Genomic DNA, 72,089 nt, shown 5'->3' with positions numbered 1-72,089 from the left:
CACTGAAAGGAAGAATTGCTGTACGTGCAAACTGAGGCACGAAAAATAAGTAAATGTGTTTCTGTGATGAAAATAAAAGTTTAATTATCTCTTGCATGTATTTCTGTTGAGTTCTCAAGTAACAAATTCTGTATTTGCCATATGAACAAATTTCGGGTAGAACAGTTCTTGTCTGTGATAAACATATTACAGTCTTCCAGGAAATTTCACACAGTCTCAGTAGCCACGTCAGAATATTATTTTCTGCACTTTGACATCATTTCCAATCTGGACTCAGAATATGAGCAACAGCGTTTCGCTGGACCTCGTCATGATGGAGAGATATACCAGGTCTGTTTAAAATTATCCGTTCGTCCCTTACACATAAATTTATGTTCCGCTGCGTAGGTTAACTGACAAATTTGACCATAGGGCACTGGTTCCAAACCTTCCTCAGACCATTACCCCTGCCGTCTGTTGCTGCCCCTTCCCCCACATTATCACTAACTTCAGCACCCAGTTAAACTGTATAATGAAAGACTTTTCTGGGAACACTTTTATTTTTAAAATTATGAAAGACGAATGATATTTAGTCTGAAAGCTTCTGCTCCTTCAATTGCAATCAAGACTTTAATAAAATAGCAAAGATAATGTTAACCAGAACACTGGGAGGAACTGAGGTCTAAATAACAATAGATTTATTCATTTATAAAATCACATGACAAAAAAAAATTGCTAAAGAAACGCCACATAAACATTTTTATCTGACAAATGCTTTCAATTATATGCGGTCTATGGCGAACAAAGTGATTAGCTGAGGATCAACACACCACACTAACCAAAACTAATCGCGTTATCTGACTACATAAATGGGAATGCGTGGTATGGCCCAAAAACTACACTACTATCAAGCATCTATACCATTCCATGAAGAAAAATATGGTTCCAAAGAACAGGGTGCTGAGAAGCATATATTGGAGCCCTATGCCATAGTTGCGAATGCATTACCCTTCAGCAGGTGAGGGCGGAACAGCACGACGCTGTGGCCGACTGAAGTCGTGGACAGCGACAATCTGTTATTAGTGCCACATGCACGGAAATATGCAAATATACGCTCTCGCGTTCGGGTGATTCGGAACGCAGGTACTTCCCTATGAGCCTCCGAAAACCCGGTGGATTCGAGTGTGCAGGTGGACCCGTTTGCTGATCTGCCAAACCAATCTGACTCCGTGACACGACTATGCATGACGGAATATATCAAACGTTTAGACTGCCAACTCAAAACAAACTAGTACACCCACGCATCACTCGTTGTGTGCGCGATGCAAGAAGCAGTACCTCGGACAGTTCAGATGGTGACTGGCACAGGCTCTAAGTGGCACACTAGCAAAGGACACAAGTCTCAACATGTAGGTAAAGACCTGCCGTTCCTTACTAGCGAAGCGCCAGCACAAGAGTGAGTGCTCTCTCTCTACAGCTTTCCTCCCCAGCTCGGTAGCATAGCACATTTACATGCTTAGACTACTCCCACATTAGTATAAGCCAGTCACGAGCTGGAGCTCGGCATTCGAAGCTGGGAGACCGCCCCCATGTTCTGCATACACAGATTTGATCAACCAGCGACTTTAAAAATTAATTGGAAGAAAAGGAAAAATGATTCAGCTTCGTGGCCTCTTTCCCACGCTCTTTGCTAAAAGCATGACTTGGATGGAACCACAGCCCTCCATAAAAAGATCGTTGTCTCTCCTGTTGCGTCCATTTCGAACTTCCAAAGCATGGCCATAAACTCGCTAAAAGCCTCATACCTTCACAAATATGTTTTGTAGCAGAGTCTGGACGCCTGGGCGCCACTGCCCTGACCCACGGAAATTCGCAGAAACTCACAGGTGTCTCATCTGCTCTCTACCTAACAAGGGCCAATACCCTGCTTTATTGCCAGTCATCAATGCTCTGCTCATAGCTGCAGCAACTCCTCGGCGCTAATCAGCCTACCTGATGGGGCCGCCGACCGACCGGCGCAACACCCAATGTGTCTGCACAATGAGACCGAGGGACTTTTTCTGTCCACAAACATTTTCACCAGGTTCTGCAGAAACAAAAAGCTCTCCTCGGCCCTCAGACACTGTACGCTTTTACTGCAGTCAATTAACTCGGCCCACTCCTCCTTTGAACGCAGGTAAAGTTTACCACTATGTCTTCACTAGAGCACACAAGCAAGAGTGTTAACTGCCATCCGTTGTGACCGAGCGGTTCTAGGCGCTTCAGTCTGCAACCGAGCGACCGCTACGGTCGCAGATTTGAATCCTGCCTCGGGTATGGATGTGTGTGATGTCCTTAGGTTAGTTAGGTTTAAGTAGTTCTAAGTTCTAGGGGACTGATGACCTCAGATGTTAAGTCCCATAGTGCTCAGAGCCATCTGAACCATTTGAAGAGCGTTAATTACTGCCAACCATTTCATCATATAAATGAAGTCAGATTGTAACAAAAATAGAAACCAAGTAATAGAGATTATATTCCCTAAGAACATTAAACAGCATGACACAGTGTCAAAAGTGAGAGTGCCCTGCAATCTCTCAAGTGTGTGTGGTGGTGGTGGTAGAAGTGGGAGGGAGGTGTGAGAATGAATGACGAAGGAATTCATGGTGCATCGCAAGTGCTACCCACAACTACTTCCCCGATAAGAAAGCTAACTATTCACAATGAGGGTAGACACTTGTTACAAAAAATAATTCCCTTGCGTTACTCCTCTCAACTGCTCGACTTGCTTGACCTGTACATTCCAACACCATTTAAAATCAACCAAGTTAAATGTGTGCACTGTACTTACTGTTTGTAAATCACATGCTTGTTGCAATCCTTACTTCTGAAGTGGCAGATATTGAAAGACTTCAGGCTTTTAACGCTTTGTTTCTGACCACAGCCACTAGCAATAATAATGATAATAATAATAATAATGTTTGCAGTACTATGGTAGCACTTACGTAGTTTCTGGTGTGATGCTGTCAATTAATTCATTTATCTGTTTCGAAGTGAGAATTGGAGCAATTTATGAACTACTGCAGGTACATTCTACACCTTGGAGAAGACATTCTTGAGATACTTAGCATTTGCTGGGTTTATGACACACGTTTATCATCAGAGATGTACGAGTCAAAGCACAACATATGTGTGTTGTTGAGGTGGACTGTGTGAGTAACCTGTAACCTCCACCGCATTAATGCTATAAACTGAGAAAAGTAGTTATTCATAACTTATGTAATCAGTATTAGAGTCTTACAATATTGTGATAATAGTATATGATGATGGTAACGACCTTTCGAAAATAATTTAGTTTCGAGATTGAAACAGAATCCAATCGTTAGTTTTTATCCCTCAGAAAATTTCAATTTTCTCCTCACGGGGTAATTACCCCATGTTGGGAACCACTGCCACAGGGTAATGGTCATAATTTTATTTTCTTGTTAATTACTTCACCCACTAACTCGCCGAATCGCACGTAGTATAACTTCAGTATTAAGTTTTAAGAGCTTTGAAACTGTTCAGTTATCTTTCCTGCTATCATTGAAATTTTGAATCTTTTATGAAATGTTCTTCGTCCAGTGGGTTATTACTTAACACAGCATTCGATCAAGTTTAACTTGACTAAAATTAGTCCAGTAGTCAACAAGTGGTTTTTGGTATATGCAATGTCAGAGTTAACTGAGTAAAGTGTTAGAGCATATATATCAAAAAAAGTTTTGCATCACCCCGTTTCCCGGAACTCCTGACGATAGACATTGACGTTGGCTGTGGACTGTTGACTGTGTACCACAGACACAGTCCCTTTTACTGTTCAGAGATGTCATTAAACCCCCCCCCCCCCCAAGGATGTAAACAACCATGCATGGTTCAAATGGCTCTGAGCACTATGGGACTTAACATCTATGGTCATCAGTCCCCTAGAACTTAGAACTACTGAAACCTAACTAACCTAAGGACAGCACACAACACCCAGCCATCACGAGGCAGAGAAAATCCCTGACCCCGCCGGGAATCGAACCCGGGAACCCGGGCGTGGGAAGCGAGAATGCTACCGAACCATGCATGAGCACCGCCTATAACACGGAGGGGGTCTGACAGACGATTAGTTCCAGTCATTCCACCAGGAAGGAGGTACACGACTCGTGTTGTCTGTTGTTCAACCATTCCTAGACGCTCAATATACCAGTTCGATCGCGTCCGCATTGTTACTTTGTGCCAGGAAGGTCTCTTAACAAGGGAAGTGTCTAGGCATCCAGAAATGAACCGAAGCGATGTTGTTCAGACATGGAGAAGATATAGAGAGACAGGGCTACTACTGCAGTAGATGACCGCTGCCTACAGATTATGGCTCGGAGGAATCCTGACGAAGAGTGGACGCAAATTTGACCGGAAAAAATCTGAGATAAAAAGACGGCTTATGAATTAACGGGAGTGATTCACCTGTATCTCTCGTATTCCTATCTTATGCCTACGATAAGAACCCCTACCGTTGTCCCACGACTGTAAACGCAAGCTCTTGTCACATTGGCATTACTACAGTGTTCTTCCTTCCAAGTAGTGTCATAAAGAAATGCCTAGTACCGTATAGATATCTCTCGCTGACATGGTTTAAGTAACAACAGTGCGGTTAGTTAAAAACTTGAGCTTCTTCCGAATCTAATTCTCAAATAAGCAATATTTCCGAAATTGCGTTTTCTCCGTTATCGTGAACTGCGAATTCCAATACCCGGCCCAAGAAGAATCTAAAAGGTATGTGAGGATCTGTTGTATGAAGGATCAGTTTGGCTTTACAAATGGAAAGGTGTCAGACAGGCGTTTCTCACACTGCAGTTGATCTTGGACGCTAGACTTAACAAAAACCACGAGACACATTCGTAGGATTTGTGGACCTAGAAAAAGAGTTCCACATTTTGAAATGGTGCAAAATGATCTAAATTCCCTGAAAAATACGTATGAGCTTTGTGGGAAAACGATAATACAGGGTTGATAAAACAAAAATGGTTCAAAAGGTTCAAATGGCTCTGAGCACTATGGGACTTAACAGCTGTGGTCATCAGTCCCCTAGAACTTAGAACTACTTAAACCTAACTAACCTAAGGACATCACACACATCCATGCCCGAGGCAGGATTCGAACCTGCGACCGTAGCAGTCGCGCGGTTCCGGACTGCGCGCCTAGATCCGCGAGACCACCGCGGCCGGCGATAAAACAAAAAAGCTGGCCCGAAACGTACGTACACTCCTGGAACACCGTGAATTCATTGTCCCAGGAAGGGGAAACTTTATTGACACATTCCTGGGGTCAGATACATCACATGATCACACTGACAGAACCACAGGCACATAGACACAGGCAACAGAGCATGCACAATGTCGGCACTAGTACAGTGTATATCCACCTTTCGCAGCAATGCAGGCTGCTATTCTCCCATGGAGACGATCGTAGAGATGCTGGATGTAGTCCTGTGGAACGGCTTGCCATGCCATTTCCACCTGGCGCCTCAGTTGGACCAGCGTTCGTGCTGGACGTGCAGACCGCGTGAGACGACGCTTCATCCAGTCCCAAACATGCTCAATAGGGGACAGATCCGGAGATCTTGCTGGCCAGGGTAGTTCACTTACACCTTCTAGAGCACGTTGGGTGGCACGGGATACATGCGGACGTGCATTGTCCTGTTGGAACAGCAAGTTCCCTTGCCGGTCTAGGAATGGTAGAACGATGCGTTCGATGACGGTTTGGATGTACCGTGCACTATTCAGTGTCCCCTCAACGATCACCAGTGGTGTACGGCCAGTGTAGGAGATCGCTCCCCACACCATGATGCCGGGTGTTGGCCCTGTGTGCCTCGGTCGTATGCAGTCCTGATTGTGGCGCTCACCTGCACGGCGCCAAACACGCATACGACCATCATTGGCACCAAGGCAGAAGCGACTCTCATCGCTGAAGACGACACGTCTCCATTCGTCCCTCCATTCACGCCTGTCGCGACACCACTGGAGGCGGGCTGCACGATGTTGGGGCGTGAGCGGAAGACGGCCTAACGGTGTGCGGGACCGTAGCCCAGCTTCATGGAGACGGTTGCGAATGGTCCTCGCCGATACCCCAGGAGCAACAGTGTCCCTAATTTGCTGGGAAGTGGCGGTGCGGTCCCCTACGGCACTGCGTAGGATCCTACGGTCTTGGCGTGCATCCGTGCGTCGCTGCGGTCCGGTCCCAGGTCGACGGGCACGTGCACCTTCCGCCGACCACTGGCGACAACATCGATGTACTGTGGAGACCTCACGCCCCACGTGTTGAGCAATTCGGCGGTACGTCCACCCGGCCTCCCGCATACCCACTATACGCCCTCGCTCAAAGTCCGTCAACTGCACATACGGTTCACGTCCACGCTGTCGCGGCATGCTACCAGTGTTAAAGACTGCGATGGAGCTCCGTATGCCACGGCAAACTGGCTGACACTGACGGCGGCGGTGCACAAATGCTGCGCAGCTAGCGCCATTCGACGGCCAACACCGCGGTTCCTGGTGTGTCCGCTGTGCCGTGCGTGTGATCATTGCTTGTACAGCCCTCTCGCAGTGTCCGGAGCAAGTATGGTGGGTCTGACACACCGGTGTCAATGTGTTCTTTTTTCCATTTCCAGGAGTGTATAATGCTCATATGGAATTGACCCTTCTTAACGATGAGGAGAAGTTCCCATCACAGAAAAGACCGGTAACCGAGATTTCGCTACATCAATCGGGTGTTTTCAAATTTCTGTGCATGCGCACCTCCCGCATGCCCATTGCCGGGTACTTCTCTGTGTCATTATTTTTCTGCATCTACACCTACATTTACATGGATACTCCGCAAATCACACTTAAGTGCTTGGCACAGGGTTCATCGAACCACCTTCAAAGTTCTCTGTTATTCCAATCTCGCACAGCGCGTGGAAGAAACGAATACCTATATCTTTCCGTAAGAGATCTGATTTTACTTATTTTATCATGGTAACCGTTTCTCCCTATGTAGGTCGGCGCATTCGGGGGAGAAAGTTGATGATTGGAATTTCGTGAGAAGATTCCGCCGCGACGAAAAACGCCTCTGTTTTAATGATGTCCACCCCACATCCTGTATCATTTCAGTGACACACTTTCCCATATTTCGTGATAATACAAAACGTTCTGCCCTTCTTTGAACTTTTTCAATGTACTCCGTCAGTTCTGTCTGGTAAAGATCCCACACCGCGAAGCGGTATTCTAAAAGAGGACGAACAAGCGTACTGTAGGCAATCTCCTTAGTAGATCTGTTACATTCTCTGAGTGTCCCGCCAATAAAACGCAGTCTTTGGTTAGCCTTTCCGAGAACATTTTCTATGTGCTCCTTCCAATTTAAGCGGTTCGTAATTGTAATTGCTCGGTATTTAGTTGAATTAATGGCATTTACATTTGACTGGTTTATCGTGTAACAGAAGTTTAACGAATTCGTTTTAGCACTCATGTGGATGACGTCACACCTTTCGTTATTTAGGACCAATTGCCAATTTCCGCACCATACAGATATCTTTTCTAAATCTTTTTACAATTTGTTTTGATCTTCTGATGACTTTACTAGTCGATAAACAGCAGCGTCATCTGCAAACAACCTAAGACGGCTGCTCAGGTTATCTCCCAAATGGTTTATATAGATAAGGAACAGTAAAGGGCTTATAATTCTACCTTGAGGAACACCAGAAGTCACTTCTCTTTTACTCGATGACTTTCCGTCAGTTACTACGAACTGCGACCTCTCTCGCAGGAAATCACGAATGCAGTCACATGACTGAGATGATATTCCATAACACGCAATCTCACTACAAGCCGCTTGTGTGGTACAGTGTCAAACGCCTTCCGGAAATCCAGAAATACGGAGTCAATTTTGAATACCTTATCAATATCACTCAATACATCATGCGAGTAAAGAGCTAGTTGTGTTTCACAAGAACGATGTTTTCTAAATCCGTGTTGACTGTGTGCCAATAGACAGATTTCTTTGAGATAATTCATAATGTTCGAAAACAATATGCACTATCTGATTAAAAGTATGCGGACACCCCCAGAAACATACGTTTTTCATATTAGCTTCCTTGTGCTGCCACCTACTTCCAGGTACTCCATATCAGCGACCTCAGTAGTCATTACACTTCGTGAGAGGGCAGAATGGGGCGCTCCGTGGAACTCACGGACTACGAACGTGGTGAGGTGATTGGGTGTCACTTGTTTCATATATCCGTACGCGAGATTTCCACACTCCTAAACATCCCTAGGTCCACTGTTTCCGGTGTGATAGTGAAGTGGAAACGTGAAGGGACACGTACAGCACAAAAGCGTACAGGCCGGCCTCGTCTATTGACTGACAGAGACCGCCGACAGTTGAATAAGGTCGTAATATGAAATAGGTAGACATATATCCAAATTATCACACAGGAATTCTTAATTTCATCAGGATCCACGGCAAGTACTGTGACAGTTAGGCGGGAGGTGAGAAAACTTGGATTTCATGGTCGAGCGGCTGCTCATAAGCCACACATTACGCCGGTAAATGCCAAACGACGCCTCGCTTGGTGAAGGAGTGTAAACATTGGACGATTGAACAGTGGAAAAACGTTGTGTGGAGTTACGAATCACGGTACACAATGTGGCGATCCGATGGCAGGGTGGGGTATGGCGAATGCCCGGTGAGCGTCATCTGCCAGCGTGTGTAGAGCCAACAGTAAAATTCGGACGCTGTGGTGTAATGGTGCGATCGAGTTTTTCATGTAGGGGACTTGCACCCCTTGTTTTTTTGCGTGGCACTACCACAACACAGGCCTAAATTGATGTTTTAAGCACCTTCTTCCTTCCCACTGTTGAAGAGCAATTCGAGAATGTCGATTGCATCTTTCAACACGATCGAACACCTGAATGAGATTTTCACTCAGCAGCGGAGTGTGCGCTGATATGAAACTTCCTGGCAGATTAAAACTGTGTGCCCAACCGAAACTCGAACTCGGGACCTATGCCTTTCGCAGGCAAGTGCTCTACCATCTGAGCTACCGAAGCGCGACTCACGCCCGGTACTCACAGCTTTACTTCTGCCAATATCTCGTCTCCTACCTTCCCAACTTTACAGAAGCTCTCCTGCGAACCTTGCAGAACTAGCACTCCTGAAAGAAAGGATACAGCGGAGACATGGCCTAGCCACGGCCTGGGGGATGTTTCCAGAATGAGATTTTCACTCTGCAGCGGAGTGTGCGCTGATATGAAACTTCCTGGCATCGATACCTTACTCAGTGCAGCACTCCGTGAAGAATGGGCTGCCTTTCCCCAAGAAACCTTCCAGCACCTGAATGAACTAATACCTACGAGAGTGGAAGTTGTTATCATGCCTGAGGGTGGGACAACACGATACTGAATTCCAGCTTTACCGATGGAGGGCGCCACGACCTCGTAAGTCATTTACAGCCAGGTGTCCGGATATTCTATATTCACGAAGATGCAGCGCTGGTTCTTTTTGCCGATGGTAAAAGTATAGTTATCACACCCAACAGACAAGAATTAACTGATGAAATTGTAAACGATGTTTTTCAGAAAATCATTAAATGGTTCTCTGCAAATGGGTTCTCATTAAACGTTGACAAAACACAGTATATACAGTTCTACACAGTAAATGGAATGACACCATTAATAAATGTAGTCTTCGATCAGAAATCGGTAGCTAACGTAGAATATTCAAAATATCTAGGTGTATGCATTGATGAGGAGTTGAACTGGAAAAAACACACTGAAGATCTGCTGAAACGTTTGAGTTTAGCTACTTATGCTATTAGGGTCATTGCAAATTTTGGCGATATATATCTTAGCTTACCACGCTTATTTTCATTCTCTGCTTTCATATGGCATCATATTCTGGGGTAACTCGCCATTGAGTAAAAGAGCGTTCATTGCACAAAAGCGTGTAATCAGAATAATTTCTGGAGCTCATCCAAGATCATATTGCAGACCCTTATTTAAAGGGCTAGGGATCTTCACTGTAGCCTCACAATATATATATTCGCTTATGAAATTTGTTATTAGCAATCCGAACGAATTCAAAAGTAATAGCAGTGTATATGGCTACAACACTAGGAGAAAGGATAGTCTTCACTACTTAAGGTTAAATCTAACTTTGGCTCAGAAGGGGGTAAATTATGCTGCCAGAAAAGTCTTTGATCACTTACCTAATAGCATCAAAAGTCTGACAGATAGCCATATAGCATTCAAAAGGAAATAAAAAGAATTTCTGAATGGCAACTCCTTGTACTCATTAGATGAATTTTTGGGCACAGTAAGTGGGTAATTTCCCCACCAACCACCCAAGAAAAAAATTGTGTCATGTAATATTTTGTGTAATATAATATCTTGTATAGACACCTTTTATTAACCTGACACGTTCCACATCATTACGAAGTGTCGTATTCATGACCTATGGAACAAGTACTAATCTAATCTACTTGTGATCACATAGTATATGTTTCAAAATCCAGATTCATATCGATGTTAATGATATGGGCCTGTAATTTAGCGGATTACTCTTACAACTTTTCTTGAATATTGGTGTGATCTGTGCAACTTTCCAGTCTTTGGGTACGGTTCTTTCGTCGAGCGAACAGTTGTATATGATTGTTAAGTATGGAGCTATTCCATCAGCGTACTCTGAAAGAAACCTAATTGGTATATAGTCTGGACCAGAATACTTACTTTTATTAAGTGATATAAGTTGCTTCAGTACTCCGAGGGTATGTACTTCTACGTTACTCATGCTGGCAGCTGTTCTTGATTCGAATTCTGGAATATTTACTTCGTCGGAGTGAGCAACGGGAGCACACGTGTTTAGTAACAATTTGAATGCAACACGAAATGGTGCTCAAAATAAAACGGGGAATTTTCGTTGTCGGATGTTATAGAAAGCACAATTCGTGTGTCGAACTGTTTGTGCAAGAGATTAAGACTGGAATGGCTTTGGCAAAGTCTACAATGCAAAATTTTGAGGCAAAATGGCGTGAAACGGGCTCGGTAACGAATAGAAGCAGTGTCTATCGGAAAAGTGTTGGAACACTACAAATCACCGGCAACGGTCTCGCCGCGGTGGATACACCGGTTCCCGTGAGATCACCGAAGTTAAGCGATATTGGGCGTGGCCGGCACTTGGATGGGTAACCATCCAGCCGCCATGAACTGTTGCCATTTTTGCGAGTTGCACTCAGCCTCGTGATACCAATTGAGGAGCAACTCGACCGAATAGTAGCGGCTTCGGTCAAGAATACCATCATAACAACCGGGAGAGCGGTGTGCTGACCCCACGCCCCTCCTATCCGCATCCTTCTCGGAGGATGACACGGCGGTCGGATGGCCCCGGTAGGCCACTCGTGGCATGAAGACGGAGTGCTTTTTTTACAAATCACTGCACGAGTAACGGGAAACCAGGAACAAAGTTCGACCAAATCTCAACGCCACTTATCTGTGAAAGTAGGAATTAAGACATGTCGTAGCAAAATATTACCAAAAATGACCTGCGTCCGTATCCTTAGAGATTTACTGCTGCACACGAGGTAAAGCGTCCCGACTAACTTACGCAAGTTGAGATCCGCCGGTGGTTTCTGAGTAAAGTGGAATCAAGATTTATGGATCCTCGGTCTGATTTATCTTGTCAGGGCAAGTGCATTAACAGAAATTGCACTACTATCCATTAGAAAATTTCCATCAATACTTTGAAGAGTCATTGCCTAATCTCAAGATGGTGTTGGCTGCGCAATGTCTGATTTTCGTAGCGCAACTCTATTCTTTCACCAAACTTTTGATGCCACCTGGTTTGTTCACAAACTGTTTAATCCACATGTGGATCAACTCACAGAAAATGAATGACTGTATACAGGCAAAGTTGCTGCGTGGGTCTCATAAAAGTTTGATAAATCGACCACAGTGCTGTACCGACGTTAACGGTGGCCATTTCCGGCATCATTTGTGATATTCATTAACAAGAGTCAGTCAGGCGTCAGTCTTACTGTAAATATTTTCCGGATCAGTTTTTTTTTGCCAGCTTTGTCTAATATGTGTAACAACCAAGAATGAACAATATAAATGGAAGAACAAGCCTGTGATTCGCGGATTAAATAGGTTGCAAGAGAGGGATGTAGTCTTTCTTTTCTACTGTCCAGCTTTTACTAGTACATTCAAGAAGCGATGACAGAAACAAAAGAAAGCTTCAGGTGGACTAAAATTCAAGAAGAGAGAATATCGATGATAAGAAGCACTGTTGAATTGCTACGCTAAAGTATCAACAAGGAAGAATTACATGACAGTCTAATGAGTACGAAGTGTGAATTGAGAGTAAAGCAAGGAGAGATGAAAAAAACAATGAAACAAATTATATTAGAGACATCAAAATTAGGGAGCACAACGTGAAAGAGTTCTGCGACCGTGGGGGCCGAATTAAGCACGACGGAGGAGAAAGAAGCAGAACAGAACAAAAGCGCATTGCTCGCCACAAGAAGTCTACTACACTACTGGCCATTAAAATTGCTACACCAAGAAGAAATGCAGATGAAAAACGGGTATTAATTGGACAAATATATTATACTAGAAATGACATGTGATTACATTTTCACGCAAATTGGGTGCATAGATCCTGAGAAATCAGTACCCTGAACAACCACCTCTGGCTGTAATAACGGCCTTTATACGCCTGGGCATTGAGTCAAACAGAGCTTGGATGGCGTGTACAGGTACAGTTGCCAATGCAGCTTCAACACGATACCATAGGTCATCACGACTAGTGACTGGCGTATTGCGACGAGCCAGTTGGTCGACCGCCATTGACCAGACGTTTTCGATTGGTGAGAGATCTAGAGAATGTGCTGGCCAGGACAGCAGTCGAATATTTTCTGTATCCCGGCCGTACAGGACCTGCAACATGCGGTCGTGCATTATCCTGCTGAAATGTAGGGTTTCGCGGGGATCGAATGAAGGGTACAGCCACGGGTCGTGACACATCTGAAATGTAACGTCCACTGTTCAAAGGGCCGTCAATGCGAACAAGAGGTGACTGAGACGTGTAACCAATGGCACCCCATACCATCACGCCTGGTGATACGCCAGTATGGCGATGATGAATACACGCTTCCAATGTGCGTTTACCGCGATGTCGCCAAACACGGATGCGACCATCATGACGCTGTAAACAGAACCTGGATTAATCCGAAAAAATGACGTTTTGCCATTCGTGCACCCAGGTTCGTCGTTGAGTACACCATCGCAGGCGCTCCTGTCTGTGATGCAGCGTCAAGAGTAACCGCAGCCATGGTCTCCGAGCTGATAGTCCATGCTGCTGCAAACGTCGTCACACTGTTCGTGCAGATGGTTGTTGTCTTGCAAACGTCCCCAACTGTTGACTCAGGGATCGAGACGTGGCTGCACGGTCCGTTACAGCCATGCGGATAAGATGCCTGTCATCTCGACTGCTAGTGACACGAGGCCGTTGGGTTCCAGCACGACGTTCCGTATCACCCTCCTGAACCCACCGATTCCATATTCTGCTAAGAGTCATTCGATCCCGACCAACGCGAGCAGAAATGTCGCGATACGATAAACCGCAATCACGATAGGCTACAATCCAACCTTTATCAAAGACGGAAACGTGATGGTACGCATTTCTCCTCCTTACACCAGGCATCACAACAACGTTTCACCAGGCAACGCCGGTCAACTGCTGTTTGTGTATGAGAAATTGGTTGGAAACTTTCCTCATGTCAGCACGCTGTAGGTGACGCCACCGGCGCCAACCTTGTGTGAATGCTCTGAAAAGCTAATCATTTGTATAACACAACATTTAGCGTCTGTAGCACGTCATCTTCGTGCTGTAGCAATTTTAATGGCCAGTAGTGTAGTATCAAACATAGGCCTTAATATGACAAGGAAATTTCTGAGAAAGTTTGTTTGGACCACATTGTATGTAAGTAAATTAAGAATTGTGGGAAGATGCTAAAAGAAAAGAATTGCAGCATTTGAACTGTGATGCTACAGAAGGTGGAGGAATAAAAAACATGGAGGTGCTCTGCAGAATCGCCGAAAAAATGAATATATGAAAAACAGTGACCAGAAGAGGCAGTGGTATGATAGGACATGTGTTAAGGCACCAGGCATAACTTCTGTGGTACTAGAGGGAGATGGAGAGGGTAAAAACTGTAGGGGAAGGAAAAGACTGGACTAAATCGAACAAATAACAGAAGATGTTGAGTGTAAGTGCTGCTGTGAGATGAAGTGATTGGCACAGGAGAGGAAGTCATGGCGGATCGCACTAATCCAGTTACAAGGTCGATGACATCCTTCCGCTCCAAAGAAGGAAAGATAACAGGCCAAAACACGTGCTAGGAAAATCTCCGCCGGCTTGTGAACACTATCTTTCAGCCATGTGACGCTCAAGGTAGCAGTCGCTTCGCCTGTCTCATTCTGTGGCCTCTGGTGGCTACCCAGCGTGTGTGCTGCCGGCGACGCCTGTCTGACCTTTTGAGTCAACAAACATCACAGCATCATCATTCCCCAAAGGGAAAACAGAGCGGACTAATGACACGAACTGGAGGTAGCATGGAGCTGCCCATAGAGTAGAAACTTACTGATCATAAGTATGACTGATATTGTAGGTATACGTGTCTTGATGGTTATTGGGCACCACTGCCTCGGTTTCGAGTTCCGACAATCAAGTCTCATCCTAGATGGTGTGTCTTGCAGGCAGCGCCTCTACCGGCGCAGATACAGCCCTGCCGACAGCTATGGCCGTCCAACTGATAGAGAGTTCTAAAAGACGAAGCGCTACATGAAGAGCTCCCCGCTAACGCTCACCTCTTGTGTCATCAAAAGCACAGCTTTTACTACGTTTCAGGTTTCAGTTTCTTGGTTAACACTTATGAACTCCGTATGACGTGCTAATGATTGTTTCTGCATCGCTTCGAACTCGAGGTCAGTTTCGATATACATCTTCATCTACAGCCATACACCGCAAGCTACCTGACGGTGTGTGGCGGAGGGTACTTTGAGTACCTCTATCGCTTCTCCCTTCTATTCCAGTCTCGTACTGTTCGTGGAAAGAAAGATAGTCGGTATGCCTCTGCGTGGGCTCTAATCTCTCTGATTTTATCCTCATGGTCTCTTCGCAATATATACGTAGGAGGAAGCAATATACTGCATGACTCCTCGGTGAAGGTATGCTTTCGAAACTTCAACAAAAGCCCGTACCGAGCTACTGGGCGTCTCTCTTGCAGAGTCTTCCACTGGAGTTTATCTATCATCTCCGTAGCGCTTTCGCGATTACTAAATGATCCTGTAACGAAGTGCGCTGCTCTCCGTTGGATCTTCTCTATGTCTTCTATCAACCCTGTCTGGTATGGATCAAATGGTTCAAATGGCTCTGAGCACTGTGGGACTTAACATCTATGGTCATCAGTCCCCTAGAACTTAGAACTACTTAAACCTAACTAACCTAAGGACAGCACACAACACCCAGTCATCACGAGGCAGAGAAAATCCCTGACCCCGCCGGGAATCGAACCCGGGAACCGGGCGCGGGAAGCGAGAAAGCTACCGCACGACCACGAGCTGCGGACGTCTGGTACGGATCCCACACTGGTGAGCAATATTCAAGCAGTGGGCGAACAAGTGTACTGTAACCTAATTCCTTTGTTTTCGGATTGCATTTCCTTAGGATTCTTCCAATGAATCTCAGTCTGGCATCCGCTTTACCGACGATCAACTTTATATGATCATTCCATTTCAAATCACTCCTAATGCCTACTCCCACATAATTGACGGAATTAACTGCTTCCAGTTGCTGACCTGCTATATTGTAGCTAAATGATAAAGGATCTTTCTTTCTATGTACTCGCAGTACATTACACTTGTCTACATTGAGATTCAATTGCCATTCCCTGCACCATGCGTCAATTCGTTGCAGATCCTCCTGCATTTCAGTACAATTTTCCATTGTTACCACCTCTCGATATACCACAGCATCATCCGCAAAAAGCGGATCGATGTTAGCGACTCCATGGTACTGAAATGCTATCCACACGTAGACTGCGCAGACGATCCAGTCTCTACTCGTTACTAAATCCTCTTTTTGTTTAGATAAAAACCCTATCACGACAGTAGGATCTGCTTTGGCGACGCAGTAGCGTATTGATGTGACACTGGTTGAACTGTGGGAAACAGCTTTGGATAGTCTGTGATGTAGGCAGGGAAGTTCGACCATAAGACGATATTGCTCATTTCTTCCTAAACAATACTTAAATAAAGTTATTTAAGTATTAATCACTCCTATAAATAAACACCTTTGGTGGCTTCAGTTTATGTGGTATAGGAAAGGGCAATGGAGCGGTGCGGCCAACAGGGGGCGGGTGTGGGATGTCGGATGTCGATGGAGCGAGCAGGAACCTATTTGAAGCCTACCTGCTTGCTTAAAGTCACATATTACAGGTCTTATGCGTGTCGATAGTAATCTTCTTAATTTCCACTATTTATTGACTGACATTTCTACGATTGTATCAGAATTAAACAAGCACACTAAATATGGCCGTTGACCAACGTATACAAAATGATACACCACTCTAAAAACCGGCACAGACGAACTCTCAAAAACTCGTAAAAATCCTCCAAAGAATTCGAAGGTCAGAGATGGGCAAATCTGTTCCTTGGTATGCAGACAAGGAATCCCAGATCGATACACAGATCGATCAAATCATCCATCCAGTTATAGTGCAACATTATAAAACTCATTTATATCAAGGTCACTAGATACACAACACTAGCTCATCATCAAGAATCATTCTTTTTCCCACGGTCCCGTCACGTAAGTGCGAATAAGTGACTAATCCGGAATCTTTTGCCGCCGGCCGCGGTGGTCTCGCGGTTAAGGCGCTCAGTCCGGAACCGCGCGACTGCTACGGTCGCAGGTTCGAATCCTGCCTCGGGCATGGAAGTGTGTGATGTCCTTAGGTTAGTTAGGTTTAAGTAGTTCTAAGTTCTAGGGGACTGATGACCACAGAAGTTAAGTCCCATAGTGCTCAGAGCCATTTGAACCAATCTTTTGCCAATAGAGAGTTTATCATGACGCTTTCGTTTAATTAAAGGCCACATGTTCTCTTGATGGAGTTTATTTGTCTTCAGCATCTTCACGCCCTTGATCATTGCTGATGTTTCAGCATTTTAAGGGCAGTATAACAGCCGAAAAGTAAGAGGGTACATTGAAAATTTGACCATCACTCCGTCCTCTTTGACAAGCCTGCTGGCAGAAAGAGGACGACTCCCTATAGAGGAAGTTTTCGACCGTCATGGCTGATGATTTTTATTCAGGATTTAAGCAGTGGCTGGGTTGTTCTGAGTACTAGGCGTGTTCTCAGTATTAGTCAAAGGCGTTACCTCAATACCTCGGTGATTGTAATAAAGTACAGGAAGCAGCCGATCAGACTTTCTGAAACAGCATTCAAGTGAAGGGATTTGGATACGACGTTACGACGTGAATCTCACTTCCCCCGAGTCAAGTGTCTTAACCACAGCCTAATGTAGTGCCAAAGGGATATAATCCGTAAAATGATCGAAAAGGGTCACTAAATGACATTATGAGCGAGGATGTGGGTAAATTATGTAATTACGAACACAGACATAGCTTGTAATAGGTAATCCGACACCGGATTCTTTCTGCTCGCTTGCACTAGCTGCCACAGACGAATGTGAAATCTGTACTCTCAAACGCAAAACAAAAAGCGCGCACCAAAACAGGTTTAAGCTGTCTGGGACCAGTGACGGTGAAACGGCGTTGGTTCAGACCTGAGATGTCCTGGATTATATAGCTAAGTAAAGTAGCATGCAGAATTGAGCTTAGAGTGGTACGGAGCTGAACTAAGCACACACAGAAACAAGAAAGATTTTGTGTAGCATTTATTCACCATTCAAACAATATAGACATAATGAACACTTAAATAAATTTCCTTCACTTCACGTCTCTGGTCACAAATTTTTTGTCATCAGACCATCCGTTTCGGTCTGTAATAACCATCTTCAGATCTGTTCTTTAAAAACATGCAGTTGGTTTTGAACAGTAGTGCTGCTGACAAGATGACTCTCGTATATACTATTATTTGTATATATTTGACGATGCTGGCGCTGATTTTCTGTTTAGCGTTTCACGATGCCACTATGGCTTCAGTATATTAGGACACGTTTTTATAAAACAGATCTGAAGATGATCATTACAGACTGAAACTGGTAGTCTAATGACAAAAAGGTTGTGACTGTAGACGTGAAGTAAAGGAAATTTATTCTATATTCGGGTGACTGTTCAATTCGCGACCATGTCGCAGATTGTGTGAACAGTTAAATTCCGTTAAATTCCAGGGAAAGACAAAATTTCAATTAACACACAATTATTTTTCCTTCTTCGACAACGGACCTCATAAGAGCCACCACAAACTCATTAATGAATCACACAGTAAGTCGCTTCACTTTAAAAAATTTAAAGTGTATTATAAAATTCTACACATGTGAATTTCAAATCCCATCAACACTGAGAAATCAGTATTTACAAGTTTGACAACAGTTTTCCTTTATTCAATAGATGAGTTAAAAAGTGCCGCCGCGCGGGGTAGCCACGCGGTCAAAGGACCCTTGCCACGGTTCGAGCGGCTGTACCCGTGGAGGTTCGAGTCCTCCCTCGGGCATGGGTGTATGTGTTGTCCTTAGCGTAAGTTCGTTTAAGTTAGATTAAATAATGTGTAAGCCTAGGGACCGATGACCTCAGCAGTTTGGTGCCATAGGAACTTACCACAAATTTCCGAAATTTCCGAATAGAGTGCCCAATTTATACATCAAGAATGAAAGCACTAAGAATATCAACTCACAACTCAAGGAACTTAAAGCAAATACATTTGCTTAGCACCCAGGCGTTGACATAAGGTGACCAGTTTCAGTTTAGCCCAGACATCGGTCGGTCCCTTAATTCAGCTCAGATTAGGTACTCTGAAATACACGCAGGGTAAAAATTAAAACCACATAACCACAAGGTGACAAGAACTAAAATGAATTACAGATCACAAGCTGAAAGATCTTGTAGAGCTCTTTCAAGCCTTAACTGTGAACAACATATTTCGGCTTAGTAAACTTGAACTGAAACAAATTTGTGGCAATTTAACATATGAATTTTTAAAAAGAAACAATCAATTAAAAAGATTAATCTTTCATGGCAGTTTTAACACATATACCTTTAAAATGGAAACAGACGATTTAAAACTAATTATTATTGAGAACATTGAATACTTGTAAATATATAGTGTTGTCCGGAAAAATTTTTTCCGTCTGTGGGCAGTAATGACAATATAGTTGAAAGTTCTTGCGTGCTACACAAACCAAGGACGTTTGTTTGGGTTTGTTGTATGGGAAATGAGCTCAAAACAAAGCGGAAGAGCATTACTATTAAAGTGCATTGAAATATATAAATCACTGCCGGCATTGTGGGACGTCAGAGTAGATGAGTGCAAAAACATAAGTGTTAAGAATGCTGAATCGTATAATCTGTTGTTCAGAAAATATAGCGAACGGACACGAAAGGCGATGTCTTATTTTTAACCCAAAATTATGAATAAGAATAATATAGATACTTATATCTGTGTATACACTACTTTCTCGAATATAATCCCCACGTGTTATAACATGACACCTTTCCATGACGATGTCTCAAATACTGGAGGACGAAACAGCACACGTAAATTTCAAATCTTCGAAGGAATTGTCAGCAGCAGGGTACCGTACAGTAACAGATTAGCGCTGATTTGGTTAAACTGCAAACTGCGTTTCTTATTGTATTATTTTGTTTGTTGATGATGGAGATGTGGGTATCCCCAGAAACTTATTCGGGTGGGGGGCAGCAGTGGGAGGGGTAGAGGCAGTGGCGAGCAAGTGCCTACGTATGGGGACCCCAGTGAGTAAGTGGCGATGTCCGTCACATTGCTGCCACTTGTTTCCAGTGAAGTATCTTCCAACAATAGCTGCAGGATATCAAAGGTATCAAAAAACTATAACGCCAGAGTTCAGAATCTAACAGTACTTTTCACATAATTTGTAACTGACGTTAGCAGTGGTCTAAAACTTCAATGTTAGTTAATTCGGAAGATAATTATTTTCATTCAATTTTATAAACTTTACAGAAAAGTTGGAGATACACTATGTGATCAAAAGTATCTGGACACCTGGATGAAAATGACTTACAAGCTCGTGGCGCCCTCCATCGGTAATTCTTTAATTCTACATGGTGTTGGCCCACCCTTAGCCTTGATGACAGCTTCCACTCTCGCAGGCATACGTTCAATCAGGTGCTGGAAGGTTTCTTGGGGAATGGCAGCCCATTCTTCACGGAGTGCTGCACTGAGGAGAGGTATCAATGTCGGTCGGTGAGGCCTGGCACGAAGTCGGAGTTCCGAAACATCCCAAGGGTGTTCTATAGGATTCAAGTCAGGACTCTGTGCAGGCCAGTCCATTACAGGAATGTTATTGTCGTGTAACCACTCTGCCACAGGCCGTGCATTACGAACTGGTGCTCGATCGTGTTGAAAGGTGCAGTCGCCATCCCCGAATTGCTCTTCAACAGTGAGAAGCAAGAAGTTGCTTAAAATATCAGTGTAGGCCTGTGCTATGATAGTGCAACGCAAAACAACAAGGGTACAAGGCCCCTCCACGAAAAACACGACCATACCATAACACCACCGCCTCCGAATTTTACTGTTGACACTGCACACGCTGGCAGATGACGTTCACCGGCCATTCGCCATACCCACAGCCTGCCATCGGATCGACACATTGTGTACAGTGATTCGCCTCTCCACACAACGGTTTTCCACTGTTCAATCGTCCAATGTTTACGCTCCTTACACCAAGCGAGGCGTCGTTTGGTATTTACTGGCGTGATGTGTGGCTTATGAGCAGCCAGCCGCTCGAAGATGAAATCCAAGTTTTCTCACTTCCCGCCTAACTGACATAGTACTTGCAGTGGTTCCTGATGCAGTTTGGAATTCCTATGTGATGGTCTGGGTAGATGTCTGCCTACTACACATTACGAACCGTGTCAACTGTCGGCGGTCTCTGTCAGTCAACAGACGAAGTCGGCCTGTTCACTTTTGTGCTTTACATGTCCCTCCACGTTTCCACTTCACTATCACATCAGAAACAGTGGACCTATGGATGTTTAGGAGTGTGGAAATCTCGCGTACAGACGTAATAATCTGAGCTCGTTCGAATCCGTGAGTTCCGCGGAGCGCACCATTCTGCTCTCTCACGATGTCAAATGACTACTGAGGTCGCTGATATGGAGTACCTGGCAGTAGGTGACAGCACAATTCAGCTAATATGAAAAATGTATGTTTTTGGGGGTGTCCGGATACTTTTGTTCACATTGTGTATGATAGGTGTCAATATACCGAAATAAGTTTCCTATCGCTCACTAAATAGGTAAGGTTGTACTATATGAATCTTTTCGATTAACAGTACTTCATAATTAACAAAGTTTCTTAGTTAATTAATTAGATCACTGCAATCACATTAACAACTAGTATGTAACGAATGATATTCAATGGGACTAAGCTTATTTATAAAACTAAAATTACTATGTACTCACTGGGTACTAGGTACACTGTGATACTGTCACTATCATAGTTTAGAAAAAATAGAAATTCTTTGGAGGCCGAAAAACATAAGAGATGCGATTGGATACTCAACTTGCTTCGTCTCAATCTACTCACGGAAGTCCAGCGTGGGCTGTAATCATCGAATGGCAGCGAAACTTGGTAGATACGCTAATGCGTTAAAGAGTAACCGTTTTACGCTGGAAAAAAATTAGTTCCCATTTTCACCACCAGGTGCAAAACTGGCGCTGTAAGTTCTTTCCGGTGCTCATATTGAACAAATTGTCTAAGTGGCGGTTCATAAGAAAATCAAAATTACGGCTTTGTCATTTTTTTTTTGGATCGTTTCTGCCTCAGTTTCTTTCCTAATCAATTACCGGTACATATGGAAACAATTCTATATGTCTTCCTTGCATTCACAACGCCAGATTTGCACCTCCTGGCCAAAATTAAAATTATTTTTTTCAGCGTAAATAGGTTCCAGATTAACGCAAATAGAATATGTACCAAGTTTCGCTGCCACACAATAATTACAGCCAACACTGGACCTCTGTGAGTAGCTGCACTTTTATCATAAGCACCTGGTACTACACTACTGGCCATTAAAATTGGTACACCAAGAAGAAATGCAGATGATAAACTAGTATTCATTGGACAAATATATTGTACTAGAACTGACATGTGATTACATTTTCACGCAATTTGGGTGCATAGATACTGAGAAATCAGCACCCAGAACAACCACCTATGGCCGTAATAATGGCCTTGATACGCCTGGGCATTGAGTCAGAGCTTGTATGGCGTGTACATATACAGCTGCCCATGCACTGGCGTATTGTGACGAGCCAGGTGCTCGGCCACCATTGACCAGACGTTTTCAATTGGTGAGAGATCTGGAGAATGTGCTGCTGGTCAGGGCAGCAGTCGAAAATTTTCTGTATCCAGAAAGGCCCGTACGGGACCTGCAACATGCGGTCGAGCATTATCCTGCTGAAAATTAGGGTTACGCAGGGATCGAATGAATGGCAGGGCAACGGGTGGTAACATATGAAATGTAATGTCCACTGTTAAAAGTGCCGTCAATGCGAACAAGGTGTGACCGAGACGTGTAACCAATGGCACCTCATACTATCACGCCTGGTGATAAGCGGGTATGGCGATGACGAATACACCCTTCCAATGTGCGTTCACCGCGATGTCGCCGAACACGGATGCGACCATCATGATGCTGTAAACAGAACCTGGATTCATCCGAAAAAAATGACGTTTTGCCATTCGTGCACCCAGGTTCGTCGTTGAGTACACCATCGCAGGCGCTCCTGTCTGTGATGCAGCGTCAAGGGTAACCGCAGCCATGGTCTCCGAGCTGATAGTCCATGCTGCTGCAAACGTTCGTGCAGATGGTTGTTGTCATGCAAACGTCCCCATCTGTTGACTCAGGGATCGAGACGTGGCTGCACGGTCCTTTACAGCCATGCGCATATGATGCCTGTCATCTCGACTGCTAGTGATACGAGGCCGTTGGGATCCAGCACAGCGTTCCGTATTACCCTCCTGAACCCACCGATTCCATATTCTGCTAACAGTCATTGGATCTCGATCAACGCGAGCAGCAATGTCGCAATACGACAAACCACAATCGCGATAGGCTACAATCCGACCTTTATCAAAGTCGGAAACGTGATGGTACGCATTTCTGCTGCTTACACGAGGCATCACAACAGCGTTTCACCAGGCAACGCCCGTCAACTGCCGCTTTTTGTATGAGAAATCGGTTGGAAACTTTCCTCATGTCGCCGGCCGCGGTGGTCTAGCGGTTCCGGCGCTCAGTCCGGAACCGCGGGACTGCTACGGTCGCAGGTTCGAATCCTGCCTCGGGCATGGATGTGTGTGATGTCCTTAGGTTGGTTAGGTTTAAGTAGTTCTAAGTTCTAGGGGACTGATGACCACATATGTTAAGTCCCATAGTGCTCAGAGCCATTTGAACCATTTTTCCTCATGTCAGCACGTTGTAGGTGTCGCCAGCGGCGCCAACCTTGTGTGAATGCTCTGAAAAGGTAATCATTTGCATATCACAGCATCTTCTTCCTATCGGTTAAATTTAACGTCTGTAGCACGTCATCTTCGTGGTGTAGCAATTTTAATGGCCAGTAGTGTAGATATAGTTACTTCGCATCTACCGTTTAGTGTCGTATCTACGTATTTGATTTTGTCCATGCCTTATGATCACTCTCGGACTTCTGTTTAAGTGTTATTTATATTTTGAATTTGAATTAATGCAAGTCATCTATTCAAAAGTGGAAGTTCCACTAGCGCAACCGTACCTTCAAGCTACTTTTGTCGGTCCATTGGACTGACATGTGCTGGCTTTCCGTCGCCTACCAGAAGCCGCCCGCTGGAGCGTGGATGGCGCTCGGCCCGTAGAGTGTGTCTGTCGGCTGCAATGTGCCGGTTGCCTGCTGGGAGCCGGTTTCCCAGGCAACTGCAGACGCTACGCGGCGGGACAAGGTCATTGCCACGGCGCGGCGTGGTTGCGGCGCTGCGGGTTGCGTCTGTCCCCTTACAGCTTCTGCGTCAGTGCCTGAGAAAGGAGGAAAGGAGATTCAGGGGCTGACGTCGCGGTTTGTGTGTGTGTGTGTGTGTATGCATGTATGTGTATGTGTGTGTGTGTGTGTGTGTGTGAACTCATTCATGATAATTGATAATACGTAACTGGATAACAACAAGTGAATGATATGTAGAATGTGACAACGATTAGGTTGGCTTTGAGGAAGGTGAGAAGCACAGTAGAGGCAGTTTTGAAGTTGCGCTTGACAATGGAGGCAAGACTTAACACTAATCAAGGCGCTTTCATAGAATTTGTCAAGACAGACAGCACTTTCGACAAATGGTGAAGTATGTTCGAAATTCTCGGAATAATAGGTAAAAACGACAGCGCAACACGGCTAAAAGCAAAAATATATGAGAGCCAAGAGAGAAAAAAGAATAGAAGATCAAGAAAAAGAGCGCGGATTGAAAAGGGACTACGGTAGGTATAAAGTCCGATCTCCCTTATTGTTGTATATCAAGGAACGGATGGTGGAAATAGAAGAAAGTTTCAAGAGTGGGATTAACATACAGGATAAAAGGATATCAACTAAAGACATAAAGTCAGTAAATGAGTCCATGGTCATGTTTTCGCACTTTATTTATAAAGGTCCGTCTTGATCGCATAAATTATTTAATTCGCAATTACTGATTTCGTCCGCTGTCATCTTCAGACCGGTTACAAATAGGAAAATAGTGGTGCAGCAGTCTAAATTGAATTAGGTGTAGCAATTTCTACAACAAGTCTAGTTGTACATTAGAAAAACAGCAGTACATACCATAAAAATATTCTGATGTCAGTATCAACGTCATTATCTATATATCAAGGTTCATGGTAAGTGTTAGTAATGGTCTGGATGCGTCCTTTGTTTATATAAATAACTGAGGCTAATAGAGGGCACGAATGTTAGTGCACACGAGTAACCAGTGTCGTGAATTCAATAGATAAAATGCAATATGCGTAATAATTAATCAAAATTATTTCACATGGCACAAAGAGCGTCTGAAAATGAAACATGATCTTAAATACAATATGTAAAAATAAAATCCATACTTAAAACCACATGAAACATGTAAAGAGTAATAATAGAAAGCTACTTGCCTGGCGAAGTAACTAACACATAATTGCTGCGGTCAAAAATAGGTGACAGGAAGGAGACAACATATTCAGAGAGCTAGAGGTTTGTTGCTACGACGTACAATGGTGCATTTCCCGACAGAATTGCACAAGCGTTTGTAAAAACAAAAGTGAAAATAGTTTTTTTAAGAAAAGTACCGATGGTCCTAGGCTACACCACAACATTAGCAACAATATTTAGGTTCTGGTGTCTACAGCACCGACTGCCAAAACTATGAAAAGTATTATATTGGTTAGACGGCGAGGAATTTCAAGACCGGTGATAGAGAACATATATATAGCCAAAATAAGAACGCATTCTGTACACATTTGGATAAAGAAAAGCATATGGCAGGATGTACAGGAATATTGCGGAAGTGTTGCAGAGGCGCCAAAGAAGAATTATTGAACCTACTGGAAGAAATGGAACATTATGTACCTACAAAACGACAACAGGGGCTATAGCTGAATGAACAGAATGAGTTTAACTTGAATGCTTAATTTGACGTAACCAGAAACCTCCTATTCTGAAAATCGTGGCGCGCCGCAGCACCTTGGCGTACGGTCGTATGCCCCGCCCACCACCGGCGAAGAGGCTGGGCCTTCTTCTGCAAGCTACGCCTCAGGACTCCAGAAACTTCTTACAGAGAACCCACGAGGTGGCGCCACTGAGGTTCCACTCCGAATGTGTCATGGACTACCGATATTTTAATTAATGGTCAGTGTCTTGTCAATAAACTTACACTTATGGCTATGTTTGATTGTTTTGTCATGCTAAAATGTTTCCATTATAATTGTGATGTCACTTTTAAACTTTTTAGTCTGACTTTTACACAATCACATGTTATTTACTACTTTTATGGTACGTATGGCAGGTATGCATGGCTGTTAACCATGTTAGTATTATTATTTTTCTTATGCATCACAAGGAATGTTGCAGAAATTGCTTCAACTAGCTGAACGTAGGCTGTTATACCAGTGTTTTTCTGTTTGTGACAGATCTGAAAGTGGCAATGGACGAAGATGGTAACTGCAAATTGTACAATTTAAGTGATCATGATGGACCTTTCCAAGTGAAGAGAGATCAATCGTAAGATTCGCTGATGGTATTGTGTCTCAGTGAGAAGGAATTACGGATCTTACTGAATGGGATGAGGAGGACGGAATATGGACTGAGAATAAAGCAAAGAAAGACGAAGATAATGATGAATAGCAGAACTGTTATTGACGACAGACTTTATATGGAAATTTTGGATCACATAGTAGACGAAATGAAAAAAATTCTGCCACCTTGGAAGCAAAATTCCGCATCACGAACGAACCAAGGGGCATATATGAAGGAAGACTACCTGCACAGGCAAAGAGGGAATGCCTTGTTAAAATAAGTCCACTAGTATCACACATAGGCCGTAATCTCAGGTAGAAAATTTCTGAGAAAGCTCGTATTGTGCGGATGAGTGCCGTGGGCCGTGGGAAGACTGAAATATAGAGAAGTGTAGTGTTTAACATGCGGTGCTATAAGAGATGGATGAGTAAGAAATGTGGAGATCCGCTGCAGAATCCTTGAAGAAAAAATATGTGAGAAACACTGATTATACGTACGGATTGCTAAAAGGACGTTAGGGAATAACTTCCGTCGTAGTAGGTGGAGCTGCAGACAGCACAGACTCTTGGGGAAGACAAAGACTGAAATACATATCCAGTAAATAGTTCAGGACTTGGGATATAAGTGCTCCTCTGAGATAAAGCGGTTGAGGCATGAGAGGAAGGCGTGGCAGGCTGTATCAAAGCAGTCAGAAGACTGAACAAAGAAAAGAAATTTAATGCAATATGTGTACTATGTCTGTAGAACGTTGAGTCATTCTAGGTGCCTATAAGAGTTTTCGCTTAAATGTCAGCGATGGAGGATAATATCAAATACGGCTAGGACAGAGAATGAAACCGGCAGTGTACGATTATATGTCAAACGAAGCATCCCTTACATCGGATTAAAATTTTTAAACAACCCACAGAAAACCTAAACGAGGATAGCCAAAAGTAGATTTCAGTCTTGCTCCATCAAAACGTAACTTAAGTATCCCACTCCATCAGAATGTAACTCCAGTATGGTGACCAAGGTGCTACCTCGCGCAACCGACTGCTGCTGTCACGCCAGCCTCACTGGAAGACTGAAAAGTTGTGTCTGCTTCCATATATTGTACAAGTGTAAGACAGAAAACTTCCATAACACCACGTGAAACTAGTCGACAGTGCAGTCCAGCATTTTCCGACAAGGAGAACTGTACTAGAAACACCAACAATAGAAACAAAGTACATTACACGTTTTTCTGTACAGTCTACCACCAAAAAGCTGTTATAAAACTCTGTTTTGTTGCAGCTGGTGTCGACTAGTCGGTCATCTTCTAGCAGACCTGTACATAATACACGATAAGAGTTCGCCACTGCAAACATTATCTGGTTGCACTAAAAATAAGCGAGGTCATTGTCATATTCCAGTAGCTATTAATGTACTCCAGGAAATTTGACACGTTTTCCGCAGTTACTTTATAAAAACATTACCCCGATTTTTATTGGTCCTGTACATATAGAACTGAGGATTATCGTGTTTTATCTAAATTAGTCACATCATAAAAACAAAGGTGCAACTGAGACTGCAAAATAAACGATAAAATTGAAATGTCAACACAATTGTGACGAATTTGTCGACAATAATGCGAACTACAGGCTCTCCCACAAAGGAGTTTACTTGTTTAAATTTTAATAACTGAATAGCTATTAATGATAACCTGATCCAATGGTGATTATATGGTGCTTCCATGGCTAATGTGTGTAGTCATTCATTTGTTTTTCTTTTGTTTTTATTTTCATTTGCCAGTAACTAGACAGAAATGTCAATATGGCTGGAAATTTGTCTTGGAACGAAGAAAAAGGATTTTAAAATTTTGTTGGAAATGTGAAAACATGAAAGAAATGCAAAGACGATGGCACTGTCACGTGTAACAATAACGAAATTTGAGAGGGAAGGAAGAGTGCCTGACCTGAAGATGGTGCGGTGTGGCAGGAAGAAATCAGTAGCGAACAACAGAGGGATGATACAAACTTTGACAAGATGCCCAAAGAAATGCATACGGTAAGCTGCACGTGAATCACGTGTAATCAGATCAAGTATTCGTCGTATTTTAAAGTAAGCAAAGTGAAAACCCACACATTACCATCGTGACTTGCGGTAATTCCTGGATGAAACATTTGTTGACAGCCGATAAGGAAGTGTTGAGTTTCCAGTCAGAAATTCCGATTGAAACCGTTAGTCTTCATCTGTGGGGAACTCTGAAGAACACCATCTACGCCACAAATCCCGTAAGCTGGATGAGGCGTTTGTGACGACATGTGAAACCATCCCAACGGTAACCATAACACATGTGTGTCGATGTGTTACGCAGCATTGCAGACGCTGTACTCTCGCTGAGTACATGCAACCTCCAGCTGAGTTCGTGCTCAACCAATCTACACTCCTGGAAATTGAAATAAGAACACCGTGAATTCATTGTCCCAGGAAGGGGAAACTTTATTGACACATTCCTGGGGTCAGATACATCACATGATCACACTGACAGAACCACAGGCACATAGACACAGGCAACAGAGCATGCACAATGTCGGCACTAGTACAGTGTATATCCACCTTTCGCAGCAATGCAGGCTGCTATTCTCCCATGGAGACGATCGTAGAGATGCTGGATGTAGTCCTGTGGAACGGCTTGCCATGCCATTTCCACCTGGCGCCTCAGTTGGACCAGCGTTCGTGCTGGACGTGCAGACCGCGTGAGACGACGCTTCATCCAGTCCCAAACATGCTCAATGGGGGATAGAGCCGGAGATCTTGCTGGCCATGGTAGTTGACTTACACCTTCTAGAGCACGTTGGGTGGCACGGGATACATGCGGACGTGCATTGTCCTGTTGGAACAGCAAGTTCCCTTGCCGGTCTAGGAATGGTAGAACGATGGGTTCGATGACGGTTTGGATGTACCGTGCACTATTCAGTGTCCCCTCGACGATCACCAGTGGTGTACGGCCAGTGTAGGAGATCGCTCCCCACACCATGATGCCGGGTGTTGGCCCTGTGTGCCTCGGTCGTATGCAGTCCTGGTTGTGGCGCTCACCTGCACGGCGCCAAACACGCATACGACCATCATTGGCACCAAGGCAGAAGCGACTCTCATCGCTGAAGACGACACGTCTCCATTCGTCCCTCCATTCACGCCTGTCGCGACACCACTGGAGGCGGGCTGCACGATGTTGGGGCGTGAGCGGAAGACGGCCTAACGGTGTGCGGGACCGTAGCCCAGCTTCATGGAGACGGTTGCGAATGGTCCTCGCCGATACCCCAGGAGCAACAGTGTCCCTAATTTGCTGGGAAGTGGCGGTGCGGTCCCCTACGGCACTGCGTAGGATCCTACGGTCTTGGCGTGCATCCGTGCGTCGCTGCGGTCCGGTCCCAGGTCGACGGGCACGTGCACCTTCCGCCGACCACTGGCGACAACATCGATGTACTGTGGACACCTCACGCCCCACGTGTTGAGCAATTCGGCGGTACGTCCACCCGGCCTCCCGCATGCCCACTATACGCCCTCGCTCAAAGTCCGTCAACTGCACATACGGTTCACGTCCACGCTGTCGCGGCATGCTACCAGTGTTAAAGACTGCAATGGAGCTCCGTATGCCACGGCAAACTGGCTGCCACTGACGGCGGCGGTGCACAAATGCTGCGCAGCTAGCGCCATTCGACGGCCAACACCGCGGTTCCTGGTGTGTCCGCTGTGCCGTGCGTGTGATCATTGCTTGTACAGCCCTCTCGCAGTGTCCGGAGCAAGTATGGTGGGTCTGACACACCGGTGTCAATGTGTTTTTTTTACATTTCCAGGAGTGTAGCTACTATTGTGTCTTCCTGATTGAGCAATATAAACTTATCACAATCAGGCCAAGTAATTTTGTTTACCCCACTGTAGGCTAGTAATTAGATCTGATCTTTGCTATTGAAAATACACTGCGCTGTGATGCTCTTCACGCAGTACCAAATCCTGTAGTTGCAGGATTTGAGAACCTTCGACTTTGAAGTACCATTAAAATGATTCACCCTGTAACGACATACATCGCTACTGATCCAGTATTACCATTACTAATCCTTTCTACACAAAACTAACGTTACTTCCAATTTAGTCTTTAATTGTGCGCTTTTGAAAGACATATACACGGGTATCTAGCTATTAAACTCGCAACACCTTTGGCATAGAGTGTGCTACGTGCTTGGAAACGTAAATAATAGAGAATTGTGAAGGTGGTTTGATGAACCCTCTGCCAGGCACTTAAATCTGATTTGCAGAGTATCCATGTAGATGAGATGTAGATGTAGATGTAGATGTAGATGGCCGCCGTGGTTTGAGGCGCCATGTCAAGGATTGCGTGGCCCCTCCCGCCGGAGGTTCGAGTCCTCCCTCGGACATGGGTGTGTATGTTTTTCTTAGCTTAAGTTAGTTTAAGTAGTGTGTGAGTTTAGGGACCGATGACCTCAGCAGTTTGGTCCCTTAGGAATTCACACACATTTGAACATTTTGAACATTCATCAGTATTTCAGCGCATCCATGCAGTGTAATTTCAAAAAATGGCTCTGAGCTCTATGGGACTTAACATCTGAGGTCATCAGTCCCCTAGAACTTAGAACTACTTAAACCTAACTAACCTAAGGACATCACACACATCCATGCCCGAGGTAATTTCAAGTAAGGCCAGGCACATTCCATAGATAAGGAAAGATTACACAGATTTCTCATTCATAAACAGCATTTCAGTGTTGTTTATTTGTGAGAAGATCGTGATTCTTGTCGTTCATGAAGGAGAACCTCTAACCTGCGTTAGTCGGAATTTGACATCGGCAGGATCTAGGCCTATCTACACTGTGGTTTATCACTCTGAGACACTGCTGCCTAAATCCATGGGATTCGTGGACATAAATTTCTCAGTCTCAACAAAGTTTAATGTATTCCAAATGAGAATATGTTCCAGGATGCAACAGCAAACCAAAGTTAGGGAAATTGTTCTGTAATTTTGCGAGACTATTCTTTTACCCTTCTTATATAATGGAGTCACCTGCGCTTTTTTCCAGTTACGTGGGATTTGTTGCTGAGCGAGAGATTCACGATAATTGCACGCTAGGAAAGGGGCCAATGTCGTAGACTATTCCTTGCAAAATCGAATTGCTGATTAGATGCCATAGAGCTATCACGAGTATACTGTGACGATGATGTTCCAAATAGTCCTACACATTTGTTGTGGGATGATCGGGTGATTTAGCCTGCCAGATGATAAGCAATGGATGACTGAGTGCTCATCAAATCAGGAACGTACAGGAATTTGTGAAGCTCTGTGAACATGGCTCTTATCATCTTGGAGGATGGGAGAGTCCACAGCAAACTCATCATCTAGATGTAGAACAAAGAGGAAACCTTGGTCGTCGAGAATATTAGAGTAACCATCCTGGTTCTTGAGTAAATTGAAGTCAGTGTAAGAAAAACACCTCCAAAACACCTATAACCGCCTCCGATCTAAAATCCACCCTACACACTGCTGATTAAACATATCATTGAGTCACCGATGCACTCGACGCCTTGCATCATTTAAAAGGATTCAACATCGGGAGTCTACATATTACGCTGCCTCCAGTCAGCTATCGGGCACCTGGTACTCTGCGTGGTCAACTGAAGGCTTCAAGCTCTACGTGGCGCTCTGTGGCAATGGCCTTCAGCGAGGTACCCAATAACGCAGTTTCCCTCACAATTTCCTATCTAAAAATGGTTGAAATTCACCCGAATCATAGATAGGAGCAAATCCTAACTGGTTTGAAACCATTGTCATTGAAAAGGCGTGACACCCCTCTGTGGACCCAATCAGTTGGGACATTCCTACGACCATTGTTCTCACGCTGTGTTACATGGCTGCGAGTGGTAAAACATTACCTGTAGACACGTTGGACAGCCCTTGTGCAACGCGGCAAGTTATCACGAGATGACATTCATTGCAGTAAGGCAAGCAGCCGTCTAGTACGATGGCTGCAGGATGGCTATGTTTTATTTTTTCGCTCTGCTCACAGCACAGCTGATGTTGCCTGCCATGAGAACTGCATAGCGTAACATTCAGTCGATAAAAAAGATTCATATCCTCTACGAATCTAAATAATCCATATTAGTTATTATCTGACTTTGTTCAAATTTGGAACACAACCTTTAGTTATTAATGGAATGATGCTGTCAAAATTTCAGATTTTTATTTGTAATAGTTCTGGAGATAAAGAGAATTACCTAAAAGTACTAAAACCTACGCTTGGTTTTTAAAACCAAGTTAGGAAGAATAACAGATTGACTTTCATTATCATTTAAAGCCATTCCAAAGTTATCAGTGCATAAAAATCAATTAATTAGAATTTCCTTTTTAAAACTTTAGTCACAGTGCATTACGTAATACAAAAATCGGTCAAAATTATTATTTGATTATATTTTGCCGTGTGCGTGCGTGAGAATAATTGAGAGAGTGTGTGTGGGACATACGTTAAAATTTGATATTTCATTTTACGTAAAACCTTGTAACAACGAAAAGTTATGTTACAACCACGATTCAACTGTGCTTGCTATAGTCTAAAAGCAGCCAGAATGTAAGACAGAGGCGGAGTAAGTTTATTTATCAATTTGAAGAATATTTTGCACTTCCTTTATTTTGATTAAACATAATACAAAAATTTGAAGTTTTGCTGACATTAATTACTATCAAATTAGTGATTGGACAAGGCAAGATTTTCCACCAGAATGATCTGGAAGGAATGTTCTGATTGGTCGTTTAGATCAACAGCCTATCAGAATTAAGTTGTTCCCGCGCGAAAATAGGAGCGGACATCTAGGAGGGTACCTCGGGAAGAGTCACTTGCTAGCCGGGCTACGGATAACGCGATGTTAGATCGCTCCTTAAAAATACTCTGTAAGACGAGGAAATAGTGAGCTAATTTCGGCTCGAACATATCGTGACTGAAGCGAATGGAGTTACGAACATTTTAATGAAAGTTTGGTGTTTCTAAATTAAATTGTTTGAGAGATATGAGTGTGTGAACTACCTGGTCGTAGCAACCACTCCGGGTGGCATATTTCGTGCTCTGTATGGAATGTGTTGGCGAGCACTTCTTACGAAGAAGACCACTGAAACGACCGAATGTTTAACTCGCGAATAGTTGTGGTTCTGTGACTGGTAGAACGTGAAACTTAGTCGGGTCGGACTTATTAAAATTCTATCTGCTTTTCAAGTGATAATTTGTTACACGGACAGTGAACTTCGAATGATAACGTTTTACCATATAAAATACGGACTTGACAGCCATTTCATGTGTTTCAATATGAATAAAAAGCAGAGTCAATCTAATTTTAAACGCTTTTCTGCAAGTAGACTGAAGATCCCGAAAGCCCGATTTTTTAACCACGAATTTTCAGGAACTGACTTTCAGCTAGAGTTGCGCGACCTCTGTGTGGTAGGTATTAGGTGGTGGTTTCATCAACGTTGCTTTACACTGCTTAGCACATATCTGCTACCACAGGGTGAAGGGACATCGGCAAGAATACTATCGAGGTAGGTGGACTGAACGATGGCGTTAACTAAAACGAAGACGACCGATCCCGTCCCGCCGCACATGGTGATACAACTACAAATTGGGCAACTTCATTCACATTGTTGTAATCGACATCTCCAAGCAAAATATCTTCTCTCTGCCTTTCTGTCGCGGCCCCACTTCGGCCAGTCTTTCTGCACTAATACGTATAATCGTATTGAGCATGTGCATCACTTCACTGTCGCTGCGTATATCAGCGGTGGAGAGATTTACGATTTCTTGTATGTCGATCCTTCTGAGTGAAGATTTGTGACACTTCAGCCGTTCACTTGTGTAATAAAATGAAACAAACACCTGCAGGCGTCTCTTCGGTGTTATTTAGTATACAGTAATCAGTGACTCAGTACACCAAATGGTTCAAATGGCTCTAAGCACTATGGGTCTTAACATCTGAGGTCATCAGTCCCCTAGACTTAGAACTACTTAAACCTAACTAGCCTAAGGACATGACACACGTCCATGCCCGAGGCAGGATTCGAACCTGCGACCGTAGCAGTCGCGTGGTTCCGGACTGAAGGGCCTAGAACCGCTCGGCCACAGCGGCTGGCACTCATTACACCATCTTCAGAGCTTAACTGACGCTGAGGGGCATACACGATCCCTTCAGTGGCTAACATCAATGAGATCGTGTGTACGATTGGAGTTCACACCCCCCCCCCCCCCCCCGATGTCAGTTAAGGCCTGAAGATGGTGTATTGAGTCATCGAAACTGGTTGCAGTATAATAAATAATACTGAAAGGACGGCTGCAGGTGTTTCATTACATTACAGTCACACCATTGTTTGGTACGAGTTCCACAACATCTAACGTACTCCAAAGCGACCATCCTGCTGTTATTATGTGGTGACTAATACTTTGCCCGCTAACGTTAAACAAACTCTGTGGACCCCTATGAAACTAATGTGCATTAGTAACGGTTTGAGCTCAGAAACAGAAACTAGCAAGCGCTCCTTCTCGTCACATCAAAAAACAGCTTTTCATGTTATGCAATATTCCATTACTAATTTGGCCACTGCACACAATGGAAACACCACCCCATTGAAGGAACGCCTTAGTGTACTCCTTATTACATTTGTTAAATAACGAGCGCCTAATCATGGGAGACGTTGCAGGAATTATACTTCATAAATGGAACTGACATCAAAATTTGGAGGATTTATTTATATTCAAAACCAAAATGGAATCTTTTTGCAATGTGACTCTCGGAAATAAAAACACAGAAAACTAACCCGAAATACTGAAGTTAGTAATGTGATACTTCGTTTGACATCCTTAGGACTGAAAGGAGACGAAAATCACAGTTCCCCATCTGCAGAAGTCGCATTTTTAAATTAGCAAGAGAAATAACCCAACAAACTCTGTATCCAGGATGCACAAACAACCAGATAAATGTGAGTTGCTCAGAGTACTGTCTCTGAAATATAAAACTAACACCTCACCTACAGCAAAAAACGGCAGACTTCAAATTGCACAGTCAGCAAGGGACGCTAGCTAGGGAGCGAATGAAGGAACGTGACTACTTCCAGGAAATGAGCGAATAGATTGCCAGATTCTGTGTACTCCACTCAGTCTCAGTTTCGAGAGGCGGCGATAAGCTTGAAGCCAACGTAAATGTGCCTCGTAGCCTGAAAATAGAGAAGAACGCTGCACAAGTTTCCCTGATACGGCGCACACATATTCATAGACAATTTGTAAGGTTGGTACTGACTCCGAAAGGTCTTTTACTATAGTTGGAAGTACTACGGGCAGTATCTACAATGGGAGGCAGTACATAGGATCGGGCTTGGCCAAACAGAAATACTGTTGAAATAGAGCTAGACTTCTCAAGTTTCATGGGAACGAATAGACAGGATTTATTTTGACGTCCACGCTGAAAGGATAGTTTCTACATCTGAAGTAGGCACTTGGGGACTAAGGGACCACTGCGGCCTTGCATCAGCGATTAACTCTCGGAAACCGCAACTTCAGAATGCACTGAGCAGGCTCTGGGAACCACCCCAGAATGCCATCCAGCCTAAGCAAAGCCTCCGTGCTGCAATTCTACAGTAGACACCGGATGTCCCGGAAACGGCAACTTGGCGTGAGAATCTTTCAGCCACCGCCCAACAGTTAACAGTGCCCCACCCTGTAAATGAAATACACTGAAGCGCCAAAGAAACTGGTATAGGCATACGTATTCAAATACAGAATACGGAGCTGCGGTCGACAACGACCATATAAGACAACAAGTGTCTGGCGCAGTTACTGCTGCTACAGTGGCATGTCATCGAGATTTATGTGAGTCTGAAACGTGGTGTTATAGTCGGCGTACGAACGATGGGGCACAGCATCTCGGAGGCAGCGATGAATTGCGGATTTTCCCGAACGACCATTTCACGAATGTATCGTGAATATCAGGAATTCGGTAAAACATCAAATCTCCGATATCGCTGCTGCCGGAGAAAGATCCTGCAAGAACAGGATCAATGACTACTGAAGAGAATCGTTCAACACGACAGAAGTGCAATCGTTCCGCCTAGCACACTGGACTCGCATTCGGGAGGACGACGGTTCAATCCCGCGTCCGGCCATCCTGATTTAGGTTTTCCGTGATTTCCCTAAATCGCTCCAGGCAAATGCCGGGATGGTTCCTTTGAAAGGGCACGGCCGACTTCCTTCCCCGTCCATCCCTAATCCGATAAGATCGATGACCTCGTTGTCTGGTCTCCTTCCCCAAACAACCCAACCCCAATCTTTCCACATATTGCTGCAGATTTCAGTGCTGAGCCATCAACAAGTGTCAGCGTGCGAACCATTGAACGCAATATCATAGATATGGGCTTTCGGAGCCGAAGCACCACTAGTCTATATTTGCTGACTACACAACACAAAGATTTGCGCCTCTCCTGGGCCCGTCAACACCGACAATGGACTGTTGATGACTGGAAATAAGTTTTCTGATCGGACGAGTCCCGTTTCAAATTGTATCGAGCGAATGGACGTGTACGGGTATCGAGGCAACCTCATGAATCCATGGATCCTGCACATCAGCAGGGGACTGTTCAAGCTGGTGGAGAATCTGAAATGGTGCGGGGCGTGTGCAGCTGGAGTGATATGGGATCCCTGAAATGTACGTAAGCATCCTGCCTGATCACCTGCATTCATTCATCTCCATTGTGCATTCCGACGGACGTGAGCAATTCCAGTAGGACAATTCGACAACCCTCAAGTCCAGAACAGAGTGGCTTGAGGAACACTCTTCTGAGTTTAAACACTTCTGCTGGCCACAGAATTCCCAGACATAAACATTATTGAGCATATCTGGAATGCCTTGCAACGTGCTGTTCAGAAGAGATCTCCACTGCCTCGTAATCTTACGGATTTATGGCAGCCCTGGAGGATTCATGGTGTAATTCCCTCCAGCACTACTTCAGACATTAGTCGAGTCCATGCCACGTCGTGTTGGGGCCCCTGCACGATATTAGGGAGGTGTACCTGCTTCTTTGGATTTTCGTTGTAAGATGTACAGGATCGTCTGGCAATCTGTACCAGTCATGTTACACCTATTTGTATTAACCACATAAAATATAGGTCACACGGTTCTGAAGCCTTATTGTCTACACCTCAGAAATTCGAGCAGCACCGTTCCTCTTTTTGTGGGATCCCCTATGTTGCGCCTCCCTTCTGGTGCGACCTGTTCCATAGAAAGCGAACGTGCGCAGGCGCGGCGACCGGCGCGTGTGAGTGCGTGCTTCTGGAGAAGCAGCAGAGACTTCACCTTTTTTTTGGTCCTGTGAGGCGGCGGCAGAGGGCTCGGCCGGTCGGAGTCTGTGGGAAAACTCGGCGGGTCCGGACAGAGCGAGCCGCGGCGAGAGTGAACCCGGCCGGTACGGCTCTCTCTGGCGCAGCACCCCCCGCCACGCACCTGGCCGCCGGCGTATATATGCGGCGAGGCGGCAAGGGCCTGGCACAGCCGCCGCAGACGGTCCTGTCCACACGGCATCAGTGCGCAGCGGGGCCACTCCGCTACTCCGGCGACATGGCTCGTGCTCTCTGCCTCGTGAGTAGCCTGCCTGCAGCACCCAGCTCTCCGCCTAACTCTTACTGTGCCTGGTCCAAATCCTCACTACATACACGTCACTGTTGTCGTGTATGTGAGAGTAATTCCGTGTTACCTCCCATGTTCACCATCACCATCATCACTCCAGCAGTCTTTGTGTTTTCCTATATGTGCCCCCCTCCATTTGGAACTATCAATTTAAATTTTATTTTCATTACATTGTTCACAGTTCACAATGATCAGTCTCTTTCCAAATTCTTTCAGAAACCGAATGATATGGCATCGTGGTTGGACTCGTACACCTAGGGATGGCATATCATCTGTGGTTTCCATAAACCGCTTAAGGCGAATAACGGGGTGATTCCTTTGAAAATGATACGGCCTATTCCCATACCCATCCTTCGCCTGTCCGAATTTGTGCTCCGTCTCTAATGATCTACTAGTTGGCAGGACAACGCATCCTGATCATCCTTTCTTCCCTGCGTTTTATTTCAGAATTTACCTTTCGTAGGCCTCTAGATCTTTGCCCTGTCACAGTTCTTCCAAATACTTTCTTTAAATTCCATATGAAGCCATTCTTTTCATCTACCTACATCATTTCGGTCTTTTAAGTTACTAAAAAAGTTATGTCGTGTGACTAGGACCTCCCGTCGGGTAGACCGTTCGCCGGGTGCAAGTCTTTCGATTTGACGCCCCTTCGGCGACTTGCGCGTCGATGGGGATGAAATGATGATGATTAGGACAACACCACACCCAGTCCCTGAGCGGAGAAAATCTCCGACCCAGCCGGGAATCGAACCCGGGCCCTTAGGATGGACATACTGTCGCGCTGACCACTCAGCTACCGGGGTCGGACTTTTAAGTTACTGTGCATCCTTCAATCAAGTTTTAAAGTGGCTAATGGGCGTATAATCTCAGTTTTTGTGACTGTGGTTTTCTGAAAGCTAAATCGGAAAAACGTCATTTCATTTCCCTGGAAATGGTAGCTCGATGCTTTTTATACGTACATCAATATTGTCAGAAGCCATGATTCACTAGAGTCGATTGTGTAGGCAAAATTTAAGCTGAGAAGTACAGTCCTCCAGCATCTGATATATCGGCAAAATGTATTTCTTCCTTTGACAGTTTCCGAATCTATGGTATTATCTGGTGTGGCTCGATGGCTAAGACTCATACTACATATCCGAAAGCCTAGGGTATAAACCACGGTAGTACCAAGATCTGCTAAAATAATCATGGTTCAATGAGTGACTTATTAGCGTGCCTAAATTTCGGTATATTTTTAAAATACTGTTTTATACATACACCTTATGTGAGTGGGAAAGAACTTCCCAAGCTGTTTAGCTATGAAATGTTATTCGTGACATCCTGACACACAGTTTGAAAAGTTATTTTTAAATTTTTTTTAAATTTTTATTTGGGGGTAACATTTAGTGGATTGCCAATAAGTTGGAATGTCTTCTCGGTAGGGTGAAATACGAAGCAGATCACAACGCCCTTCTCGTATCATTTGCACCTTGATCAGATTTCTTCGTCTTCTCATTATTATAATTAGCGTAATAGTGGTAAGTCCATTCAACACTTCGCGATAATATACCTATCCTCTCTTAATATTGTTCTCATTATCGTCATATCGTTTTTGTTCTAATTGCATACTCATCTCGCAAAATAGGTTTCCGATTTGTAATTTAGTCACTCACTAAACCAGATATATATTAAATTTAAATAACTTCTTGTTATTGTGTAGTATGACATGGTGGATAAAACGACGTTGAAAACATTGAAATATGATCATTAACTTATAGTAAGTTCTACTCAAAATGAGGAGCGAACATGTTATTAATAAAGGAAATAAATTTCCTGTATGAGACGAAAATATTTTGAATATTTTGTGAATGAAATTGTCTAGCCCTTCAAAATTGGGATCTATTCACATCTCTTTTTCACTCATTTTGTGCAGGCTGCTGTCCGCCGCATGGACGTCTCGTTAACTGTCATTCTGATCTCATACGTTACATAAAAAGCTTGCGGGTTTACCCGAGATTGTGTTTAGGCGAATGGGAGTGTCTTTCTGCACTACACTTGGTTTCCGTGACATTGATAAATATTCGTATTTACCTATGACACTTGGCACTGTTCTCTAAGATATCCCAATCTACCACATATGATATTTTAAGCAAGGTGCTGTGTATGAGGATGTAACGAATTTCATAGTTCAGCACACTATAGCACGTCAAACTGCTTATCACACGTATTGTGGTCGAATGAGAAATCCTTTTCCTAAGGTGCTTCTAGGCGACGACTTTATGAAATAAATATGTGGAAATAACTTGTTATACAGTGCGTTGTAGCACACTCAAGTCACTGTGTTCACAAAGTGCAGCATTTTAATTTGTTTTTATTCTGTCATGGCTTAGAAACAAAGATCTGTGGCTACAGGTGTCAAAGAAATAACTAACAAGACTCCTGCCTTCCGTGAAAACACCGTAGGGTGTTACGACCCTCACGCTAGGCCCTCTGGATTCCTGACGCAGTTTCCGGGCGTTCATGGACCGCGTGAATGGGCCCGCGTCACGGCCGAGGTGAGCTACAGAACGGGTTCTGTGGCCGACAAACGGACTCCACTCTCACTCCGACCTTGGACGACGTTCTCGCGCTTAAACAGCTTTCTGCTTCGGCCGTTAATCGCGCCAACAGCGACCGCTTTCAAACCGCCTGCACTCAGCAGCGTATTTCTGACTGGGACCTACAAATCCCACGTCTCCTTCGCACGACTTGATTCAATTGTCATTATTCAGGTCCCTGCTAGTGCCAGAGGATTCCTATGATAATTACAATAGTTCCCTGTAGGTCAACGACCTGGTGCGAGTAATTTAACTGGGCGCCGCTTCGATGACCTGCGTTTCCCTAACCTACCTCAATTACTCTACCACGTGTATTGGGATCTATAGTTTAACGTAGAGTCAGAACTACTTGTCGAAACCAGCCAGTATTCATATCAATTAAAAGTTAAGGCTAGCTTAATGGCAGACAAATATTTTTGGTTCAAGCGGACTTCGATCCCGAGACTATCCGCTTCCAGGGACGCGCTTTTCCACAAGACCACCAGGCCCCGGGGGCCTACGGTGTGAAAACGTCACTGATTTCGCTACAAACTCGTCTCCGAGTCTGAGCGGTAAATGACTATGACTGCAGAACAACAGTTCCGTGCTCGACCCCATGGGCAGGAAAATTTTGTGGGTGGATTGCAGGAGGTTGGACACAGCCTCCACTGAGGAACTACTTGAAGAAGAAATTTCGATTCCATTTTAAGAAACCATCATTAACGATCCGCCTTTCCATTTGTTCTTCCTGTCACCTCTTCCAGTGATAGGCAGAAAAGCATACATGGTCAGTTTGCTTCTGAACTCTGTCATTCGGGAGATACGTTGTTGTGGAGACGAGAAAGCTATGACACGTAATTATACTAGCCTTTGCAACGTGAAATGACGGAAAAATTCGCCACCTGTCCGTACAAATCATTTTAATTCCTCACAAAATGTTAAAGAAAACATTCTTCCAGATTTTTCAAATGTCCGCACCTCTTCACCACCAGATGTAATTAATTCGTAGAAAACAGTTCTCCATATCCACTGAAACAACAACTCATGCTGTCCATGTCAGCCGGCCGGAGTGACCGACCGGTTCTAGGCGCTACAGTCTGGAACCGCTCGACCGCTACCGTCGCCGGTTCGAATCCTGCCTCGGGCATGGATGTGTGTGATGTCCTTAGGTTAGTTAGGTTTAAGTATTTCTTAGTTCTAGGGGACTGATGATCTCAGAAGCTAAGTCTCATAGTGCTCAGAGCCATTTGAACCATTTGTCCATGCAAAATCCTCATACCCACGAATAGAACAGAAAGAGATGTTAGAGTCTAAGCTCCCACTGACATCTGTCTCACTAGAGACAAGTCATGAAGTCTGCTGCTCTGTTGGAGGAGTGCGAAGAACTGAAATGTCTCTAATATTGAAAATAGGGCTAACCAACTTTGTTTTCAGATCGGTAGGAATCGGGGTGTCTTAATACAATGCGAATTTGCACACCTCCAGTGCTGTTGGTCCTAACATCAGTGTTTGGAGGACATCGCAAAATGTCATGATCTGGTGAACCGAGTATATGAACCACAAGACTAGACAAGTGATAGAGTAACGGTGTGCATTATGCAGGAGAAGAATCTTTCATTGAGCAAAGTGAGCTGTACACTACAGTTTACTGATAACTGAGTGTGATTGTTATGATATTCTGGCGTTTCCAAGCACATAGAGAGCTCGTCGGGCGACTGTAAGGAATTGCTGAAAGATTTGGCCATAATTTTGGCTTGATGTCATGAACGACTGCTCTTTTTAACTGTGAATAAACTCAGTTACTATAACAAAGAAAGAACTCCACAGTACCCGATTCAAACATCAGTGGCGTCCATCATTAGCACGCTATATCGTTTAATTATTTAGGGGTAATACCAAGAAGTACTATTACCTTCTCGTAAAGTATAAAGCGCAGTGATATAGCTTGAAAAGATAGGGTTGTGAGCCAAGCTCAGATCGGACCCAAGCGGCGGGTTAATGATAGTAGTGTGGTACACCTTCCAGCTTGAATGATGTTTTAGGTGGTTTCCCACGCTTGTTTAGGTAAATCCTGGACTGTTCCCCATATTTCGGCCCAGAGAATGTGATACACAAACAGAAGACGGAAACAAAAGTTTACACAGTTCACAGTCAGATGGTACACTCTTCGATGACTGTACCTTCGAAGGGCCTCCGTCCACAAAGTTAGGGCATCGGAAAGTTAAATAAAAAAAATTTTTGCCGAATCCTGAAAAGGGGACCCGTACTAGGCGGGATAAACGCTATGGAAAAGAAAGTGACCAAGGAATGATCTTAGTTACATGGGCACGTATCTAAGATTACTAAGGGTGGCTGCATTGTATGGATACTAAGATGCGATATCAAAAATCACGAATAAATCAAATCAGTTTTAGATAAATAACAGAGTTAGGGTTTTAGGTAAGTCCCGCGCACCTCTAAAGTAAATAGCGTATAAGAAGATACCTGGGCGAGTAGCTTTTGGAGACATTATCAAGTAGCCCCGACAGCAGCTATCGCATTCATAAAAAGCAGTAGTCCATACGAATGTGTAAGAGATACACTCAGGAAAATAATGAGGAAAGGGGGAGGGTAGGGAAGTCAAATGGAAACGAGAGACGAGACCGTCAATGGCTTCATGGGCAAATGTTTTAGGTTGGTTAGGACTTTAACCAGACGTGCACTTCTCCGTCGGAAGCAAATCGACGGCCACAGTGTCTTTCTCCTGGGGCCCAAAAGTATGCTAATTGCAAGGGTAGAGATCGGTACTGTATGGAGGATGTGATAGGGCTTCCCAGCGAAACTTCTATAGCATACTTGAAACAACCTTGGCAACACGCGGGCGGGTAAATATTAAAATGCGCATTCGAACAATTATTAGACAGTGCTGAATATATTTCGTACTTAATGGAATACTTTATCGGAAGTGGTAGCTGGAAAACTTTTCTAATGACGTGGCGGTCGAGAACGAGATTTTCACTCTGCAGTGGAGTGTGCGCTGATATGAAACTTCCTGGAAGATTAAAACGGTGTGCCGGACCGAGACTCGAACTCGGGACCTTTGCCTTTCGCGAGCAAGTGCTCTACCAACTGAGCTACCCAAGTACGTCTCACGGCCCGTCCTCACAGCTTTACTTCTGCCAGTACCTCGTCTCCTAGCTTCCAAACTTTACAGAAGCTCTCCTGCGAACATCGTGGTCATCCGAAACTCAGAGATAGGAAACAATGTCGCGTCAGAAGGACTTCCAGTGGACTGGATAAGCACGGATCTAATGGTAAAAATACAGTGTGTAGTTTAAATTAATGATTATAATTTGTTTTTCTTTAATAGTTTAGATTCTGATGGCGTTAGTACTAGTTATTTCAGGTCTACCATGTCATAAACCGTGTGCAAAATAACACATACCTCCAAAGTGGCATAATCCTAACGTTTAGGCCTGAGGGCTCAGGCGGTGAATTGTGAGGTACGTAGGCAGTCGTTGTTCCCTCGCTTATCAACCGCCAAGGACTGAACAGTGGTTTGCGGATGTACGATATGTAGGTCTAGCCGTCGCCAGCAAGAGCAGAATATGAAAGAACGGCGAATCGTGTGGTAGAAACCTCTCTTATGCCACAAGACAAGGCATGACAATGACTTTAAAAGCGACGGCCAAGTCAGTCGTATGGCAAGGAGCGGTATGAAATTGTTAGAGTCGAATCACGTGCCACAATGCATGACACGCTGGACTGGTACTGTGGTTGAAGAAGGTTGACATATCCGCCTGTCCACTGTGCGATTTTCATGCCTCCCCAACTCGTGTTAGGTGATTTCTGGAATGGTTCCCGTCTCTACGACTTGCCCGGCTTCTGTCTGATGATCACGATGCCGACGGGACGGTTAGCATTTTCCTCCACGGACGCACAGTGCCGTGATGCAGGCTTGTGGTCGGCAAGCTCAGCTGTAATCCCATCCGCTGTGCTTCACGGTCCAGTCGCCACGTTTGGTAACGGCCACGACCGCCAGTCACCGCTCACTGTGTCCTTGGCCGTCACGTCTGCCGCCTGCAGAGTCCACGTTACGTCACTGGGGACGCCTACTACAGCTCGCCCCATTCATTGAGAACGCTGGATAACTAGAGTGTTACTGAGAGGAATTCCGTTTTCAGCTGACTGCATACTCACTAAAAGTTTGCCATCCCTTCTTCTTTTTCCTGCCCCTTTATCCCGCATCGGTGCAGGGTCGGCATGGTTATCAACGAATATGACACGATTAGTTTAAAGGTGGCCGGTACCCTTTCTGTCGCCATCCTATTAGCTCCTGGGACTGTGTATCCCAACTATCGGCGTGCAACGAAAGTGAGTGGTTTTTTTTAATGTTTGCAAATCATGTAACTGAGCTGGGACTTGGGATTTGGGATGTGGAAAACCACCTAAAACCACATCCGGATTGACCGGCGCATCGACCCTCGTCGTCAATCCCCCGGGCAGATTCGATCTGGTTCCGGCGCATCTCCTGGTCGCGATAGCGGCGCTTTAATACGCACTGCTATCCGCGCGGGTAACAGTTTATCATGACTGTATCTCAGAAAGCCTCAGCGGTGTTTCCCGTATAGTATTAGGACAAGGTACACTGAGTGACTAAAATGTGATGGGAGGGCGCCGTGTCCGTACAGTGCTGGTAGAAGTAGGTACCTGACAAGTCGGTTCAGTCTTCACTCTCAGCGACGCCTAGGCCAACAAGGCTCTACGAATGCGACGTGACGTCCGTTTGTCAAACACTTGTGATAGCACTGCGGAGTTTTCTCCTGTGTGGAAACATTGTTTCTGTGATATTAATGATCTTCCCTAAACACATTTGCCCTCGGAAACCCGAAATCTCTGATATGCTATGACCCATGAGTTTTGCCCCGATTGTGCCTTTTGCCTCGATTATCATCAAACGGTCAAATTCAGTTAATTTGGGACGTGCTGCCATGTTCAAATGGTTCAAATGGCTCTGAGCACTATGGGACTTACCTTCTGAGGTCATCAGTCCCCTAGTACTTAGAACTACTTAAACCTAGCTAACCTAATGACATCACACACATCCATGCCCGTGGCAGGATTCGAACCTGCGACCGTAGCGGTCGCGCGGTTCCCGACTGTAGTGCTGTCATGTTCAACACCAAACTGTAACAGCCTTATAAGGTCTTGTGTCTACACTCGCGCAGTGCGCCAAACGTACTCACAACATTCGGGCGTCATGCACAGTACGTCTTTATCGGATAACCACTTCTGTGACTTTTGGCCACTCTTTTAAAAGGCTTTTTGGCCAAGCCTGCCATTAAAAAATTGTGTTTCTGGTCAAATCTACACTTATTTTTCGAAAGAACTGTTACATCAATTCACCTGTTCGACATTGTCTTTCCAGACAGCTGATTGTATTCGAAATGTAATTCGGGAAAATCTGGATAAAACTCATTTCATCACTGGACTCAAAACTTTTCCTACATCTAACCCACCCTAAGCTAACCTGACCAAAACCAGTTTAACTTCTTCTTCTCCTGATTCTTCCATTTCGAGGAGTTGGAGTCTGCCCTTTCCGAAATCAAAGGAATTTAACAATTGTTGTCTTCATTTCTTCATTTGTCGTCCTTTGTCCCGTTTTCCAATTTAGTTGAAATGTAAAGCTTTCCTTGGTAAGCGCTCAGGTGGAATCCTTTGGATGCGGTCATAGCATTTTTTTATTTTTATTTTGTGATGTCAGGTCTCTTCCGTCATTGTTGTTCATACGTCTAGTTGGTGTTTTAGATCTTCATTTCGCACTCTGCCTCTTAGCGTTAGTTCAGGAAGTAACCTCAGAAACCTCATTTCTGCTGATTCAATTCTTAGTTCATCTCCTTTTGTTGAGATCAAGTTTACACTACCAAACATAATAACAGGCTTAGTTGCCACGTTGCGTAGTCTTTCCTCATAGTCCTCCAAGATACCTCCTTATACAACCATTTATAGCATTATATTTCTGTATATTTTGAACCACATCTGAATTAGCTTTGTATATAGATATCACTGCCCCGAGGTGTTTGAACGAACTTACCTATTATTTTATGGCTTATCACAATTTTTCCCATTCTTATATGCCTTCCCTCAGTTACCAATACTTTTGTTTTATTTACGGATACAACCATTCCAGAAGTTTGTAAAACGTTATTAAAAATTTTTCAATTGAAAATTTATTTCGATGTGAGAACAGGTGGAACCCAAAGACTCCGCGTTTCTCTTTTCCCCTTGCGAATTCCTTTCTGGGAAGTACACTTTCTTGAGAAATGAGGATATTTCCTATTGTAATCGAATCGTCTTCTTTGTTATTTTTTCATCCAGCAGGTTCATAATAACCGCACACTATTCGCTGTTTAACGTTCTGTCTTTGGAAAGCAATCAATAAGAAAAATCCCATTCCCAGCACATAAAACTTTGGCTATAAACTTTGTAGTAGACTATATATCCTGCACTGTTTGTGGCGCAGAACCATTAGCTTCCAGACTAATGACCTCAGCAGTTGAGTCCCATAGTGCTCAGAGCCATTAGCTTCCACTACTTTAATTTCTGTTCGTATCTGGTGTGACACGGTACACCTGCATTTCATCAACAGTAATAAATGGGCGCTCATCGTCAGTTGCATTCCTTCTGGAGCAGTTTTAACACTGGTAAAACGTTTTTCTGTTTCAACCAGTGTACAACAAATACAGCACCGATTATGAAAAAAAGTTTGCCAGTTACTTTTTCACCTGAAGTGCACTATACTGCTTCTTCTGATACCGTGGTGACATAACTAATTTCAGAAACCTTTGACAGCGGTCGCTCAATACCATATTCGGCACTTCTACAGTATTTTCATCTGTTGTCGAGGCCCTGATCGCGGTTATTCTTCAAGAGACGTATGTCCACGCTGTTGAAAATGAAGGAGTTACGTAAATCTTCACTACTTCTTATGAATTTTTGCTTGCAGTGAAGTTTCGAATATACTTTTAAGAAGCCACGCTACACCATTTTATTTATTCAACAAGATACACTCAAGATGACTGGCTACAAATTCCATATCAACAGAAGTATACCATAGTTAATATTGACAATTTCTGTTATGTTACTGAAAAAGATGTACATATGTAACATAAAATTTCATTCATATCAACGCCACCTTTGAGGTAGAACGGGAAACGTCTTCCTTGCCTCCCTGCGTACCGTTCCTTGCATCTAATTTTGCATGGAAGTTCTCCTCTCTTCTTTCAAAAGGTGAATCCTTGTCTTTGCAGCTGCAACTTCCTTCTCTTCAGCGGTCCTCTTCATCTCCATGTTTGAAGGGAAATTAATCCCACTGACGGTACTTTTTAGATAACATGTTCTCGGTCGTCCCCTCGTTTTCTTTTCTACGATCGTGCCTTCGGAAATGTTTTGTGAAAGAATATAATTTGTCGTTAAGTGTCCAGTGAGTAATGCTTTGCGTTGACCCATAACTTCCAGCAGTTCTTTCTTCTCTCCTATTTCTTGTGGAGCTATCTCATTCGTTTTGCTACCAGCCCATCTAGATCTTTCAGTTCTCCTCCAACACCACATTTCCTTAAGCTTCGAGTGAGCTTTCTCCTGCTCTGCTGACGCCCAGATTTCCCATCCGTACGTTACGACACACCATACAAAGGTTGTTATAAACCTTTTCTTAGTGTGGAAGCTGACGGACTTCTTCAACAGAAAGTGCTTCGTATTTGGGGACCTCGTCAACCAGAACTACGGTTTCTGCAACCGCCTGAGAAAAAACTTGTGAGACTACAGACGAAGCAGTCGTGTAGGACAGCCGACTAAAAACCTAATTGTTCTAAAATATCGTAGAGAATCGTTACATTCATATGTGTAATTGTTATGTCTTCACAGGCAGCAGTCCGTAATCCAGCTGTCCAACTTCTTGTCTGGCCATCCAAATTTAGGTCTTCCATGATCTACCTAAATCGCTTGAGGCAAATGGTTCCTTCGAAGAGGACCAGGCCGATATCCTTCCCCATCCTTCTGCAATCCGAGCTTTTTATCCGGTTCTCCTCGTTGTCGATGGAATGTTAAACTTTAATATTCCTTTAATTTTTTTTTCATAGAAAGCAAGTTCTGTATATTTGCTTTCGTTATTGCCCCGCCATTCGATTTCACACATCATTTATGAGATATACTACAATTAGCTGACGATTCTGTTCCTAAGCGTTCTAAGCCCCCTCGCTGTACACTATATGCTACCTTACTGACTGTGTGAGCACATGTAAATGCAGATCCCTGCAATTACGAGACTAACACAGAGTTCTCTTCCGTGTTTCAGGTGGTTTGCGTTCTGCTGGCAATCATCGCTACAGTCGGCGCCAGCTTTGGTGGGAATGAACAGTGAGTACATTACATACTTCTCTACGACACGCCTCTTCCCTGTGGTTTACTATACACCTTTGTGTTTTAATGGAACGGACTTATAGTAATGATTCTCAGTAATTCACAAAATAATAAGTAAAAACTCTGCTAACGTTTACTTTCAGTGTTGTCAAGCATGGTATCGCCAACTACAATACTAATTCAAAACTTTTAAATAACAAACTTTAATGCTCTTTCCACTTTATTTCTACCATTTATTGAGCGCTTATTATTTTGGCAAATTATGAACTTCTTCCTATTTCAGTATCAATTAACTCACGAATAAACAAGCTGTTGCTAGTTAATGTTGCTAAAATGCTCAGAGGTAGCTGCAGGTAGAAGTTATTGTTATGTTTGTATGAAGTGGTTAGACTATTATTTTTATTTTTTAGTCGTGAGAAATTCGCTCGGATTTATGCTTCCAGCACCAACTCAGCTGTCCATTGATGTCACAGCAGGTATCCCATTCACCTGCTAAGGTCATCCACAATTTATTTTCCTTAACCATTCCTTTTAGCGCTTCTTAATTTCGTACTTTACCTGCCTAATTTTAAACTTTTTTCTATACCATTAGACTTCAAACACTTCCACTTTGTTTTCGCTTGATAATATTCTGCGCATTGACTGTCGGTACTAATAATAAAATACTCTTTTACCTTAAATTATTGACTACTCTACACTTTTTGCTGTGCAGCCATTTTCAACCGACTGAAATTTACTATGTGATCAAAAGTATCCGAGCACACCGCCGAAGTAGTTCCGAACTGGCCAACAGGTGTCACGAAAGGCGGACCCGGCACTGTAATGGGAGCCGGGGACTACTGTACTGTCAGTAAAGGACAGTAACAGCACAATGGGTCGTTCAAGACAGCCCTGTGGACTGGATGCTTGATTTCGCCTGAGTAACAAATCCAAAGGGACATTTCAACCCTTCTAAAGCCGCCCAAGTCGACTGTTGGAGATGTGATTTTGAAGTGGATACGCGAAAGGGACAACCACAACTCTACCGAGAGCAGCCAGACCCCACGTGCAGACGAACATTGCGGAGGCTGCTTGTAAAAAATTGCATGAAATCAGCAGAAGAAATCACGCGTGAGTTACAGAGCGCTACCAGTGATCCAGCCAGCATAATGACTGTGCGTAAGGATTTAAAAAGACGGGGTGCTCCTCAAGAGCCACACATTCCTATTGTCAATGGAAAGCGACGATTGAGCTGGTGTAATGGACGATGTCAGTGGAGAGTGGATGACTAGAAACGAATGATGTGGCGTTATGAAGCACGCTTTAGCCTGAGGCAGTCCGATGGAAGTGTTTTAGTTTGGCGGATGCTCTCAGAACGATACCTGCCAACAGTGGAGTACGGATGAATTGTGTTACTGTATGCAGGTGTTTTTCTGGTTATGATGTAGTCCTCTTGTTGCGCTTAAGGAAACGTTAAATGTGGGCGGATACTAACACATTGCACAGGACTGTGTAGTTTTTACTGTAAAGGAACATTTCGGAGATTGTGATTATTTGCATCAGCATGACAATGCGCTATATCATAAAGCTGCATAAAGCTGGACGACTACGTTCCTGAAATGGACTGGCCTGTCCAGAGTCCTGGCCTGAACACAATAGAAGCCCGTTGCGAATAGAACGTCAACTTCGCTACACGTCTCAGCGTCGAAATTCATTACTTTCTCTGATTTCGGCTCGTGAGAAAGAACGAGCTTCCAAAGACATTAAGACATCTCACTGAAGAGTCCGCAGCACACTCCAAGGCCTCATGTAGCGAAGGGTTGACACATCTCACGTGTCCGAGCACTTTTGATAAGATAGTTTAAATAGCAGGTATAGTATCTTTAGAGCACAAACATAAGAAAACAGTTGTTTAGTCGCAGAACAAAAGCGAAAATTAAGTTAAAGACAACTTGCATGCTATAGCTTGTGAAGCGGACATGTCTGGGCTACAGTCAAAACTTAGTGCTGGTCATGTAAGCAGTGCAGTGCTGTGGCCTGGTACGCAACGAAATACAGCTCCACTACTCTCCTGGTCGTTGCCAGTTTCCGAGGCAATTGAGCCGCTACTTCTCACTCAAGTATGTCCTCAAACGAGGCAACCAGATTGAGTGCACTCCATTGCATTCCTCTGACTAGGAAAAAATCCCTGGCAGTACCGGAAACTGAACCAAGGTCCAGCATGTAAGAGTCAGACACGCTTAGTACTTAGCTACAGAGTTGGAAAAGAAATAAAATAAAAGGTTTTGCATCACTGAATTTTAAAATAAATGTGACATCAAGTTCTCCACGAATGCTTCCTCTTTCATGTTCTTCCGATATGTAATGACCCTTAACATAGACAAATGTAATGTATTGCGAATACATAGAAAGAAGGATCCTTTATTGTATGATTATATGATAGCGGAACAAACACAGGTAGCAGTTACTTCTGTAAAATATCTGGAACTACGCGTACGGAACGATTTGATGTGGAATGATCATATAAAATTAATTGTTGGTAAGGCGGGTGCCAGTGTGAGATTAACTGGGAGAGTCCTTAGAAAATGTAATCCATCAACAAAGGAGGTGGCTTACAAAACATTCGTTCGACCTATACTTGAGTATTGCTCACCAGTGTGGGATCCGTACCAGGTCGGCTTGACGGAGGAGCTAGAGAAGATCCAAAGAAGAGCGGCGCGTTTCGTCACGGGGTTATTTGGTAAGCGTGATAGCGTTACGGAAATGTTTAGCAATCTCAAGTGGCAGACTCTGCAAGAGAGGCGCTCTGCATCGCGGTGTAGCTTGTTGTCCAGGTTTCGAGAGCGTGCGTTTCTGGATGAGGTATCGAATATATTGCTTCCCCCTACTTATACCTCCCTGTAGATCACGAATGTAAAATTAGAGAGATTCGAGCGCGCACGGAGGCTTTCCGGTAGTCATTCTTCCAGCGAACCATACGCGACTGGAACAGGAAATGGAGGTAATGACAGTTGCACGTAAAGTGCCCTCCGCCACACACCATTGGGTGGCTTGCGGAGTATAAATGTAGACGTAGATGTAGATGTAGATGTACTTCAACCCTATGCTATGTTCCAGCCGTGTAATGTTACGATATTTGCTCCTCGCATCAAGTTCTGTGTCTAGTGTCAATAGACCCTCTTTTATTGAAGACAGCTTTCTCGCCTTTGTCTACTTCTGATCTATTCCTTGCTTCGACCTTATTGTGGTAGTGACTCGCAATAAAATGTGGAGAAAATTGAGGTATTCTGTCAGATGAGTGAATCCCAGGCGTTAACCTTAGTGCTACGGTTTGTTTCAGCGTCCACATACGTGTGCACGTCCCACACCTGATCAACGAGGTGCACCATCAGAAGAAGATCATCTACCAGGAGCACCACCCCAGCTACGGCGGCGAATTCTCCAGCCACGGGGGTGGAGGCGGCTTTTCCAGCAGCGGGGGCGGCGGCGGCTACGGCCACAGCAGCAGCGGTGGCGGCTACGGGTTCTCCAGCAGCGGGGGCGGCGGGGGCGGCTACGGCTACTCCAGCAGTGGGGGCGGGGGCGGTTACGGCCACCACCACTAGCCCCCTCCTTCCTCCTCAGTCACCTGCTGAGGCGGTTCACTGAGCACGGCGTGCCGCTACGTCACCAGGTCCGGCAGCGTGATCGCCTAAAGCGACGAGAGGGGACCTAGAGGGCAGCTAAGGTCACGTGGAAAGGCGTTAGGGTCGCTGAAGGGCCCCTCACCCACACTCTTCGTCACCCCGCCCCAAAGACAACCCGTATTTATTCCGTCACGTTTCTAACACTCTATTCACTCCCGCTGTGTTACGTTCAACTTTTCTCTCCTGGAAATCATGGACACTTTTCGACGTGAGACAGATTCATGGTGCTAACATTTCCAAGAAGTGTTAATTCGACTGATGTATGTGACTTTTGTCATACAGACTAGAATTCGTTGTTACAACTTTGTACATATCTTGTTGTTATTTGTTACAATGTTTGTACTTTTTTCTGTAATAGGTCATGCTTTGCGCATGAATAACGTTGTTTTTCTGCCTGTCATTTGTAAATAATTTCACTGAACAAATAAATCATTATTTTCACTGTTTATTTCACTCAGTTTCTTTTTCTGAACACAGATCAAGTTGAATGAAACACCAACAGTGCGATGGCATGCAGCGAGAAGTAATCACATACGTAACCAGCATAATACTGATAACAGTTCTGATACACGTCTTGAAACATCCAGACAGATTAAAAAAAAGGGTTCAAATGGCTCTGAGCACCATGGGACTTAACCTCTGAGGTCATCAGTCCCCTAGAATTTAGAACTACTTAAACCTAACTAACCTAAGGACATCACACACATCCATGCCCGAGGCAGGATTCGAACCTGCGACCGTAGCGGTCGCGCGGTTCCAGACTGAAGCACCTAGAACCGCTCGGCCACACCGGCCGGCAAGACAGATTGAAACTGTGAGCTGAACTGCATCTCTGACCTGGAATCTGGTTGCCTTTCCTGATTGCCTATCGTACCGACTGTGCTATCTAGCTGCAGTGGGTAAAGTATCTCCTGCGAAAGGCAAAGTTGTTTCAACCTCGATGCGCTACAGTGTTTCAACGAACAATATTTCTAACAGCTCATATATCTGCAGTGTAAAAGATCCGTTCTGGAAGCGTAAATGATCTTAAAAAATATTTCCCTTATCTAAATGACTCCTATAGAACTATAATATCATCGTCCTTCTACACCATTGTTTCGTCAACGACACATTTCGCGTACAGATAGCTTTTTATCAAAGGGAGAGAAATTGTACCTTTTACTATACATGCAGTTAACAAAACAGTAAACGGTGACATTTTCCTAAACAAGCTATTCAGTTATGACAGTAGCACCTACGAATCAGACAAATTCGTCTGCTGCCAAAGAAGAGGGAAAAAAATTAACCAAACACACACCGCTGTAAAGACATAAGTAATTCAAAATATTTGTCAGAAGAGTATTTAAACATCTATGACATTCCTCTGGATCGGTATTAGCGTGTTCCTCTTCCTCATCAGGGCCCGGAACTTGAATGTCGATACATGTAAAACATAAAAAATAAATATATTTAACATCTAGTGAACTGTGTTACAAGTCAGCTCAGTAAATTGGGAACAAAAGATCAGCTCATTGTAAACGATGTTATTAGTTACTCTGCACAATTACCAAAATAAATTTCTCTATTATCCAAATCTCACGTAAACTACAAACGTATTGAAAATAAAATTGCAGCAAAGTTCCATGGTATTCTGATACAAAGTAACTGAGTATCCCTTATTGGAATGCCCTGCTTAACCCGCACGACAGGATAGATAGAATAAATTGTGGAAAGGGCCCAAAATAAGGGGTTGTCAGTTACACTCGAACATACAACTTTATTATTTGATCAAACATTACCAGAGCCCAAAAAATTTCTTAAACACACAGCTTTAATCTTTGGGACTTAATTACCGGCTGAAAGCCACTTTAATTTAAAAACGGCTGAAGGCCAATAACTTAAAACGCAAGCATAATCATAAATTTAAAAGACAAGCCTTATCTTACAACATTTCTTTAGCTAGGCTGAAGTAAACAAGTTAAATTCAAATCGGCTGAAGTCCGAAGACTTAAAACTCCAAAACATTAATTTTTTTAAATACCAAAGTCCTTACGTGAAACAGTTCTTTAATTTAGGCTCAAGGGCTTAAGAACAAACAACTGAAACTCAAACCGGCTGAAGGCCGAACACTTGAAAATTCAAAAACAATTTTAAATGCCAAAAGGTTTACCTAAAACAGTACCTTAAACTAGGCTGAAGGCCTTAAGAGTAAAACATCTCTAATTTAAAACACAAACCGGCTACAAGCCATACAAGTGCCAACAACAAGAACAAATTTTAAAAAAATAAGGCAGTTCACACAAGGGCGCCCAGACGTTCGAGGGTCGCTTAGGTGAGACAGGCAGTCGGGCCAACCATTCACGATCCGACGACAACCCCACCGACCGACAGTTAGCGGACCCACCGACAAAATAACTTCCACTTCACCCGACCAGGGCACAACAGGGAGCTCAACAGAACAACGTAGAAGATATTGGTGCTCACAACCAATCATACACGGAGCTGTCAAACTACACACCATGCTGGACAGCAACAACACGATGAGGAAACTACACTGCCTGAAATTTACGTCAACGTCCAGGGCAGGTAACTGGAACGTTAACGGCCAAAAGGCAGATGATTCCGCTGGTGCACTTCAATTCAAATTACCAAATACAGTAAAACTCCACCGGAGGGTGGCTAGAATTTCCCAACTTGCAAACCACCTTCTTGCTCGTGGGAACATCCCAACAGCCGACAACGAACTCCAAACGACACAATGTGAACAGTCTTGACTTGCTCGTAGGTTAAATCAAAACTCAACTTTCGTGTCCAGGGTCGGTGAGCCACGGACCTCGTAGCAATGGGAACGACGCCACATTCTCCAACACCGCGTAGAGACCCCCAGCAGGCCCCAGCCAAACTACGCCCCGCCGAGAATTCCTCATTGCTCCACGCCAACCGTTCGACTCCTCGCACACCTCCCAGCCGGAAACTACACTCCTGGAAATTGAAATAAGAACACCGTGAATTCATTGTCCCAGGAAGGGGAAACTTTATTGACACATTCCTGGGGTCAGATACATCACATGATCACACTGACAGAACCACAGGCACATAGACACAGGCAACAGAGCATGCACAATGTCGGCACTAGTACAGTGTATATCCACCTTTCGCAGCAATGCAGGCTGCTTTCTCCCATGGAGACGATCGTAGAGATGCTGGATGTAGTCCTGTGGAACGGCTTGCCATGCCATGTCCACCTGGCGCCTCAGTTGGACCAGCGTTCGTGCCGGACGTGCAGACCGCGTGAGACGACGCTCAATGGGGGACAGATCCGGAGATCTTGCTGGCCAGGGTAGTTGACTTACACCTTCTAGAGCACGTTGGGTGGCACGGGATACATGCGGACGTGCATTGTCCTGTTGGAACAGAAAGTTCCCTTGCCGGTCTAGGAATGGTAGAACGATGGGTTCGATGACGGTTTGGATGTACCGTGCACTATTCAGTGTCCGCTCGACGATCACCAGTGGTGTACGGCCAGTGTAGGAGATCGCTCCCCACACCATGATGCCGGGTGTTGGCCCTGATTGTGGCGCTCACCTGCACGGCGCCAAACACGCATACGACCATCATTGGCACCAAGGCAGAAGCGACTCTCATCGCTGAAGACGACACGTCTCCATTCGTCCCTCCATTCACGCCTGTCGCGACACCACTGGAGGCGGGCTGCACGATGTTGGGGCGTGAGCGGAAGACGGCCTAACGGTGTGCGGGACCGTAGCCCAGCTTCATGGAGACGGTTGCGAATGGTCCTCGCCGATACCCCAGGAGCAACAGTGTCCCTAATTTGCTGGGAAGTGGCGGTGCGGTCCCCTACGGCACTGCGTAGGATCCTACGGTCTTGGCGTGCATCCGTGCGTCGCTGCGGTCCGGTCCCAGGTCGACGGGCACGTGCACCTTCCGCCGACCACTGGCGACAACATCGATGTACTGTGGAGACCTCACGCCCCACGTGTTGAGCAATTCGGCGGTACGTCCACCCGGCCTCCCGCATGCCCACTATACGCCCTCGCTCAAAGTCCGTCAACTGCACATACGGTTCACGTCCACGCTGTCGCGGCATGCTACCAGTGTTAAAGACTGCGATGGAGCTCCGTATGCCACGGCAAACTGGCTGACACTGACGGCGGCGGTGCACAAATGCTGCGCAGCTAGCGCCATTCGACGGCCAACACCGCGGTTCCTGGTGTGTCCGCTGTGCCGTGCGTGTGATCATTGCTTGTACAGCCCTCTCGCAGTGTCCGGAGCAAGTATGGTGGGTCTGACACACCGGTGTCAATGTGTTCTTTTTTCCATTTCCAGGAGTGTATAAGCGCCAGGCCAAAGATAGTCCAAGGTGCGAATATCGATACACACCGCTGCTGCCACCCGCGGAAGGAGAGGATAACAGCATAACCGCGAGAGAATAAAGACAAAATCGCAATGAAGGTTTAATCCAGCGCACAGCATGAGCCAACCACGGCTCACTTATTATCTTTTACCGGTTATATACAAACCGTTAAATGAACATCCACTAATTAGAGCTTTATCTGTTTATAAGAGTGTGTCGGATCATGCGAGTCAAAGCTACTTAATCACTGATACTCGCAGATTCAAAATATAATTTACTGAATGTTGCTTAGAAAATTTAGGAACATAAGAAAGAATTAATAAAACACGAAAAAACCATTGTAAGAGAGTGTACAAATAACACATTACAGAAAACAGTTCTGAATTATTGCTAGGAACTCCTACACGGAACAGTAGTAGTATGTCATATGGAAACCTTTCAATGAAGATTTGAATCCTTCTGTTTACTACTCTTCTTTTCAGTTCTGCTAGAAGCCTATTGAAACTGAAACTTGCTGAAGACTGCACACTTTTCTGTACAGTGTCTAAGGAAGTATTATCCAAGTGAATACCGTTTTCACGCCTAGTCTTCACTGAATGGGTGTTGCAGTTTCTTTTGAAAGAGTCAAGTTATATGAAGCCAGACAGTTTTTTCACCAGCTGCTTAGGGGAACTTCAGATTTCAAAGAATAGCCGTTGGTACAATTGCAGGCGCACAACAAGACAGCCATGTGAACTATTGTTTAAAATACTCAAATTACTACCATTGCTGTGCATCAGTATTATGGGTACCTAACCCATATTAAGAATGTGTAATAGTGGATGTTGGTGGTATTGAAGAAAATTGTAATACGTACAGTGTCAACACGAGATTGAGAGGAGACCTGTAGATACAAGTTTATGCCTAAAATGTATTTTGTATATCGAAACAAAACGGTTTAACCAATTACAACGAAGTATGGAATGCAGAAAATAATAATCTATTCGAAAGACTCACCGGAAAATATATACGATAACACTGCTTCTATTAAATAGGTGAATATATGAATTTCTTGTATATGTGATCACGAATACAATAAGGTGACAAGTCATGGGATACCTCCTAACATCGTGTCGGACCTCCTTTTACCCAGAGTAGTGCAGCAGCTCGCCACGACATGGACTCATCAAGGCGTTTGAAGCCAAAAATGGTTCAAATGGCTCTAAACACTATGGGACTTAACATCTGAGTCATCAGTTCCCTAGATTTAGAACTACTTAAACCTAACTAACCTAAGGACTTCACACACATCCATGCCCGAGGCAGGATTCGAACCTGCGACCGTAGCAGCGACGTGGTTCCGGACTGATGCGCCTAGAACCGCTCGGTCACAGCGGCCGGCAGTTGGAAGTCCCTGCAGAAATATTCAGCCATGCTGCCTCTATAGGCGTCCATAACTGTGAAAGTGTTGCCTGGCAAGATTTCGTGCATGGACTGACATCTCGATTATGTCCCGTAAATGTTCGTTAGGATTCACGTCGGGTGATGTGGGTGGCCAAATCATTCGCTCGAATTGTGCAGAATGTTCTTCGAACCAAATGAGAACAACTGTGGTCCGGTAACATGGCACATTATCAACCATTAAAAAAATGGTTCAAATGGCTCTGACAAGGGAACCTCCCCATCGCACCCCCCTCAGATATAGATATAAGTTGGCACACTGGATAAACCTTGAAAAACTGAACACAGATCAATCGAGAAAACAAGAAGAAGTGATGTGGAACTATGAAAAAATATGCAAAATATACAAACTGAGTAGTCCATGCGTAAGATAAGCAATATTAAGGACACTGCGAGCTCAGGAGCGCCGTGGTCCCGTGGTCAGCGTGAGCAACTGCGGAACGAGAGATCCTTGGTTCAATTCTTACCTCCGTTGAAAATTTTAATTTCTTTATTTTCGCAAAGTTATGATCTGTCCGTTCGTTCATTAACGTCTCTGTTCACTGTAATAAGTTTAGTGTCTGTGTTTTGCGACCGCACCGGTAAACCGTGCGATTAGTAGACGAAAGGACGTGCCTCTCCAATGGGAACCGAAAACATTTGATCGCAAGGTCATAGGTCAACCGATTCCTCGACAGGAAAACGCGTCTGATATATTCTATACGACACTGGTGACGGCATGTGCGTCACATGACAGGAATATGTTGTCGACCCACCTAACTTGTACACTTGGCGAATGGGTAAAAAGATTCTTATACCTTACCCGATTTCGGTTTTCTTGTGGATGTGATAATCACTCACAAAAAAGTGATGAAAACATAAGAGTTTGTCACATAAACTGAAAAAAAAATTAAACTTTTCGCTGGAGGGAAGACTTGAACCAAGGACCTCTCACTCCGCAGCTGCTCACGCTAACCACGGGACCACAGCGCTCCTCAGCTAAGATCAGCATTAATGTTGCCTATCTTTTACATGGACTACTCAGTTTGTCTATTTTGCTTATTTTTTCGTAGTTCCATACAACTTCTTCCTGTTTTCTCGATTGATCTGTGTTCAGTTTTTCAAGGCCTATCCACTGTGCCAACGTATAACTAAATTTGAGGGTGGTGCGATGGGGAGGTTCCCTTGTGAGCACTATGGGACTTAACATCCATGGTCATCAGTCCCCTGGAACTTAGAACTACTTAAACCTAACTAACCTAAGGACAGCACACAACACCCAGTCATCACGAGGCAGAGAAAATCCCTGACCCCGCCGGGAATAGAACCCAGGAACCCGGGCGTGAGAAGCGAGAATGCTACCGCACGACCACGAGCTGCGGACCAACCATAAAACTTCCATCTTTGTTAGCGAACATGAAGTCCATTGACACCAATTTCCAGTCAATGATCGGTTCAGATCGATCAGAGGACCAGTCCATCCCATGCAAACACAGCCTACACAATTATGGAGCCACCACCTGCTTGCACAGTGCCTTGTTGACTACTTGGGCCCCTGGTCTCGTGGAGTATGTGCCACTCTGCCACACGAAAACACTACAGTCAGCTCTTACCATCTGAAATCGGGACTCATCTGATCACGCCATGTTTTTTCAGTCGTTTAGTGTCCAACCGACATGGTCACGAGTCCAGGAGAGGCGCTAAGACAATGTCGTGCTGTTTGCAAAGGCACTCATGTGGGTCGTCTTCTGCCACAGCTCATTTAGGCCAAATTTCTAAAGGATACGTTCGTCGTAAGTCCCACATCGATTCGTGCGTTTATTTCAAGCAGTGTTGACTCTCAGGTAGCTCTTACAAAAATGGTTCAAATGGCTCTGAGAACTATGGGACTTAACTTCTGAGGTCATCAGTCCCCTAGATCTTAGAACTACTTAAACCTAATTAACCTAAGGACATCACACACATCCATGCCCGAGGCAGGATTCGAACCTGCGACCGTAGCGGTTCCAGACTGTAGCGCCTAGAACCGCACGGCCATCCCAGCCGGCTAGCAGTTACAACTCTACGTAAACACTGCTGCTCTCGTTCGTTAAGAGAAGATCATCAGTCACTGGGTTGTCTGTCGTGAGAGGTAACGTATGAAACGTGGTATTCTCAGCACTCTGTTGACACTGTGGATCTCGGAATATTGAATTCCCTAATGATTTCCCGAACTGAATGTCCCACGTGCCCACCTACCGTTCCGCGTTTGAGTCTGTTAACTCCCGTCATGTGGCCATAGTAAACCGTCTCAAGTAAATCTCTGGAGTACAAATGACAGCTCCACCAATACATTGCCCTTTCATACCTTTTGTAAGTGATACTACCACCACCTGATTGGTGATGTTACTATTTTAATTTCTATTGCCTGAATATTAAATTTTGGTGGTTGGAATTATATTTATTATTATGATTTTATTTCTAATTCTTTTGAAATAAAGCTTATTACTATATTAATTGTTTTGGCAGCTATAACTAAAAGAGCTCAAATTCCTTTTTCTTCTTGACTTCCTGCTGCTATGGCTGCTCCTACTCCTGCTTCTGCTTTAGTTCATTCTTCTAATCTTGTTACTGGTGGAGTTTATTTATTGATTCGTTTTAGACCAATACTAGATACTTATAATTGTGGTTGATTTTTACTTTTAATTGGTTGCATGACTATATTTATGGCTGCATTGGGTGCTAATTTTGAATTTGATTTAAAGAAAATTATTGCTCTTTCTTCTTTAAGACAACTTGGTTTAATAATAAGAATTATGGCTATAGGTTATCCAAAGCTTGCATTCTTTCATTTATTGGCTCATGCTTTGTTTAAGGCATTATTATTTATTTGTGCACGTTCAATAATTCATAATTTAAAGGATTCTCGGGATATTCGTTTTATGGGCTCAATTGTAAATTTTATGCCTTTTACTTCTGTTTGTTTTAATGTTTCTAGTTTGTCTTTGTGTGGTATACCTTTTTTGGCCGGATTTTATTCAAAGGACTTGATTCTTGAAATGGTTTGTTTAAGATGAATTCATTGTTTAATTTTGTTTCTTTATTTCTTTTCTACAGGTTTAACTACTTCTTATTCTTTTCGTTTATTTTATTATTCAATATCTGGGGATAATAATTCTTATTCTGGATTTTCTTTTGATGTGTGAATATCGATATCCCACGATTTTACCACCTCAATATATCTACCATGCACACAGAAAATATTTAGATCAAATCGCGATATCATCAGGTACATTGCACTGCATATAATCCAGTATAATAAATAAACACACATGATTTTCATATTAAAATGGGCTAGAGAATGTTAACATACATTAAACAGCCGAAGGAGACTGGTACGTAGCCAAACAGATAATAAGGAAATGGACCACTCTTAAGTGAGAGCCGTGTGAGGTACGCTACCTTAACCTGACCTGCAGCTGCTCCAAAAGTGAAGCTTCCAGAAGGGAAGGAGGAAACGAAATGCATATTTAAACGAGTAGAGAGGTTGTGTGATGTTTTTTTCAGTGATTACAAAGTCGAGTCGGATTTACTGAGAATCGACAGTACAAACCAATTTATCGGTATGACGTTGCACCCAATCTGGACTGTGTGCAATAAACTGATTCGGTTCGCAAGGGCGTCAAAAAGCCATTGCACCGTCTCCTGAGGCGAACTGTTCCACAACTGTTGTAACTCGTCTTGATATCCTGGATGTAGGCATTGGGACAGAGTTTACGCCAGAAGTGGTCCCACGCGCTTCTTTCTGTCGGAGACACATCTGAAAGTCTTTCTGCGAAGGAAAGTATCTCGACATCACGCAGGTAGTTCATAGAGACACGTGCCATCAGTGGACAAGAGTTATCCTGTTGAATAATGGCACCACGATACTGTCGCCTGAGAGGTATCACATGAGGACACAAGATGTCCTACATGTACCATCGTACCATCAGAGTCCACACATTAACTACTAGCCGCGGCTGCATACATAATGGCTCCCCACACAATAATACCAGGTAAAACGTCGCTGTGCCTTTAGCAAAAATTGGGAGAATGGCACCGGTGCCCAGGTCCTCACCATATTCGTCGACGGTGGTCACTGGGGTAGTGCATAACAGGCACTCATCGCTGAAAAATTGACTCCATTCGGCAGCAGTCCACCCTTCCTGGTCACCGCACCACCCCAAAGGCAGCCATTTGTTTTGTGTTAACGATAACCTACACATTGGACAGTAATTCTCTAGTTCGGCCTCTGCTTGTCTCTCACCAATGGTACTGGATGACACAGAACGTTGCACGGAGTCTACTACTTGTTCCGAGATGAGAGGTGCAGATGTGATTAGGTGGACTTAGTGCACTGTGCGGTGAGCATCTCTTGTGCTGATCGGACGTGGATGCCGTGGCACGGCGTGTGTCGACCGTCAGGGAGTAAAGAGTATTTCGTTTACGTGGAACTATGCCTGCGCGCCAACCTTATCAGAGCTGGATCAACATGTGTCTACGAATAATTCAGTGTGTTATAATTAACTGTTTTATTAATAGCCGCCTCAGTGTTCAAGAAGTCGAACACAACAGTTACACGGACATCCGATCATGTCTTCTGCGAGCTTCACAATTTCAGTCAGGTAGTGCACTATGTTTTACCTACATGGTGCCGCAGTCGCTACAAGTGTGTCTGTTCCCGAAGGCATCCAGTGCAGAGGTTGTTGTTGTTGTTATTGTGATCTTCAGTCCAGAGACTGATTTAAAGTAGCTCTCCATGCTACTCTATCCCGTGCAAGCTTCTTCATCTCCCAGTACTTACTGCAACCTACATCCTTCTGAATCTGCTTAATGTATTCATCTCTCGGTCTCCCTCTACGATTTTTACGCTCCACGCTGCACTCCAATACTAAATTGTGATCCCTTGATGCCTCAGAACATGTCCTACCAACCGATCCCTTCTTCTAGTCAAGTTGCGCCACAGATTCCTCTTCTGCCCATTTCTATTCAGTACCTCCTCATTACTTACGTGATCTACCCATCTAATCTTCAGCATTCTTCTGTAGCACCACATTTCGAAAGCTTCTATTCTCTTCTTGTCCAAACTAGTTATCGTCCATGTTTCACTTCCATAGATGCCTACACTCCATACAAATACTTTTAGAAAAGACTTCCTCACACTTAAGTATAAACCCGATGTTAACAATTTCTCTTCTTCAGAAACGTTTTCCTTGCAATAGCCAGTCTTCATTTTATATCCTCCCTAATTCGACAAACATCAGTTACTTTTCTTCCCAAATAGAAAAACTCCTTTACTACTTTAAGTGTCTCATTTACTAATCTAATACTCTCAGCATCACCTGATTTAATTCGACTACATTCCATTATTCTCGTTTTGCTTTTGTTGATGTTCATCTTATATCCTCCTTTAAGACACTCTCCATTCAGTTCAGCTGCTCTTCTAGGTCCTTTGCTGCCTCTGACAGAATTATAATGTCGTCGGCAAATCTCAAACTTTTTATTTCTTCTCCTTGGATTTTAATTCCTATTCCAAATTTTTCTTTTGTTTCCTTTACTGCTTGAACAGTACACAGATTGAACAGCCGCGCGGTAGAGGAAGCTTGTCACGGATTGCGCGGCCCCTCCCGCCAGAGGTTCGAGTCCTCCCTCGGGCATGGGTGTGCGTGTTGTTATTAGCATAAGTTAGTTTAAAGTATTGTGTAAGTCTAGGGACCGATGACCTTAGTAGTTTGGTGCCATAGCAATTCACACATTTGAGCAGATTGAATAACATCGGGGATAGGCTACAACCCTGTCTCACTCCCTTCTCAATCATTGCTTCTCTTTCGTGCCCCTCGACTCTTATAACTGCCGTCTGGTTTCTGTACAAATCGTAAATAGATTTTCGCTCCCTGTATTTTACCCCTGCAAACGTAGGTTGGTTTTTCCATAACCTATCTTCTAAGATAAGTCGTAGGGTCAGTATTGCCTCGCGTGTTCCAACATTTCTATGGAATCCAAACTGATCTTCCCCGAGGTCAGCTTCTAGCAGTTTTACCACCCGTAGTGGTACATGCTTGTACGTCCTTACATTTGTCCTCTAGCCATCCCTGGTTAGCCATTTTGCACCTCCTGTCAATCTCATTTCTGAGACGTTTCTATCCCTTTTCTCCCACTTCATTTACTGCTTTTCATATCATCTCCTTTTATCAATTAAATTTAATATCTCTTCTGTTAACTATGGATTTCTACTATCCGTCTTCTGATTACCTACTTGATCCTCTGCTGCCTTCACTATTTCATCTCTCAAAGCTACCCATTCTTCTTATAACGTGTCTCTTTCCCCTGTTCTTGGCAATCGTTGCCTTATCCTCTCTCTGACACTCTCTGGTACTTTCAGTTTATCTAGGTCCCATCTCCCTAAATTCCTACGCTTTTACAGTTTCTTCAGTTTCAGACTACAGTTAATAACCAATAAATTGTGATCAGAGTCCACCTCTGCCTCTGGAAAGGTCTTACAATTTTAAACCTGGTTTCTAAATCTCTCTCATACCATTATATAATCTATCTGAAACTTTCAAGTATCTCCATGCCTCTTCTACGTATACAACCTTCTGTCAAGTTTCTTAAATCAAGTATTAGCTATGATTAAGCTATGCTCTGTGCAAAATTCTTCCTAGGCGGCTCCCTCTTTCATTCCTTACCCCGAGACCACATTCGCCCACCACTTTTCCGTCTCTTTCTTTCTCTACTATCGAATTGCAGTGCCCCATGAATATTAAATTTTCGTCTCCCTTAACTATCTGGGTAATTTCTTTGATCGCGTCATACATTTCTTCAATCACTTCAGCATCTGCGCAGCTAATTGGCATATAAACTTGTACTACTCTGGTAGGCGTGGGCTTCGTGCCTATCGTGGTTACAATAATGCGTTCACTATACTGTTCGTAGTAGCTTATCCGCGTTCCTATTTTTTTATTCGTTATTAAACCTTCTCCTGCATTAGCCTTATTTGATTTTGTATTTATAACCTTGTATTCACTTGACCAGAAATCTTGTTCTTCCTGCCATTCTTCCTGCCACCGAACTTCACTAACACCCACTATATTTGAATTTAACCTATCCATTCCCCTTTTTAAATTTTCTAACGTACCCGCCAAATTAAGCAATCTGAGATTCCACGCTCCGATCCGTAGAACGTCAGTTTTGTTTCTGCTAGTAACGGCGTCCTCCTGAGTAGTCCGCGCCCGAAGATCCCAATGGGGGAATATTTTACCCAAGAGGACGTCATCATCATTTAACCATACAGTGAACCTGCATGTCATCGGGAAACATTACGGCTGTAGTTTACCGTTGCTTTCAGCTGTTCGCAGTACCAGCACAGCAACGCCGTTTTGGTTGATGCTACAAGCTCGATCAGTCAATCATTCAAACTATTGCCTCTGACACTACACAAAAGGCTGCTGCCCCTCTTCAGGAACCATACGTTTATCTGGCCTCTCAACGGATACCCCTCCATTGTGGTTGCACCTACGGTACGGCTATCTGTATCGCTGAGGCACGCAAGTCTCCCCACCAACGGCAAGGTCCATGGTTCACGGGGAAGACCATTACATTAATGCACTATAAAGCAGTTATGTACGCATACTTTGGTAACGATAATCAGATTGAGTGTGGCCAAGATTAAATATATTTTCTGAGAACAACAATACCAAAAACACACATAGAAACAGTAAAACAACAAAGCAACTCCGAAACTCAAGTCGCACAAATCTGTTAGTATATGTTGTCAGATGTAGCGCGTGTGAACTCTCTCTCTCTCTCTCTCTCTCTCTCTCTCTCCTCCTTTCGGTGTCTGACGTCCCACATAAACTTTGTTTATCACTGCTCAGTAGCGTTACTTTGAATCATCGGTTGAAACACATTTTGGAAACACATAGTGTTACTGATATAATGCGGATTAGTTTCCACGGGCAAATGAAGCCTCAGTCCATATTTAAGGATTTATGATTCTGTGAGTGTACAGCGAAAAGCAGAACAACGAATTTACTCTCAGAATCATTTTTGAGCTAAGTTGAAACTTAAAATTTTCTAGATAGTGCAGTGAGATCACTTCATTTACATCTACGTCCATAGTATTCAAACACTTTCAAGTGGACGGCACAGAGTGCTTTCCATTCTACTGCTTGTCATGGAGTTTCCTCCCTTTCCATTCTCATTCGGAGTGTGGAAACGATGTCTCTGTGCAGTCTGTCATTAGGCTAATTTTGTCTTTAGGGTCTCTATAGGAGAGATGCAATGGGAGTTACGGTATATTCCTTGACTTCCCACTTAATATGGTTTTCGAAACATTGTCAGTAAGCTTTCGCGTTACAGTTCACGTCTTCAGGCGTCTGTCATTTCAAATTTTGCAAAATTTCCATGACCTTCTGCCTTGTATCAAAAGCCATTTGCGAGGCTTTTCATTTTATACGCACAGTTTCCTGTATTAGTGCTATTTTACTTCAGCAGTATTCACAGATGGGTCGACCGTGCGTTTTGTAAGCAATATCTTTTGTAGCCTGACTGCGTTTTCCCATTTTTCTACCAACGAACTGAAGTTTACCGCTTGTTTAATGTACGACTGAGCCTATGCAAGCATTCAATATCATTCCATTCCATTAAAAATTGTTACAGCCAGGTATCTGCATCACTTGACTGAATACAGTTGTGACTCTTTGATATTGTCGTCATACGAAATTACGTTTCGTGTTTTATTAAGTCCACACTTTTACGTTTCTGGACGATTAAAAGGAGTTCTGAACCACTTTGAAATCCTATCAAGAACTGATTATTTGTGCACCTTTCTTAGATAGTACTTTATTGTGATTGATTGCATTGTGTACTAGAAGCCTGAGATTAATATTAATATTACCTGACAGGACATTAGTTTACAACATGGGCAGTGAAGGTACCAACACAGTTCCCTTACCGAGTGAGGTGGCACAGACGCTAGCACAATAAACTCGTATTAGGGAGTACGACGGTTCAAACCCGCGTCCTGCCATCCCGTTTTAGGTTTTCCGTGATTTCCCTAAATGGCTTCAGACAAATGCCGCGATGGTTCGTTTGAAAGGGCACGGCCGCCTTCCTCCCGCATCCTTCCCTAACCTGCTGGATCCAATGACCTCGCTGTTCAGTCCCCTCCGCCAAATCAACCAACCAACCGCACTTCCCTGGGCCTTGCCGGAAGTTAATTCTGTCGATGATTCTCCATTGAAGACAACACCATGCACCCTCCCTACCAAGAAATTCTCATTTCAGTCACTGTTTTCTTTTTTTTTACTTTTTGATACCCTCATATTACAGTACCTTTGTTACTAAACAATCGTGTGGAACGATATCAAAAGCTATTCGGAAAAAAGACTGTACCCACCCGGTTTCATTGACATTTAGCTTCCACGTCATGTATGAATTAAACTGGGTGGCGTTTTTGTGAATCACTTCTGCTACTCTTCTTACAAACTACTGGCACCAGTGCCTTGTTCCAACTACTGGGCAGTCTCTTGCACAAGGCATCTACGGTACGTTAGTCTTCAAAGAAGAGGCTCATTCTACAGCAAATTGGTATACAATCTGATGCGAAATCTATTGAGTTTTAGGGCCTTATTCAATTTTAGCGACAACAGCTTTCTTCAGCGCTGTCAGCAATCCTATCTCTATGACTCATCTTTACAGCGGTGCGAGAAAGTAACAGGAGTATTATAACTGGGTAAGTAGCCTGTTTATATATTTGTATGTTGGCAGCGCGATAGACTGCATTAATAACTATGACAGCACTGTGCGCCCTCTCTAAGAGACTCTGTGTGGCTGGTCGGACTAGCAGTTGGAAGGGAATAGCCAGCAGTGACGGCAGTTTGAAGTGAGTAGCTAGCAGTGATGGCAGTTGGAAGGCAATAGCGAGCAGTAACGGAGGTTAGAAGTTCAAAAATGGCTCTGAGCACTATGGGACTCCACTGCTGAGGTCATTAGTCCCCTAGAACTTAGAAATAGTTAAACCTAACTAACCTAAGGACATCACACACATCCATGCCCGAGGCAGGATTCGAACCTGCGACCGTAGCGGTCTCGCGGTTCCAGACTGCAGCGCCAGAACCGCGCGGCCACTTCGGCGGCTGAGGTTAGAAGTGTTAGCATTGATGGAGATTAGATGTCTGAAGTGTTAGCTCTAGCGGACGGTCTGGACGTGTGTCCGTCACGGAGATTTAATACTGTTGACGATTATATCATTTTTGGAACTGGATGTCACGGTCATATGATTAAGGTAAAATCTGAAACTTTCTGACAGATTAAAACTGTGTGCCGGACCGAGACTCGAACTCGGAACCTTTGCCTTTCGCGGGCAAGTGCTCTACCAACTTTTTTTTTTTTTTTTGTTCGTTTTCGTTCGTTGTATCTGCTGGGGGCGGACGTCGCAAGACACCCGTTTCAGTTCGTCGTTGCTCCATTAACTCAGTTTTTTTAATTGCAGAGGGCAGCTAACCCTCTGACCGAACACGCTGAGTTAACGTGCCGGCGTCATTTTATTCGGTATTGTTCGTTGCTTTTGGTCTGGGCGGACGTCACATGACACCCGTTCAAGTTCATCGTTGTTTCCTTTACTCAGTTTTTTTTATTACAGATAGCAGCGCCTCTGTAACCGAACACGCTGAGCTACCGTGCGGCAGAAAACCAATGAGCTACCCAAGCACGACTCGCGCCCCGTCCTCACAGCTTCACTTCTGCCAGTACCTCGTCTCCTACCTCACAGGAGAGCTTCTGTAAAGTTTGGAAGGCAGGAGACGAGGTACTGGCGGAAGTAAAGCTGTGAGGACCGGGCCTGAGTCGTGCTTGGATAGCTCAGTTGGTAGAGCACTTGTCCGCAAAAGGCAAAGGTCCCGAGATCGAGTGTCGGTCCGGCACACAGGTTTAATCTGCCAGAAAGTTTCATATCAGCGCACACTCCGCTGCAGAGTGAAAATCTGTTAAGGTAAAATCAGCTAAATACATTGTTTGCTCTTCAACAAAAACCTTTCTTGTGCCAATGACATGCCCCCTAGTACTAAGAGCCTATATTAGTGATAATCTTTTTATTTAGGTGACTGTAGCTGCTGCTTGCTGTGTTTGCTGTAGTTCGAGTAATGAAGATTGTCTGTGAGGTAAGTGAGTTATGAAAATGTGTAGGTTATTGTTAGGATTTCTTCTAATTCAGGGCCATTCTTTTGAGTTAATTTTAAAGCAGTTAGATCGCGTTATCCTTGATTATTGTGAGTAATTAATGAATAGGATAAGTTTGAGTTGTATTTGTCAGGGCAAATTCTGTAGGTCAGTGTCGAAACTATAAAGACAAGCAAAGTGACAGAATGTCAGTTTCATTCAACAATTTCAGAATTAAATAAGAAGTTTCACCTTCTCAGTTATTCCAGTCCAAGTGAAAATATATTGAGAATTTTCAACTGTACCCTTTAAATTTAATAATAATCATCCACCTGGTCTGATGCGACGTGTCTTCCCCTGTGCAGACCTGCTCGTCACAGAGCACTTACTCCCCACGTCCTCAATTATTTGTTGTATGAGGACGTGCTGAAAAGTAATGCCTCCGAAAAATTTATGTGACAGCTTTCCAAACAAAACAAATGTTATTAACATTATACGTCTTTATTCTTCGTGCGTATATCTTTGCAGCTCTGTGCCGCTAGAAGATTCCAAATTGTAGCGTGTAACGTGGCGGTCTGTAACGTAACTACGTAGGTGTATTACAAACAGTGTGTTGTACTCGGGTTTCGAATTCGAAGAGTTCGTCCACACTTGGAGCACCCTCTCCTTCATCATGACAATGCCAAACCAATAGGAGCGCTGCGATATCTCCAACAATTCGATGACGATCTTCCTAGATACAGTGCCGACTTGGCCCCTTCTGATTTTCATGTATTTCCAGAACATAAAGACCACAAGGACTTCACTATGATAGTAATGAAGCGGTGCAAGCAGAGGTGAGTTTGTAGCTCTGTCAACAAAGTCAAATATTCTACAGTGGCAGCATCAAGAAAGTAGATTCTTATACGAATGAAATGAAACAATTTCAGAGGCTTTACTGATTTCACACAGATAGGATTTTATGTAAACAGACTCAAGTGGCGAGTGAAAACATATACCAAGACCGGAAATCGAACACGAGCCTCCTGCTTACCAGGCAAGTGCGTTAGCCACTAAGCCACCCTGGTCCAGCGGTTCACACAACTCCTCGGATTAGCCTGGCATGCCACTTACCTCGATCCAAATTCTCACTGCCGCCCCAGTTTACTGTAAATTACCACTTACATACGAACAGAATTGCCGGGGCTCCTCATGTTCCGGAATAGCACCTCAGCAATTGAGTGATCCACGTTGAAACCTAGATGCAATAACTTACACATATGAAACGCACAATTTTCAGTCCATATACATAAAAACTGGTTCTCGTTGAGAGAAATGTGGTTGTTGCCAGGATGACTATGCTCAGAAATAAATGACATGACGAATAAGGATGTAGAATGTTAACAGCGTTTGTTTAACCTACAAACTTCCGGAATTTTCACATAAATTCGGAGGCATTACTTTTGAGTACGCCCTCGTATATATTCCAATCTCTGTTTGCCAGTGGGGTAAAATACTTAAAAAGTCAAATGAGGAGCTTGTTCTCATTCAAAATTTAGGGAAGATCTATTTATTTGCGTCAAGTAAATCAGATTTTACTTAGAATCTCTATGCCATTTCCCCCCTGTTTTTACGATCTCTTTTTTGCTAAGCTAAGTTCGGCGCCGACAAGTGGAACAAGTAATAACACATCTCTTCCAGCTTTCTAGTGACGTAGATCAGTCCCTTGACGTAGAGCTATTACTTTGCAGTGTTCTAGGCTTAAGTAAATTCCTAGTATAAAAACGCTAATCACCCCTTAAGTCTGCAGTTTCACAACACTTTTCTCCTCTTTTCATGATCTTCTCCATTATTTCAGGTGAGTTTGCTTTTTAGGTCAATACCTTGTAAAACTTTTGTGGGAATAGTAGTTCAATAGCTACACGTTATTATTTTTAGTTAATTTACTTATATTCCTTCCTTTGCGTCTAGTTTCATCTTTATGTTAGTAGTGAGCTTTTATACAGAAAAGCCACTTCAGGTGCAATATGTAAACTCAGTTTAGCTCAACACATCAGTTCTGTTCATTCCACATTACGTTTGTTGGCTTCGCCAACTTACAGTCATGTTACTTCTCAGCCTAACCAAAACCTCAAGCTATACTACAGTTCACTCTGTCACTGCAATATTCATTCCACAAAACAGTGTACACAATAATGAGTAATCACTGATAAATTGCTGTTATTGCTGTTCTCGTGCATGGGATGAGTTCATTGATGTTTTGGCACAGAGCTTCCAGAGGTATCACAAATTCTGTTCTCTCCTGTAGGTATTGCCTCCCCTCCAAGAAATAATGTATCCTTCAGTATTCGTTGGCTTGAC

General features: G+C 44.0%; 1 protein-coding gene across 1 annotated transcript; it reads left to right on the top strand.

Annotated features, from left to right (window-relative positions):
* Positions 1 to 38,019: 38,019 nt before the first annotated feature.
* On the top strand, positions 38,020 to 52,609 carry LOC126260718 (uncharacterized; the record flags this gene model as incomplete). Its single annotated transcript, XM_049958056.1, has 3 exons — positions 38,020 to 38,136; positions 49,072 to 49,133; positions 52,456 to 52,609. Coding segments are annotated over exons 1-3 (333 nt in total), but the record flags the coding sequence as incomplete, so codon positions are not given.
* Positions 52,610 to 72,089: the final 19,480 nt, after the last annotated feature.

This window comes from Schistocerca nitens, chromosome 5 (genome assembly GCF_023898315.1).
Source record: "Schistocerca nitens isolate TAMUIC-IGC-003100 chromosome 5, iqSchNite1.1, whole genome shotgun sequence".
Lineage (NCBI taxonomy): Eukaryota > Metazoa > Arthropoda > Insecta > Orthoptera > Acrididae > Schistocerca > Schistocerca nitens.
The sequence above is the reverse complement of the archived record's forward strand: the minus strand, read 5'-3'. Positions and strand labels throughout refer to the sequence as shown.